Source organism: Nicotiana attenuata, unplaced genomic scaffold, assembly GCF_001879085.1.
Source record: "Nicotiana attenuata strain UT unplaced genomic scaffold, NIATTr2, whole genome shotgun sequence".
Classification (NCBI taxonomy): Eukaryota; Viridiplantae; Streptophyta; class Magnoliopsida; order Solanales; family Solanaceae; genus Nicotiana; species Nicotiana attenuata.
The window spans coordinates 598-65,161 of NW_017674180.1; the positions used below are offsets into that span (position 1 = coordinate 598).

At 39.9% G+C, this 64,564-nt stretch overlaps 1 protein-coding gene across 2 annotated transcripts; it reads left to right on the forward strand.

The window, feature by feature from the left end:
* The first annotated feature begins 21,579 nt into the window (after positions 1-21,579).
* On the forward strand, positions 21,580-56,388 carry LOC109218146 (probable phosphoinositide phosphatase SAC9). 2 transcript variants are annotated; one of them, XM_019382480.1, is made up of 14 exons: positions 21,580-21,620; positions 22,303-22,396; positions 22,517-22,579; positions 24,976-25,574; positions 33,238-33,370; positions 34,074-35,290; positions 37,452-37,559; positions 37,829-37,999; positions 38,500-38,742; positions 39,397-39,810; positions 49,467-50,267; positions 53,286-53,483; positions 54,643-55,089; positions 55,195-55,609. In XM_019382480.1, exons 3-14 carry the CDS (start codon positions 22,567-22,569, stop codon positions 55,552-55,554), a joined length of 4,704 nt encoding a protein of 1,567 aa, XP_019238025.1. In that variant the 5' UTR covers positions 21,580-21,620; positions 22,303-22,396; positions 22,517-22,566; the 3' UTR covers positions 55,555-55,609. The 2 variants fall into 2 exon arrangements, with proteins under 2 accessions (XP_019238025.1, XP_019238026.1); XM_019382481.1 differs by lacking the exon at positions 21,580-21,620 and adding an exon at positions 56,161-56,388 and having other exon boundaries at positions 21,670-22,396; positions 55,195-55,382.
* The last annotated feature ends 8,176 nt before the right edge of the window (positions 56,389-64,564 follow it).

Consider the following 64,564-nt stretch of genomic DNA (forward strand, 5'->3'; position numbering starts at 1 on the left):
TAGATATATATATATATATATATATATATATATATATATATATATATATATATATATATAAAGTTATGAAGTTAAAAGTCAACAATCAGGATCTCTAAACATGAATATATAGGCTCGCACCAATACTTCATAGTGAAACATAATAACCTATATTTTTTGTAGCTAAAAATAAATTTCCATATTATAGGCATGATATCTAAACATTAGTAAAATTCTTTCTTCCGCAACAATACTTCTGCATAATACTTATTTTACATCACAGTGGCTAATCCAAAAAAATCACAATAGCTTTTACACTGTTTGTTATTGACTATGAATGTGATTTCTAAACATCAAAAGGAATACCTAAACACATGTATATCCAACTTACAATTTTAAGCTACTTGTTTTAATTTATTCATTATTCTTGTTTTTTTAAGAAGCAACACAATTTCTACTATATGGATGGCACCTAGTTCCTAATTTTTTTTTTATACAGATAAGGAGAAAAATATTCAAGGCATGATAAAAGTATACCTTAAATATGAGAATGATATTTGTATTCACTCTATTCCGAAGAAGAGGCGGATTAGTCAGCATTTGAGGGTCATGAGGCAGTTTACTTCCCACTGTGGTAGAAGAAAAATTTCTGCAAAAAAGATGTGTAACTAAGAAATATTGCTTATTGATTATGTTTCTTTGTTAGATATCTCATAAGTCGATGACTCAAAAAAATCTGAATGAAAAGCATGTCACGAAATTACCATGGCTCCACAATATTCAGTCAAATCATGTGAGGCACCCCATAATTCAAAGTTTTGCATTTGGCATGTGATGCTATGCTGGTACCCAACTAAAACACATGGGCTACTCCCTAGTACATTAGATTACGAATGGGAACCACATGCGGATGAAAAAATATATCATTAAGCACGATAAGTACATAACTTACAAGGAGCAATAATCATTAAGGAGTATAATATGTAGTAAAGCCTTAATATACTACCTCCATTATTGCCGTAGAGAGTAACAATCGAGTCTTGCGCTTAATGAAAGCAAATATTGCACTCGAAGTTGCCAGCATCGTTACAATTACCACTGTTAGTGGAGCAAGAAGGACTTGAGGGTGCCCTGCTAGTTGATTCTCCAAACCCACTTGCCATATATCAAATCTAAATATAGGAAATGACTACAATCCCGTAAATGATTAATTAAATCAACAATGAGCAAACTACCACAATACATATTAATCAATCAGCTACACCTCAATACCAAATTTAGTTTCAACAATTGGAATCCTCATATGCTTGGCTCCAGCACTGCTACAATACGTATCCTAAAATCAATTTCTCAATAAACTAAAATCCATCACGTTTTACAACCTATCGCAGATATGAAAGATCTACATATAATAACTTCGTCAAATAAACATATTGATGGGCCAACAGTCATCACAATTTGAGTTAGAAAAATTAAAAAGTCCACAAAATAAACATTTCTATAAATTTATTTTTTAACCAATGTAGAGGCGATGTGACATAAAAGTTAATTGCTTTGGGAGTCAGAATGTCGCGTTCGCGTCCAAGTGGTCGCGTTCGCGTAGGGTATAGCACCCCTCCCCCTGCCCAGGCTATTAGCCTTCGCGTTCGCATGGCCAGGACCGCGTTTGCAAAGGGAAGACCCCCCAACGCCTCACGTTCGCGACCTGGGTTACGCGTTCGCGTAGAAGGAATTTCCTTCAGCAAAAATTAACACATCGCGTTCCCGAGGGTCCTCCTGCGAACGCGAAGAAGGAAATATCAGAATACCAACAGCTGAAAACCCTGCAACTTTTTAAGAGTTTAAAACCTTCCGAAACACATCCGAAACTCACCCGAGCCCTCACGACTCCAAACCAAACATACGTACTAACTCAAAAATACCATATGAAATTATCCGTGCGATCAAATCGCCAAATTAACATCATTAATATCGAAGGAAACCTCAAAATCATTGAATTATTTCAAACTTCTTAAAACATCAAATTTTGAAATTTAGATCCGAATCATGTCAAACGGATTCCGTTTCTTACTAAACTTCACAGAATTATCTTAAACCACATATAAGACCTGTACCGGGCGCCGGAACCAAAATACGGGCCCGATACCAACATGTTCTAATCAAAATTCATTTCCAAATCCTTTAAACAATTTCAAAAAATAATTTTCTTTAAAAATTCATTTATCGGGCTTGGGACCTCGAAATTCGGTTCCGGGCATACGCCAAGTCCCATATTTTCCTACGGACCCTCCGGGACCGTCACATCACTGGTCCGGGTCCGTTTACCCAAAGCGTTGACCGAAGTCAAATTAATTCAGTTTATAGTCAAAGTTTATCATTTTTCACAGATTTTCTCATTTAAGCTTTTCGGCTACGCGCCCGGACTGCGCACGCAAAATGAGGCGAGGCTAAAAGAGGTTTTTAAGGCCTCGGAACACAGAATTCAATTTAAAAGCAACATTCTCCACCTCTAAAACAACCGTTCATCCTCGAACGGACATAAGAAGGAAGTACCTGAGTCGGGTAAAAGATGGGAATAGCGGCTTCGCATATCGGACTCGGACTCCTAGGTCGATGCCTCAAGAGGCTGACCTCTCCACTGAACACAAACAGAAGGAAAACTCTTCGAACTCAACTGACGAACCTGCCGGTCTAGAATAGCCACCGGCTCCGCCTCATAAGACAAGTCCTTGTCCAACTGGACAGTGCTGAAATCTAACACATGGGATGGATCGCCGTGATACTTTCGAAGCATGGACACATGAAACACTGGATGCACGGCTGATAAGCTCGGCGGCAAGGCAAGTCTATAAGCCACCTTTCCTACTCGATCAAGAATCTCAAACGGACCAATGAACCTAGGGCTAGGCTTGCCCTTCTCCCCAAATCTCATCACGCCCTTCATAGGCGACACTCGAAGCAATACCCGATCACCGACAATGAAAGCCAAATCTCGAACCTTGCGGTCGGCATAACTCTTTTGCCTGGACTGAGCTGTACGAAGCTTATCCTGAATGATCTTGACCTTTTTCAAGGCATCCTGAACCAGATCCGTGCCCAATAACCGAGCCCCTCCCGGATCAAACCATCCAACCGGAGACCGACACCGCCTACCATATAAAGCCTCATAAGGAGCCATCTGGATACTCGACTGGTAGTTGTTGTTGTAGGCAAACTACGCTAAAGGCAAAAACTGATCCGCTCGGACTGCCCGTCCGTCTGGGAATGAAATGCTGTGCTCAACTCAACCCGTGTGTCCAACTCTCGCTGAACTGCTCTCCAGAAACGCGAGGTAAACTACGTACCTCGGTCCGAAGTGATAGACACGGGCACACCATGAAGGCGAACAATCTCCCGGATATAGATCTCAACTAACCTATCAACAATGACCCATACTGCGTCGAACTTCTTCCGAGTCTGCGGGAGTCCAACAACGAATTCCATAGTGATCCGCTCCCACTTCCACTCGGAAAGCTCAATCCTCTGAAATGAACCACCGGGCCTTTGATGCTCGTACTTAACCTGCTGACAATTCAAACACCGAGCCACATATGCAACAATATCCTTCTTCATTCTCCGCCACCAATAATGCTGCCGCAAATCCTGATACATCTTCGCGGCGCCCGGATGAATAGAGTACGGGAGCTATGGGCCTCCTCTAAAATCAACTCCCGAAGCCCATCCACATTAGGCACACAAACTCAACCCTGCAATCTCAAAACTCCATCATCATCTAAGGTAACCCGCTTGGCACTTCCGCCCGCTACACCGTGTCTCTAAGGACACACAAATGGGGATCATTATACTGCCGATCACGGATACGCTCCAATAAAGAAGAACGAGCGACCGTACAAGCTAACACATGACTGGGCTCAGAAACATCCAGCCTCACGAACAGATTTGCCAAAGCCTGAACATCCAAAGCAAGCGGTCTCTCACCGACCGGAATATAAGCGAGACTGCCCATACTGGCTGACTTTCTACTCAAAGCATCGGCCACCACATTGGCCTTTCCCGGATGATATAAGATGGTGATATCATAGTCTTTCAACAACTCCAACCACCTCATCTGCCTCAAATTCAACTCCTCTTGTTTGAACAAATACTGAAGACTCTTGTGATTCGTGAACACCTCACATGCCACGCCATACAGATAGTGTCTCCAAATCTTCAATGCGTGAACAATGGCTGCCAACTCCAAATCATGAACCGGATTGTTCTTCTCGTGAATCTTCAACTACCGTGAAGCATAGGCAATAACCTTGCCATCCTGCATCAACACCGCACCAAGTCCAATACGAGAAACATCACAATAAACTGTATAAGGCCCTGAACCTGTGGGCAAAACCAACACCGGTGCCGTAGTCAGAGCTGTCTTGACCTTCTGGAAGCTCGCCTCACACTCATCTGACCATCTGAACTGGGCACCCTTCTGGGTCAACCTGGTCATCGGGGCTGCAATAGATGAAAACCCCTCCACAAACCGACGATAGTAGCCTACCAATCCCAAGAAACTCCGAATCTCTATAGCTGATGCTGGTATAGGCCAGTTCTTGACTGCCTCAATCTTCTTCAGATCAACCTGAATACCCTCTGCTGATACAACATGACCCAGAAATGCAACTGAACTCAACCAGAACTCACATTTCGAGAACTTAGCATATAACTGACTATCCCTCAGAGTCTGAAGAACCACTCTAAGGTGCTACTCGTGCTCCTCCTGGTTGCGGGAATATATCAATATATCATCAATGAAGACTATCACGAATGAATCCAAATAAGGCCTGAACACTCGGTTCATCAAATCCATAAAATCTGCTGGGGCATTTGTCAACCCGAATGACATCACCAAGAACTCATAATGTCCGTACCGAGTGCGAAAAGCTGTCTTAGGGACATCGGATGCCCTAATACTCAACTGATGGTAGCTAGATCTCAAGTCAATCTTTAAAAATACCTTGGCACCCTGAAGCTGGTCGAACAAATCATCAATCCTCGGCAGCGGATACTTATTCTTGATTGTAACCTTGTTCAATTACCGGTAATCAATACACATTCTCATTGACCCATCCTTCTTCTTAACAAACAACACCGGCGCACCCCAAGGCGAAACACTAGGTCTAATGAAACCCTCCTCAAGCAAGTCTTGCAACTGCTCCTTTAACTTTTTCAGTTCTGGCGGGGCCATATACGGCGGGATAGAAATGGGCTGAGTGCCCGGAGCCAAATCAATGCAAAAGTCAATATCCATGTCGGGTGGAATACCCGGCAGGTCTGAAGGAAATACCTCAGGAAACTCCCGAACAACGGGCACAGAATCAATAGAAGGGACCTCATCACTAGAATCGCGAACATAAGCCAAATAGGCCAAACACCCCTTCTCGACCATACGCCGAGCCTTCACATAAGAGATAACACTACGGGTAGAATGACCAGGAGTCCCTCTCCACTCTAAACGAGGCAAACCCGGTAATGCTAAGGTCACAGTCTTGGCATGACAGTCCAAGATAGCGTGGTAAGGTGATAACCAGTCCATCCCCAATATAACATCGAAATCAACCATGTCCAGAAGCAACAAATCTACACGAGTCTCAAGACCTCAAATCACCACAATACAAGAACGATGGACTTGATCTACCACAATAGAATCACCCACTGGTGTAGACACATATACATGGACACTCAAGGAATCACTAGGCATGACCAAATACGGTGCAAAATAAGAGGACACATAGGAGTATGTAGACCCTGGATCAAATAACACTGAAGCATCTCTATCACAAACCAGAACAGTACCTGTGATAACTGCATCGAAAGCCTCAGCCTCAGGCCTGGCTGGAAGAGCATAACATCGGGGCTGGGCCCCACCACCCTAGTCTACCTCTCTGGGACGGCTTGCCGCTGGCTAGCCTCCACCTCTAGCGGTCTGAGCTCCACCTCTAGCACCTCTACCTCCACCTCTAGCACCTCTACCCCCACCTCTAGCTGGCTGGGCGGGCTGTGGAACACATGGTGCCTGAACCATAGCACGGGAACCCTACTGCTGCGATTGAGTACCCACCAATCTCGGACAAGCCCTCCTGATATGACCATACTCACCACACTCATAGCATCCACCCGAGTGCTGCGGGTGAGGAAACTGAGACTGACCCTGGCGACCTGAATGACCACCCCGAAACTCTGGAGCGGCGGTGCACTGATAGGAGCTGGTGGTGCACTGTAGGGCTGCTGATCAGAATACTGCATGTGAGAACCACGGCCACCTAAAACACCGTGAGAAACCTGAAGTGCTGACTGAAAGGGCCTAGGAGGATGGCCTCTACCATACGAATCCCTGCCTCCAGACGAGGCACCACTGAATCTGCCTGACTGACGGGGTCTCTTGTCTGCCCTATGACCACCCCCTGTGATAGAACCATCTCAACTCTCCGTGCGACATTGGCCGCCTCCTAGAAGGATATCTCACTCCCAGCCTCTCTAGCCATCTGAAGAGGAATCGGCTAAATGAGTCCATCAATAAACCGCCTCATTCTCTCCCTCTCAGTGGGAAGTATAATAAGAGCATGACGAGCCAAATCGATGAATCTGGTCTCGTACTGGGTGACAGTCATGGAACCTTGCTAGAGGCGCTCAAACTGCCTCCGATAGGCCTCTCGCTGTGTGACAGGGAGAAACTTCTCCAGAAATAGCTGCGTGAACTGCTCCCAAGTCAAGGCTGGCGATCCTGCCGGTCTAGCTAATCAATAATCTCTCCACCAAGTCTTGGCGGATCCAGACAAGCAAAATGTGGCAAAATCGACCTCGTTGGTCCCAACTATCCCCATGTTCCGAAGAACCTCGTGACAATTGTCTAGATAATCCTGGGAATCCTCAGTAGATGCACCGCTGAAAGTAGTAGTGAAGAGCTTGGTGAACCTGTCCAATCTCCACAAAGCATCGGCAGTCATAGCTGCACCATCGTCGGTCTGAGCTACCACACCCGGCTGAACTGCTCCAACTAGCTGAGCCGCTCGAGTCTGAAACTGGGGAGCTACCTGCTCCGGAGTGCGAGTAGCAGGAGTCTGGGCTCCTCTTCCAGCCTGAGAGACGGCTGGTGCTACAGGAAGTAAACCTGCCCAGGTGACACTCTCCATAAGGCCCATTAGACGGACCAGAGCATCCTGAAGAACTGGGGTAGCAATAAACCTCTATGGGACTTAAGCTGGGCCCACCGGAACTGCTGGGGCTGGAACCTCATCATCAAAGTCAACCTGAGGCTCCGCTACGGTTGCTGCTGCCCTGGGCTGAGCTCTGCCCCTGCCTCGGCCTCGCCCTCTGCCCCTCGTGGGAGCTGCTGCTGGGGGCTCGGGCTGCTGATCGGTAGATGAGGAAGCGCATGTTCTCGCCATCTGCGAAAGAACAGAGTAGAATTTCAATTAGTATTGAGAAGCCAAACCGCTCGACAAGAAATAACAAATGTGAAGTTTTCCTAACTCTATAGCCTCTGGGGATAAATACAGACGTCTCCGTACCGATCCCTCAGACTCTACTAAGCTTGTCCGTGAATTGTGAGACCTATGTAACCTAGTGCTCTGATACCAACTTATCACGACCCGGATTTCCCACCCTCGGGGGTCGTCATGACGCCTACTTATAGAAGCTAGGCAAGCCACGAAATTTAGAAATTCTAACTCATTCATTTTAATCCTTTTTAACAACTTAAATTAATAGGTGATCAACATTAAAATAATAGCGGAAAATGAAATCAAGTGGAAGACTTAGCCAAATTAAATACCAAAATCAGTACAAGAATGCCAATATAAGCCTCTACCCAGAAACCGGTGTCACAATATCCACGGACTGTCTATGAGTGCTACATACAATGTCTGAAAAAGGAAATACAATTTGTCTCGAAAACAAGTGAAAACAAAACATATAAATAGATAGAAGAGAACGCCGGGCCTGCGGACGCCTGCAGGACACCTCGGGATCTCTGGATGGACTGAAGGCTGACTCCCCAAGTGCTACTGCCCAAATACTACTCCGGTATCTGCACATAGTGCAGAGTGTAGCATCAGCACAACCGACCCCATGTGCTGGTAAGTGCCTGTCCTAACCCCGGCGAGGTAGTGACGAGGCTAGGACCAGACTCCAGATAAACCTGCGCAGTTATATAATATACAGCGGAAAATAACAGAAATAAACAATTTAAATGGGAGGGGGTACATGCCACGGGGAAGATGTCAAATCCAGCAGGAATTAAAGAGAGATATGAGAGAACAACTCAGAATCTACAACCAAACAATAATAATACTGTTGCGGCACGCAACCCGATCCAATATATATAGTATTGTTGTGGCGTGCAACCCGATCCAATATAGCATTGTTGCGGCGTGCAACCCGATCCATAATAAAATTTTTCCGGCGCGCAACCCGATCCATATATAGTGTTGTGGCGTGCAACTCGATCCATATATATAATATCAACAACAACCATACCATGTGTCCCGGCAAGGGATCATCAATAACTACACTATCCCGGCAAGGGATCCAACAGTAAAAGTAAATACGTCCCGGCAAGGGAGAATCAGCTATAACCAATCTTAGCTCAACTTCTACTCGTCTCAGATAACACCAATACCCAATCATAAGTACTTTCCACGAAAACAAACTCAATCCTTGCTCAATATCGAGAACCATCAATTAAAGCATTCGTAGTATCATTTAAGAACATAACAAATTGCAATTTAAGACTCACGGTCATGCTCGACACCAACGTATAGATACTCGTCACCATGCCTATACGTCGTACTCAGCAAGAAATAAATAGCAAATAGGACACAACTCCTAATCCCTCAAGCTAAGGTTAGACCGAACACTTACCTCGAACTTCCACAGCCAACTCAATCCTCAAATACCGCCTTTCCTTTTGAATTCGGCTCCAAATCAACGTATCTATACATAATCGACTTAATAACATCAATAAATGCTCAACAATCCCATTCCAATACTTAATTATAGCTTTCTAATCATTCTTCCCAAAAAGTCAAAAATTGACTCCGGGCCCGCTTGGTCAAAACACGAGGTTCGGACCAAAACCCGATCACCCATTCACCCACGAGCCCGAATATATAATTAGTTTCAAAATTTGACCCCAAAACGAGGTCTAAATCACAAATATATAAAAAGCCATAACTCTACCCAAATCCCTAATTTTCTACCCTTAATCACATAATTTAAGCCTAGAAATCTGATGGTTGTTAATGGAAATTGAAGAAAATGAGTCTAAGATTACATACCTATGAATTGGTGGTAAAATCCCCTTTCAAAAATCGCCCAATTTGGAGTTGAAATGAAGAAGTTATGAATTTTTAGTGAAATCCCGTAATGGCTACTGTTCTGGTCTTTTAAAATAACTGGGCGAATTTACTCATCGCGTTCGCAATAGGCCCATCGCGTTCGCGATGAGTTAGGCCTGTTAGGCCTTCGCGTTCGCATAAGTGGGCTCGCGTTCGCGGAGAAGAACTCCTCGAGCCCTCGCGTTTGCGTCCAAGTGGTCGCGTTCGCGTTCGCGTAGGGTATAACACCCCTCTCCCTGCCCAGGCTATTAGCCTTCGCGTTCGCGTGGCCAGGACCGCGTTCGCGAAGGGAAGACCCCCCAACGCCTCGCGTTCGTGACCTGGGTTACTGTTACAACCCATATTCACATACGTTAGTTCATTCCATAAGGTCGTCGATGTAAATCCATGAAGAGATTATCTTTGAGATGATAAGAGATTAATCCTATTGGTCTTAAATGATACAAAGGTGTATAAGGGTGGTTAACAAGTATTAGAAGTTAAACGAATCAAGGATGTTGTCAGCCGTATTTTTGGGTGAACCTAGGGGTGCTTAATACTCTCAAGAGGTCGTATTTTAAGGTATATGAATCATAAAATATTCGTATCATAGTCTTGAAGTCAAACGAGTTATGAAACAAAAGTCGACAAGAGTTGTTGCAACTTAAGTTCATAGTTTTACTTAAACTTTAGGTCAAATGTTATTAAGCTTTTCTCCCAATATACTTGGAATTACGGGGTGATCTACCCACCAAATTGAAGATCTATGAGTCTGGTTTCCAACTCATTAAACCTTTTATCAATACGACATTGGAGTAGAGAGATATTTGCGTTTTCGCGAGACTGCGCCAAGCTGCTAGGTGACAAGTAGGTGGGTCACCTATTTGGTTAAATGATAGCCCAAAAAGAGGCAATTTCGGGTCAGACAAAGAGCCCATTAAAAGGCTTATCTTCTGCAATATATCCCTCATTATATTTCACAAATAACCAGACCTAAACCCCTGCAAACTTCCTCCCAAAAATTATCCACAAACCCTAATTGATTTTCCCTCTCTTTCAAGTTCAAATTGGGGGTAAACCCTAGAGTTTGAAGAACCAAGATAAGGGCTGAGTTATCCAACAAGTAAGGTGAGTTTACTGCTATCTTTCATACATTTATTCTGCTGTGAATTCATGGTAATTCGTTCTATACATGTAAGAACTCACGGGACGGTGATCGGAAGCCGTGAGTTCGAGTTATTCACTTGTAGCGGACTGTTTTGTGTTGCTATTGGGCTGCGTGTTTTACTACTGTTTTATGGAGTTTTGGAGGAGGAAGGGTGTGGAGAAACACCATATAGATGTAGGGTTGTGAGCTGGTAGTTCTTCGTAACATTTCCGGGTCGTTTGACACGACTACGGTGGCCGTCGTATGTATGAAGTGATTTGGTTGTGCGTGGACTGTTTTGGGAGGCTAAATATGATTATTATTGATGTTGTTTGAGCTGTTTGGTGATTGTTTGGAATTGTGTGAAGTCATATATATAGGGGAGGTGCTGTCCGTTTCATCGTAAAATAGGTTGTGGTCGATACATAATAGTTATGACGCTTGAATGGTAACTATAGTATCGTTTCTCTTATTGTAGACTAAGGAGTCGTGAAAATTGCATAGCTTGAGATTGGGGCAGTATATACAAGGTATGTAAGGCTATCCCTTTCCTTCTTTTGCACGACTCCGATTGTACATAATATAATGAACGAGCTTCCAAAGATACTCTACTCTTAGAAGCTAGCAGTACTTACATTGTTTCCCCTCTTATGGAACGATTGATGTTGATGTTGCTTCTCTTATTCTTATGTTATCAATGTTATTGGTACTTCCTGATTCTTATAAGGTTCATGGTGAAGAGTTAGTCCTAATAACGTGTACAGAGGATACCGACCTTACGTCACTCCGAAAGGTTTAGAACGTGAGTCCACGAGTCGAGCATGCATTATATATATGTATCTATTTTACTCTACCGAGCCGCGCTATAGTCGGCCGGGTACGGCACCTATTGTGCAACCACTGATCAGTTGGGTTTTACCGAGCTCCACGTGGCCGGGTACGTTTTTATCGAGCCTATTACGGCCGGGTACGATATGATGATGATGATGCCCACAGAGGCGTATGTTTTAAAAGTTTATGTATGTATACATATGTATCACGCATTTCATGTCAGTAGCCCTTAGAGGTACCCAGATGTTACAGGTTGTTTATTCTCTATGCCTGCTTACATTACTGTTCGTACTTATGGTTCCCTGCCTTACATACTCAGTACTTTATTCGTACTGACGTCCTTTTATTTGTGGACGCTGCATGTCGTGCTGCAGGTCCTGATAGACAGGCAGGCGCAGCTCCCCCACCATAGTAGGCTGTCCAGTTCAGCGGTGATTGGCGAGATCCCTTCTTCGGACTTGCCTTGGTCTTGGTATGCATTTTTGTTATAGATATTATGGGTATGTCGGGGCCCTGTTCCGGCTATGTTGCAACACTTATGTTCCTTTAGAGGCTCATAGACAGGTGTCGACTCATGTATAGTTTGGTAGGCCTTGTCGGCTGGTTTTTGTTGTATAGTCTCTCATGGTAGTGTGGTAGCTCGTACCTTATATATAGTTTCTTGATTGTCTAGTCATCCCATGTTATGTATGTTCATGCCATCATATTTTATTGTTGGTTGTCCATGACCCATGTCTACCATTTATATTGATCTCGTCAGCCCTAAAAGATAATAAAGAAGGTTAGATAAAATGTATGTTGGTACTCGGTAAGTATGGCCGGGTGCTAGTCATGGCCCTCCAGTTTGGGTCGTGACAAACTTGGTATCAGAGCAAGTCTGTCCTAGGGATTGTCTATGAGCCGTGTCTAGTAGAGTCTTGATTATGGATGTGTAGCGCGCCACATTTATAATCAGGAGGCTACATGACATCTAGGGTTGTTACCTTCTTCCTGAATCTAGATCGTGCGTAGAGTTGAGTCGTAAGTGTTCATCTTTAATATTCACCTTGTTTTCTTTCAGCGATGCCTTCGACTAGGAAGCAAACAATTAGTAGACGGCTTGATACAGCTGCGGGAGAGGGTACCAGTCAGGTGCCCCAAGCCAGAGCGGGCCAAAGTGAGGCTCAGAGTGAGATGCCGTCTCATACCTCATCTACTCCGTCTCCTCCAGAGGATATTAGGAGGAACCCAGCACCTCCAGTTCCTCCGTCTGGCACTACAGACCAGGATATGCGGAGTGCTTTGCAGTTATTGACTAGCTTGGTAGCTGCTCAGGCTCAGAGGCAGAATACAGGTGCTGCTGATAAACCAGTTAGTACGAGAGTTCGTGATTTTATTAATTTAGACCCTCCTGTGTTTACCGGATCAGATCCGAAGGAGGACCCGCAGACTTTTATTGATCAGGTTCATCGTACACTGCGGGTTATGCATACTAGTGATACAGAGGCAGTAGAGTTGGCTTCTTATCGGCTACGGGATTTAGCGGTTCTCTGGTATGATAGTTGGGAGAGATCCAGGGGTCCGAACGCTCCTCCAGCTGTGTGGAAGGAATTTTCTGAGGCCTTTCTTCGTCACTACTTGCCAGTTGAGATACGACGAGCTAGAGCTGATAAGTTCTTGAACCTTAGACAAGGTAATATGAGTGTGCGAGAGTATAGTATGCAGTTTGATTCTTTAGCAAGGTATGCTCCCCATATGGTAGCAGAGATGAGTGATAGGGTGCATCTGTTCGTGAACGGGTTGGGACCACATCTGATAAATGAGTGCACGACAGCGTCCTTGGTGGAGGGCATGGATATTTCCCGTATTCAGGCTTATGCCCAGACCCTAGAGGATCGTAAGCGCCAGCAAAGGGCAGATAGGGAGCAGGATAGGGGCCAGCATAAGCGGGCGAGATTTGCAGGGTATTCTGATGACTTCAGAGGCAATGTCAGGCCCCAGTCTTCGAGGAGTTCGGCGCCATCTGTAGCTAGTGCTCCTCCACAATTCCAGAGGCCTCGATATGATCGATTTACCTATTCAGGTCCAGGTCAGAGTTCGCGGGCATCAGGCTCGCAATATCACAGAGATACTAATCAGACGAGACCCCTAACACCACGTTGTGATCAGTGCGGTAAGGCCCACTTTGGACTGTGCCGTCGAGGTTCTGATGCGTGCTATTCTTGCGGACAACCTGGCCATATGATACGGGATTGTCCTAACAGAGGAGTTGGTGGTATGGCTCAGCCGACTGGATCTGTGTCTGGTTCTTCCTCATCAATTCGACCTCCAGCACGGGGTTTTCAGCAGTCGACAGGTCGAGGTAGAGGTAGAGGTGCAGTGCAGAGTTCGAGTGGTGCTCAAAATCGAACCTATTCTCTAGTAGGTCGACAGGATCTCGAGTCATCTCCAGATGTTGTTACAGGTATATTGTCTGTGTTTTCTTATGATGTATACGCGCTGATTGATCCGGGATCTACATTATCATATGTTACACCCTTTGTGGCTAATAAGTTTGGCATTGAACCTGAATTGATAAGTAAACCCCTTGCGGTATCTACTCCGATAGGAGATTCTGTGATTGCTAGAAGGGTATATAGAGGTTGCACTGTGATGATTTGTAGTCGTCAAACCTCGGCAAATTTATTTGAGTTAGAAATGGTTGATTTTGATGTGATAATGGGAATGGATTGGTTGGCCTCATGCTATGCAAATGTTGACTGTCGTACGAAGATGGTTAGGTTTCAGTTTCCTGGTGAACCCGTCATTGAATGGAAGGGGAACATTGCTACGCCGAAAGGTAGGTTTATTTCCTATCTTAAGGCAAGGAAGATGATCTCAAAAGGTTACATTTATCATCTCGTTCGCGTTAGGGATGCGGAGGCGAAGCCGCCTACTCTACAATCAATCCCCGTGGTCAATGAATTTCCAGATGTTTTCCCAGATGAACTCCCAGGCCTTCCTCCTGAGAGGGAGATTGAGTTTAGCATTGATGTGTTGCCTGACACTCAACCGATCTCTATCCCTCCATACAGAATGGCCCCGGCAGAGTTGCAAGAGTTGAAGGCGCAGTTGAAGGACTTACTGGATAAGGGCTTCATTAGGCCTAGCACTTCACCTTGGGGTGCGCCAGTCCTGTTCGTGCGGAAGAAAGACGGGTCGTTACGGATGTGTATCGACTATCGACAGTTGAATAAGTTTACTGTAAAGAACAAGTATCCACTTCCAAGGATTGACGACCTGTTTGACCAACTCCAGGGTGCCAAGTATTTCTCCAAGATTGACTTACGTTCAGGGTATCATCAGGTGAGGGTCAAGGAGAAGGATATTCCAAAGACGGCCTTCCGGACAAGATATGGGCACTTTGAGTTCTTGGTGATGTCGTTCGGGCTAACAAATGCCCCAGCAGCTTTTATGGATCTCATGAATACTGTATTCAGGCCCTATCTTGATGTGTTCGTGATCGTATTCATTGATGACATTTTGGTGTATTCTCGTTCGGAGGCTGAACATGCGGGCCACTTGCGGATAGTATTACAGACGCTTCAGGATCGTAAGTTATATGCTAAGCTCTCCAAATGTGAATTCTGGCTGAACTCAGTAGCATTCCTTGGCCATGTGATATCTGACGAGGGTATTAGTGTCGACACTCAGAAGATCGATGCAGTAAAGAATTGGCCGAGACCTACAACACCATCAGAAGTCCGCAGCTTCCTGGGGCTAGCAGGATATTATAGGCGATTTGTTGAAGGGTTTTCCTCTATATCGGCACCATTGACTAAGTTAACACAGAAAGCTACTAAATTCCAGTGGTCTGACGCTTGTGAACGAAGTTTTCAAGAGTTGAAGAATCGATTGACATCCGCACCAGTGCTCACTCTTCCTGAAGGACTAGAAGGTTATGTGGTATATTGTGATGCCTCAGGTATAGGTTTGGGGTGCGTATTGATGCAACGTGAGAAGGTGATTGCTTATGCATCAAGACAATTGAAGAAGCATGAAAAGAATTATCCAACCCATGATTTGGAATTGGCTGCAGTAATATATGCTTTGAAGATATGGCGGCACTACTTATACGGCGTCCATGTTGACATCTACACAGATCACAAGAGTTTACAATACATCTTCAAGCAGAAAGAGTTGAATTTGAGGCAGCGTAGGTGGCTTGAATTACTGAAAGACTACGACGTCGAGATATTGTATCATCCCGGTAAAGCCAATGTTGTGGCAGACGCTCTCAGCCGTAAGTCAATGGGAAGCTTAGTACATATTGAGGCAGGTAGATGGGGGTTGACTAAAGAGCTTCATCAGCTAGCCAATATGAGAATCAGATTGTTAGACTCTGATGACGGAGGTGTTACTGTACATAATACATCAGAATCATCTTTGGTAGCCGAGGTAAAAGCACGGCAATATGAAGATCCTATCTTAGTACGATTGAGAGAGAGCATTCAGCAGTGTAAAATTACGGCTTTTGAGATCGGAGGAGATGGGGCACTGAGATACCAGGGCCGATTATGTGTGCCTAATGTGGCAGGGTTGCGAGAGAAGATTATGAATGAGATTCATCAATCCCGATATTCCATCCATCCCGGCTCGACAAAGATGTATCATGACATTAAGGAGCAGTATTGGTGGGATAACATGAAGAAGTCTATTGCAGAATTTGTAGCCCAGTGTCCTAATTGTCAACAAGTAAAGATCGAACATCAGAAACCCGGTGGATTGCTTCAGAATATAGAGATTCCGACCTGGAAATGGGAGGTGATTAATATGGACTTCATTATTGGGTTACCTCGCTCTTATCATAAGTTTGACTCCATCTGGGTGATAGTTGATCGACTTACAAAATGTGCCCATTTTCTGCCAGTTAAGACAACTTACACGGCTGAAGATTATGCGAAGTTGTATATCAAGGAGATTGTTAGGCTTCATGGTGTACCAATATCTATTATATCAGACCGAGGAGCTCAATTTACGGCTAACTTTTGGAGGTCTTTTCAGAAGGGTTTAGGCACACAAGTGAATCTCAGCACTGCATTTCATCCACAGACTGACGGACAGGCTGAACGTACCATTCAGACACTTGAAGATATGCTACGAGCATGTGTTCTAGATTTTAAGGGAAATTGGGATGACCATCTTCCACTCATAGAATTTGCCTACAATAATAGCTACCATTCCAGTATTAAAATGGCCCCATACGAGGCACTATACGGGAGGAGATGTAGATCACCAGTTGGATGGTTCGAAGTCGGTGAAACAGAATTATATGGGCCAGATTTGATTCACCAAGCCATTGAGAAGGTGAAAGTGATACAGGAGCGATTGAGGACGGCACAAAGCAGGCAAAAGTCTTATTCTGATGTCCGACGTCGTGATCTGGAGTTTGAGGTTGGTGATTGGGTTTTCCTGAGGATCTCGCCGATGAAGGGTGTTATGCGTTTTGGGAAAAAGGGTAAGCTGAGTCCACGGTATATCGGTCCGTACAAAATTCTTCGACGAATTGGACAGGTTGCTTATGAGTTAGAATTGCCATCCGAATTGGAATTTGTCCATCCAGTATTCCATGTATCTATGTTGAGGAAATGTATTGGAGACCCTTCTCGAGTTGTCCCTATCAAAGATGTACAAGTTACAGAGGATCTATCATATGATGAAGTGCCAGTGGCTATATTAGATCGACAAGTCCGCAAGCTGAGAACAAAAGATGTAGCTTCTGTCAAAGTATTGTGGAGGAACAAGAATATGGAAGAAATGACATGGGAAGCGGAAGAGGAGATGAGTTCTAAATATCCTTACCTATTCCAGAATGAAGATAACAAGGATGCTGGTGGAACGCAGGATACATTAGAAGGTGAAACGGCTCTATGAGGTAAGCAATAACTTGAGAATACTCTTCCTTAATACAAAATGGTGATATGTAGATAATGTACATGTCCATAATGCTTTGTGTAGCCTTGTGAGGCCATACGTTGGGCTTAACTGCTTGCAAGTTTTGCTAGTAACCATTTTATAGGGGAAAATTGACCGGGAATTTCCGTTGGAATCCACGATGATTTGGACTCCCCATAAACCCTTACATTCGAGGACGAATGTTCCTAAGGGGGGGAGGGTGTTACAACCCATATTCACATACGTTAGTTCATGCCATAAGGTCGTCGACGTAAATCCATGAAGAGATTATCTTTGAGATGATAAGAGATTAATCCTATTGGTCTTAAATGATACAAAGGTGTATAAGGGTGGTTAACAAGTATTAGAAGTTAAACGAATCAAGGATGTTGTCAGCCGTATTTTTGGGTAAACCTAGGGGTGCTTAATACTCTCAAGAGGTCGTATTTTAAGGTATATGAATCATAAAATATCCGTATCATAGTCTTGAAGTCAAACGAGTTATGAAACAAAAGTCGACAAGAGTTGTTGCAACTTAAGTTCATAGTTTTACTTAAACTTTAGGTCAAATGTTATTAAGCTTTTCTCCCAATATACTTGGAATTACGGGGTGATCTACCCACCAAATTGAAGATCTATGAGTCTAGTTTCCAACGCATTAAACCTTTTATCAATACGACATTGGAGTAGAGAGATATAGACATTTTTGCGAGACTGCACAAGCTGCTAGGTGACAAGTAGGTGGGTCACCTACTTGGTTAAATGATAGCCCAAAAAGAGGCAATTTCGGGTCAGACAAAGAGCCCATTAAAAGGCTTATCTTCTGCAATATATCCCTCATTATATTTCACAAATAACCAGACCTAAACCCCTGCAAACTTCCTCCCAAAAATTATCCACAAACCCTAATTGATTTTCCCTCTCTTTCAAGTTCAAATTGGGGGTAAACCCTAGAGTTTGAAGAACCAAGATAAGGGCTGAGTTATCCAACAAGTAAGGTGAGTTTACTGCTATCTTTCATACATTTATTCTGCTGTGAATTCATGGTAATTCGTTCTATACATGTAAGAACTCACGGGACGGTGATCGGAAGCCGTGAGTTCGAGTTATTCACTTGTAGCGGACTGTTTTGTGGACTGTTTTGTGTTGCTGTTGGGCTGCGTGTTTTACTACTGTTTTGTGGAGTTTTGGAGGAGGAAGGGTGTGGAGAAACACCATATAGATGTAGGGTTGTGGGCTGGTAGTTCTTCGTAACATTTCCGGGTCGTTTGACACGACTACGGTGGCCGTCGTATGTATGAAGTGATTTGGTTGTGCGTGGACTGTTTTGGGAGGCTCAATATGATTATTATTGATGTTGTTTGGGCTGTTTGGTGATTGTTTGGAATTGTGTGAAGTCATATATATAGGGGAGGTGCTGTCCGTTTCATCGTAAAATAGGTTGTGGTCGATACATAATAGTTATGACGCTTGAATGGTAACTATAGTATCGTTTCTCTTATTGTAGACTAAGGAGTCGTGAAAATTGCATAGCTTGAGATTGGGGCAGTATATACAAGGTATGTGAGGCTATCCCTTTCCTTCTTTTGCACGACTCCGATTGTACATAATGTAATGAACGAGCTTCCAAAGATACTCTACTCTTAGAAGCTAGCAGTACTTACATTGTTTCCCCTCTTATGGAACGATTGATGTTGATGTTGCTTCTCTTATTCTTATGTTATCAATGTTATTGGTACTTCCTGATTCTTATAAGGTTCATGGTGAAGAGTTAGTCCTAATAACGTGTACAGAGGATACCGACCTTACGTCACTCCGAAAGGTTTAGAACGTGAGTCCATGAGTCGAGCATGCATTATATATATGTATCTATTTTACTCTACCGAGCCGCGCTATAGTCGGCCGGGTACGGCACCTATTGTGCAACCACTGATCAGTTGGGTTTTACCGAGCTCCACGTGGCCGGGTACGTTTTTACCGAGCCTATTACGGCCGGGTACGATATGATGATGATGATGCCCACAGAGGCGTATGTTTTAAAAGTTTATGTATATATACATATGTATCACGCATTTCATGTCAGTAGCCCTTAGAGGTACCCAGATGTTACAGGTTGTTTATTCTCTATCCCTGCTTACATTACTGTTCGTACTTATGGTTCCCTGCCTTACATACTCAGTACTTTATTCGTACTGACGTCCTTTTATTTGTGGACGCTGCATATCGTGCTGCAGGTCCTGATAGACAGGCAGGCGCAGCTCCCCCACCATAGTAGGCTGTCCAGTTCAGCGGTGATTGGCGAGATCCCTTCTTCGGACTTGCCTTGGTCTTGGTATGCATTTTTGTTATAGATATTATGGGTATGTCGGGGCCCTGTTCCGGCTATGTTGCAACACTTATGTTCCTTTAGAGGCTCATAGACAGGTGTCGACTCATGTATAGTTTGGTAGGCCTTGTCGGCTGGTTTTTGTTGTATAGTCTCTCATGGTAGTGTGGTAGCTCGTACCGTATATATAGTTTCTTGATTGTCTAGTCATCCCATGTTATGTATGTTCATGCTATCATATTTTATTGTTGGTTGTCCATGACCCATGTCCACCATTTATATTGATTTCGTCAGCCCTAAAAGATAATAAAGAAGGTTAGATAAAATGTATGTTGGTACTCGGTAAGTATGGCCGGGTGCTAGTCATGGCCCTCCGTTTGGGTCGTGACACGCGTTCGCGTAGAAGGAATTTCCTTTAGCAGAAATTAACACATCGCGTTCGCGAGGGTCCTCCCGCGAACGCGAAGAAGGAAATATCAGAATACCAACAGCTGAAAACCTGCAACTTTTTAAGAGTTTAAAACCTTCCGAAACACATCTGAAACTCACCCGAGCCCTCGGGGGCTCCAAATCAAACATACGTACTAACTCAAAAACACCATATGAACTTATCCGTGCGATCAAATCGCCAAATTAACATCATTAACATCGAATTAAACCTCAACATCATTGAATTATTTCAAACTTCTTAAAACATCAAATTTTGAAATTTAGATACGAATCACGTCAAACGGATTCCGTTTCTTACCAAACTTCACAAAATTATCTTAAACCACATATAAGACCTGTACCGGGTGCTGGAACCAAAATACGGGCCCGATACCAACATGTTCTAATCAAAATTCATTTCCAAATCCTTTAAATAATTTCAGAAAACAATTTTCTTTAAAAACTCATTTATCGGGCTTAGGACCTTGGAATTCGATCCGGGCATACGACCAAGTCCCATATTTTCCTACGGACCCTCCGGGACCGTCACATCACGGGTTCGGGTCCGTTTACCTAAAACGTTGACCGAAGTCAAATTAATTCATTTTATAGTCAAAGTTTATCATTTTTCACATATTTTCTCATTTAAGCTTTCCGGCTACACGCCCGGACTGCGCACGCAAAACGAGGCGAGGCTAAAAGAGGTTTTTAAGGCCTCGGAACACATAATTCAATTTATAAGCAAGTGATGACCTTTTAGGTCATCACAGTTAGATAGTTGAGCGGCAGTTTTAGGTTTTGCAGAGAGAATTTAGGGAAAGTGATATCTAAATATGTATTTTATAAATAATAATCTAAAATCAATTTTCTTTTTCAAACTTAAAGAAAGAAAAAAACGTATCCCTTAATTAACTGCAAAAATTGTGGGATTCCATGTTCTAGTTAACTACCGAAGGTTTAAAAATTTTTACGAACATCTTTTCTATGTTATTTTTTAAATTCCCAGGTTTTAATAAATAATGTAAATTAACTGCCAAAAAATGTGTTTTGTGTGTAATATTTTAACATAAAGACGTGAGACCCCATGATGTTGAATAACTGAATTGGTTAATTATTTAAATTTTGTATTTGTATTTTTTTTCCTTTTTATTTTTTTGAATCTCCAAATTTATTGGAAACATGATACGTGTCGATATTTTATTTTCACACTTGGCATAATATCATGAATTTTCTTCTCCTTTTATATATTAATATTTGTATTTTTTTTCCTTTTTATTTTTTTGAATCTCCAAATTTATTGAAATTTTGTCCTAAAACATGACACGTGTCGATATTTTGTTTTCACACTTGGCATAATATCATGAATTTGCTTCTCCTTTTATATATTAATTAATAAATTAATTATAATTAATAATTAATAATAATAATAAAATAATAATAATTAATAATTGATAGACATAGATATAAATTATGATCTATATTACTTTGTAATAGTTGTATTGTACCATGTGGATGTAGAATGGTACTCCAATACATATTTCTTCGCCCAAAAAACATCGCATCACAATTTGACACCTCTCTCTCTCTCTCTCTCTCTCTCTCTCTCTCTCTCTCTCTCTCTCTTCTGGAGACTTTTCCGGTGAGTTACATTTCATTCTGATACTTGGTATCGCCCAACTCCCACATATTCTGATCTGTTCTGATTTGATTGTCATATCCAATTTGCATCTTGGCTTGAATCTTGAATAGTTTTGATCTTTTGGGCATTTGAGTCGTATACATTGATTTCCTTTTTACTTGTTTATACTTAAAGTGATCAGCGAATTCTGAATCTTAGAGGGTTTTGTCGAATAATTTTGTTTTGCTTGATTGGGGAATGAATGGATTATTAGTTTCATTACACCCATTCTGAAGTCCTTTCTTAATTACTGAAATTAAGTTTCAATTATTCCTTTTTTCCCCTTAAGTTTCAATTATTCAGCTTGGAGACTTTTCTTTTTCCAAAATATAATATTTTTCACCTTGGTAATGAGTTATCACGAAGCTTAACTTGGACTTAGTTTTTAGGTACGTTTTAGAGGATCCATAGTAACAACCCCATATAATATAGCTTTTTGAAGGTTTTCAAGGGTATATTTGAAGGAACTTTCTTTGTTGTTTGAGTGGAAAGAATAATTAAAGATCTTGTTACGATTAGGATTTATGCTGGTTTTGTTTGTGTCTAGGAGAAAAAAAAGTGATGTTGTTTCTGTAGTTCAATTTCATTCATTGATTGGGAACGTATGGAATAGAACTGTCAGACCTGGATACTTCTTTTGCAGATTCGAAAGCAGTAAATAATATTTTCCAGAATTGTGGCAGAAAGGTGCAATTTTTTCTGAGGATGTTGATGAAGTGATGATAATGTGAATTCAGGTGAATAAGATGAACTTTCCCTTTTTATCCAGCAAAGATGATTTTTCCTATAGGACACAAAATATTACTTTTCCTCTTTCGGTAATTTTCTAACACTTCTCATTCCATTTATCTTGTCAGATTCAAAGTTGTAATGCTCATGAGTACATAAACTATTTATTTATCACGGCATGGATTCATCTGGTAAGATTTGAAGTCTGGATATTAAACTAGTACCTGTTTTCTCGCTTAGTTGTTTGGATATTCTTTGCTAATAATGGTAACTCTATTAAGCATTTAGCTGCACTGCTATTTTTCTGTTGGGTTGTTGTGGTAAATATTGGGAATTGTGTTCTTATGTGAATTTTATGTGAAATTCCTGAATGATTGAGGAGTAGTCTCTTAAACCGACCAAACTGGAACCCAAAAAACCACAGCTGCTGTCATCTTTAAACTTCTTTTCGCCGGAAACTCACCAGTAAATGAGTTGTTATACAACTCAATATGCACATCAGTAGTTGAACTCACTGAGTAACACAAGTTTTTAACGAAAGGTCCAGATTAACAAGCTTTTTAAGACTCCTTAGGTTATCAGGAAGCTCACAAATTAGACTCTGGATCGGCAGAAATTGTCTCTAAGTACGTATCAATTAGACTCAGAACTTCAAGTTATTGGAAAGGGAGCCCATGCTTAACTTGAGGTCGTAGAGAGCCCTAGCTGCAAAATTGGCGGAGCGTCGTGGATCACAATGAAATTCCCGGTGATGGAACATTCCTACGTCATAGAGGTGGCGCCGGGATTGGTATAGCTTAGCCAAATCCCCGGTAAGTAACTTTAATTTCCTTCACCTCGTAGAGGCTCGCAGGATGCCAATCTTCTCCATTCTAAAGCTGGCGCCTGGCAGAGCCTTGACAACGTCGGCATGTATCGATAATCGATGCTATCTGAGTACTCTTTCCAGTATACGAAGGTAAAGAATCAACAACAATATGAGAAGCCCAAGCATTGAGCCAATTGATATTGCAACAATGGCTGCTGCATAGAGATTTTTGGATTTCTTATGAACATATTTTGGTGAAGATGAAGGTGAGGGTGAAGGAAAAAATGAATACAAGGTGGCAATGGACCGCCACAATAAATATTATCAGAAAGAGATGAAGCTAGCAGGGAATACTGACAGAATACCTAGTATGGACTCATTGAGATGATTGTTTGAGACACTGAAATTTACAAGGCAGTGTAGGTTGATGCTTGGAAGAGTGCCAATGCAACCATTACCTTGCAGGAAAAGTAAATGGGTCATATTGTTAATCAAGAATGGGATAGGTCTAGTGAATTTGCAGAAGAAGGAAAATGGAAGCTAAGGATGTTTGGGTTTTTTTGCGCTGTGGAAGAAGAAGAGGGGGTGTAAAATGGAAGGTTAGGCAAATGTTAATATTAGGGGTAGTTTTAGTCCAAAATTAACATTAGGGGCTTTTAAGGTTCAATAGGTGTATGGAGGATAAACTTAAGCTAAATCCAATAGATTAGAGGCATTTTTGACACTTTTTTTTGATTATTTTGCTGTGTGGTACTTCTTCGCTAAAAATGGTAGCTCTAAAAAAAATTTAGCTGCATTGCTATTATACTGTAGGTTTATTGTGGTAATTATTGGAAATTGTGTTGTTATGTGCATTTTATGTGAAAATCATGTATGATTGATGAGTAGCCTCTTAACCCTTATCGCTTTTTGATGCATCTATGAGATTCCTATTTGTGTAGAAGATTGGGTGGCTTTTGTAGAAAACCATAAGGCTTTATATTTTTTGGTGTACTACTTCTACACAGGTGTTTCACACCCTTCATCAATAAAATTTTATTACTTCATCAATAAAATTTTATTACTTTGTCAAAGGAAAAAAAAACCGCCCTCAGAGCTATGATCCTGTGTCATAAAACAATGAAGCTCCTTGTTGATACCATTGGTGGAGAATATCCATACATGTATAAACTAGCATGTATGATAGTGTAGGCATAGGAGTGGCATACAGGGAATTCCTAGCTCCCAAAAGTCCCTAATTTGTCCTTAAAAGAGGCAAAGTTATTGAGTAGTGGAATGAAACAGCCAAAATAGTGTGATATCAATAGAGAATTCAGGTAGCCGACACCAACTACTTAGAGATTTAGGCATAGTAGTAATTGTTGTTTTATTTGAGCATGCACGTCTTTTTCCTTCACCAATCAATATGTTCATGTGAACTTTTGACCGGGGTATTCAATTCCATGCATCTTGGTTTTTTAACTTCATTTACTACTTAAAAGTGCCTTTTGGAGGTTAAATCCACTGGGATCTCTGAAAAGTTGATTATCTAGTGCTTTTTGAAGGAACAATTTTTGGGTGTCTCATTTTGTTTTGCTCCGTTTGATAGATACAGCTATCATGATTCATGAGCTACAATGCTAGTGCGATAAAACCATCCACTTTTTCACCTTTGCTTGCTAGAAAGAGTGAACATGTGCAGCTGTATAGCTTCTTTTGTCTCTTACATATTTTTTCTAATTGAATAGTGTGTTCTATTTTTCTGGTCTGCTCACTCATTTTATTTCTTACTCACTTCAGCTGGACATCCGCGGGATACATCTGTTGTTGTTGTTACACTGGAATCTAGTGAAGTATATATTGTTGTTAGTTTGTCTTCAAGGACCGACACTCAGGTGATCTATGTTGATCCCACAACTGGAAATCTTCGATACAATGAAAAGACAGGATATGATGTTTTCAATTCTCAAAGTGAAGCCTTAGATTATGTGACGAATGGTTCAAAATGGCTGTGCAAGAGTATAACCTATGCCAGGGCTGTGCTAGGATATACGGCCCTTGGGAGCTTTGGTTTACTTCTTGTTGCGACAAAGTTGTCAGCCAGCATTCCAAATTTGCCTGGGGGTGGATGTGTATATACAGTAACTGAGAGCCAATGGATCAAGATTTCACTTCAAAACCCTCAGCCACTGGGTAAAGGTGAATTAAAGAATGTTCAAGAAGTGACAGAGCTTGACATTGATGGCAAGCATTATTTTTGTGAATCGAGGGACATTACTAGACCTTTTCCAAGTCGTATGCCCTTGCAGAATCCTGATGATGAATTTGTGTGGAATAAATGGTTTTCAGTGCCCTTCAGAAAGATTGGACTTCCAGAGCATTGTGTCGTTCTTCTGCAGGTTTTACTTCGTACTTGGTACCCTTAGATACTGTACTTTTTTTGGTGTGGCATTTGACACTTGCAATAAGTTACACTTCTATGTGTGTGATGCAAGGGAAAAAAAGGAAAAACAAAATAATGGCTTATGATCAATTTTGCTGTACTTTGTCATTCTAAATCACTGCCCTTTGTGCAAGTTTGTTTACTTTACTGCATTCTGTGCTTCCTACTGAACAGCTGTTATGAAGCTGCAAACAAGTATTTATGCATCAGAGTTATATGTTACTATTCATAGGTGGGTATAGATGAATTTTTGCACGTGATTAAAGAGTGAGCGCTCATTAAGCTTGACTTTTAGCTTGTTTGTCTATTAAAGCAACCAAACTTGAGCTTGCTGTCGAGCTCAATTTAAGCAAACTGAGCTTTTTGGCTTGGCTTGTTTAATGTCCACGAACAAGCTTCTGTCCTACCCCCCCCCCCCCCCCCTCTCTTATGTGTGTGTTTGTGTGTGTTTCTTTTTAAAACTTTTGAGGTCTAAATATGTGATTAGGAGCTACAGTTTCCACTTAACTCAGCTTGTTATTAAAGCACTTTGTCGATGTCATGCAATAGTTTGGCCAATCTTTGAATCTCCAGTTAAAGCATTACCTTCTAAGGTTGAGGCTCCAATTTCATTGTGCTAGCAATGATAAACTGACTTCCCAGTATCCAAAACCAACTAATAATGATCAGGGAAAGTACTGTTTAGGGGGGATTGACCTAACAATTCATCAATGCAATAAAGTTCTTCCTTCCATCACCTAATTTGATTGCAATGTTAGCCTTAAATTGTAGCCAGAGACTATGAATATGCTTTTAGAGGCTGAAACGATGAGGGGAGTTCACAGAGTCGGTACACCAAGCCTTGCGATCCCCATACTTGCATTTAATCAAATTCCTCCATGGGTAACCTTCTTCTTTTCCATATCTCCATAGCCATTCTACCACAATGAGTTGTTTTAGTTCTTCAAATTTTTGATCCCAAGACCACCTACTTTCTTTTCCAGCAACACTTTGTCCCATTTAATCAAGTGGAAGTTCCTTTCCCATAAGAAGTCTCTTTTGATTTATCCAATGTTTTCCTCACCTTAGAGGGTCTTGGAGAAACATACATTAGATTGATTGGAAGAGAATCAAGTACACTGTTAATTAGGACCACTCTAACTCCAAGTGAGAGATATAGCCTTTTCCATATATCCAATTTCTTTCAAACTTTGTGATGACTCCTTGCCATATTTCTTTGGCTTTATGTCGGGTCCCCAAATATGTTGTTGGAAGTTCCCCTAGGCCCTATCTAGCCTCCAAAATTAATCACAAGATCTTGCATCTCGTTCACAGGATACGTAAAATCTTTTCTCAATGTTGATTTTTAGCCGCTACACTGCCTCAAAAATCCGCAAAATGACTCTTAGATTCCTTAATTGGTTTTCCTCAGCTCCACAACGGATTAAGGTGTCATTTGCATAGAAAAGGTGCATACCTTCAATTCTTTGAAGATTCCTTGCATTCACTGAGAAACCCTTGATCCAAGTTAAGATCCCTAGTTTTGCATAACATTTTGCTAAGCCCTTCCATGACCAGAACAAATAGGAAAAGGGATAGAAGGTCCCCTTGTCTCAACCCCCTGCGAGAAGGAAAGAAAATCTTCTGGGAGTTCCATTCATAATGATGGAAAATGTGACAGTGGAGATGCATAAACTTATCCATTTGATCTATTTCTCACCGAGCCACATCTCTGTCAGCATATTGAGTAGGTAGATCCAATTTACATCGTCAAAAGCTTTTTCAATGACCAATTTGCAACACAAGCCAGCCCCCCTTTGTCTTTTCGTTGAGTTTAAACATTTGTTGGCAATGAGAATCACATCAATGATCTGTCTTCCTTAATAAAGGGCAAATGTACTTTATCAAAAAATAAAAAATAATGGGCAAATGTGTGTCAGAAGCTAACTTTAGCATAACCTCTTAGTCTCTATGTCAACAACTTGAAGATGATCTTATAAAAGCTCTCCACCAGCTGATATGTCTGATGTCCTTAAGCTCTTCTGGTCCAAGCTTTAAAAGTTAGGGTATGCTGCAGTTGGCTCATTAGTAAGATATGTGCCCTGTTTTGACCTTTGACAAGTTGAAGGCATAAAGTTATGAAACTATGCGTCAAATTTGTTTTTTCTTGCTTGAATAGAAATATTATCTAATGCTTTCATATATAGACTCCTCTTGGCGATCATGTTGGTCTTCTGTACAATGGTCACTGTTACTGTTAGAGTTAGTTCATGTAAATAAGTATAGTCCCACATGGAATATGAGTAATGTATATATTGTGTATTGTTATAAATAGGGTCCTTATATTATAGTTTAAACACATCAATAATATATTTTTCTCCCGTGCTTTCTCACTAAGCAATCGTGAGAGATTTATCGTTGTGCACAAATTCCAGCGACTCCGGGAAGAAAACAATTCAGTTAACTAGTCTTTTTTTCCCGGCAAATCAGGGCTGTCCACAAGAAAGTTATTTTCCATCGGTCTAAAAACCAACACCACCACGGGGTAGATCAGCCTCCGGCGACCAAACCCCAAAATTTCTCCGGCGCAAAGTGTGCTACGCGCTCTCACGCGCTGTTAGCAGAGTTTTTTCCGGTGGAGGTCCGACTCACGTGCCGGCGCATGTGGTCATTTCCGCCAAATTTCGGAGAACTTTTTTCGGACAACTTGTTCGCGAGGTTTTCCTGAGCATACCCATCAAAGTTTCACCAAAATTCGATAAGTTTTTTATTTTCCAGCGATTTTTTGGGAACTTAGGCGACTGTTTTTGCAGATTCCGGTGATTTTTTCTGCTTCATCTCTTCAATCCAAGCCTACCCACTCAGGTGTCAATAGTTTCAGCAAACTTTTTATTTTTTCGGCAAAAGTTCTATTTTCCGGCAACTACTGTGTGTCCTTCGCCTATTTCAAGGAGTTATAGTTGATTCTTTCCATTATTTGGTGATAATTTGCTGGATCTCTCTTCATCCCAACGATAGTCTTTGGGATTTGATGTTTATGGTTCTAAAAGTACGGCTTCTGGAAGTTAAAGTGTTATGATTACTTCGGAACCTTTAGGGGAAAGTTCAAACTACTTAGCTTGGGCTTCGTCTGTTGAGTTATGGTGTAAAGGTCAAGGTGTTCAAGATCATTTAACCAAAAATGCTAATGAGGGAGATAAAAAGACCAAAGCGCTTTGGGAGAAGATCGATGCTCAGTTATGTAGTATCTTGTGGCGATATATTGATTCCAAGTTAATGTCCTTGTTTCGTCCATTTCGGACATGTTACTTAGTTTGGGAAAAGTCTCGCACTTTATACACTAATGACATATCTCGTTTCTGTGATGTGATATCACGGATGACAAATTTAAAGAAACAGGAACTAGATATGCCTACTTGGGATGAGTACATGCAGTCATGGAGGAATTTGAGAAGTTGATGCCGGTTTCTGCTAGTGTTGAAAAGCAACAAGAGCAGCGACGAAATATGTTTCATAGTTCTTACCCTCGTTGGACTTCCTAATGATCTTGACTCGTTATGCAACCAGATTTTGGCTAGTCCGACTGTCCCTATAGTTGATGAATTATTCTCTCAATTACTTGTCCTTGCGGTAGCACCCAGTCACACAACATCACAGGTCTCGCATCCCAGACTGTGGAAAATCGGGCATCTCAAACTATGGAGAATAGACGAGGAGGAGGTCGCTTTGGAAGATCTCGACCTAAGTGTTCTTATTGTAATAAGCTTGGACACACTCGTGAGGTATGTTACTCTTTGCATGGTCGACCACCTAGAAATGCTCATATTGCTCAGACCAGGACGGTAGGTAACATGGATTTTCTTTATTTGAAGGGGGAGTATAATGAATTCCTTCAGCATCGAGCAACTAAGCAGACACTTCCACAAGTAGCCTCTGTCACTCAGATGGATACTTTTGCCGTTGGTAATTTCTTTGCTTGTGTTTTCTAGTCTACTACTCTTAGACCATGGGTCATGGACGGGTCACGTCCAATCCTACTCTCAAATTGAAAGTATTACGGTCAATCGCAATAATAAACCCAACAAGGTTGGGTCGATCCCACGAGGAGTATGGTGTGTGCTAGAATCAAAGAGTTCGTGAATTCAATGAACTTAAAGTAATCTTCAAATAAAAGATTGATTTTCTGCAATTACTTCTAAAAGTTATAACTTCGAAGTTTAATCAAACACTTAGAATGTGAACATAATTAGAAAGTAGTAACCAATGAGAAAAAGCACTAGGGTTGCTCCTCCTTCGTGTATGCTATGCTATGGGTGTAGATGTATTCGATTCCAATCAATCAAACATGTATTATGACAACAATATCAATAATACCAACTTAGTATTTTCCAACACTAAGAGGTTTTTGCTCACAAATGTCTTTCCAGGCTATTTAGAGCTCTATGCAATACAATTGTTAATGCCCAAGTAAGAATCTCCCTATTCCTAGTTTGATTCTATCAATTGAGATGAGATTAATTCCTTAATCTACCAAATTCTTTGCTAATTGCTTTATACCTAAACTCGGTTCCACTTTTCCAAGTTAGAACTAAGTGTGATAGGCGTTAATCTAGTGTTTGCAACCACCAAATCATACAAGAAAGCATGGAGCAATTAGATAACACAATATTTAATCAAAGACAAATCTATATTAATAACCCATAGTCATAACACCATTCCAGATTCATAACCCTAGCTAATGAATTTAGGTAGACATGACAATAGAAGAAATAATCAAATTATCCTTTAATCCTGTCATTGATACTAATAGAGAAGAAGAAGATTGAGAAACCGTGATGTCACTTGTCAACCCTGAGGAAAACTCACAGCCGCTCGCACAATATTCCTCTTTGTCAAAAGTTATAAAAAAAGACCAAAAAAGTACTATTTATAGTCTTCTGAACAGATGGACAAAATTATCCTCGTCGGGTCTTGCGTGGCCAGGTAGCGTGGCCCACGCAGGATGCGTGGCCACTTCCAGAACTTAAACTTTCAGCCTCCAAGCTCTCCAACTGCGTGGGTGACCTACGTGGCCCACGCAGGATAGACTTTTGCTTCTTTAGTTTCCTTCTTTAGTTTTGGACTGAATTTGATGTTTTTCTTGCAGTTGCAGGTATTTGATGATTTTCAATTTTATTAATTCTCACCCAACTCCACGACCTACAATTATAACATTCAAAACATAATTAGTCCATTAATACATCAACCGGGGCAAAACTTTATTAAAGGCATAAAAGAAGTTGGGAACCTCGTGCAGAATATCGAGCCATGGCTATGGCAACATGTGAGCTAGTTTGGATCAAACATTTGCTCAAAGAATTAAAATTTGGAGAAATCAACTAGATAGAACTTGTGTGTGATAATCAAGCTGCCCTTCATATTGCATCAAATTAAGTGTTCCATGAGAGGACTAAATACATTGAGATTGACTGTCACTTCATCATAGAGAAGATTCTCTCAGGAGATATTGTTACAAAGTTTGTGAAGTCAAATGATCAACTTGCAGATATTTTTACCAAGTCCTTCACTGGTTCTCGTATTGTTGTATATGTAACAAGCTCGATACATGTAATTTGTTAGATAGTTATGTGTAAATTATCCTAGTCCTATATGTAGTAGGAGTAAAATATGTCCTTGTCCCTTATATAGTAGGGGTAGAATATGTATTATATATAGGACTAATTGTATCATTGTTAATAAATGGATTTTTTTCCCGTGCTTTCTCACATGATATCGCAACTTCAGTGAGAATATTATTGATGTGCGTCATTTTAGCGACATCCAAGAAGAAAGATCTCATCGCCGTGCAATTTTCCACTAACTTCGTCTTGTTCCTAAGGTTCATCACTGCTACAGTGGTACTGTTCATATAGTAGTACCACCATCAGATCCGTAACCCTTGTGCGACCAAACCCCTGAAATTCCAGTCCCATCGGAACAGAAAAGTCAGTCGCCGTGCGTCTTTCTGGTTGATGATCAAGATCGATTTGTGTTATCTCCTCATCGGTAAGCGTTGTGCGAAAACCAACACTACCATCTTGTTCGGAAAAGTCAGGCAACAAAACCCCAGTTAATCGCTCCGGCAGAAAGTCTCTCACGCGCCACCAGAACTAGGGTTTCGGCGAGCGCATCTGACACGTGCCGGCGCGTGGAGCACTTTCCTGCTAGAATTTTCAAAACTTTCTTTATGACAATTGTTACGTGGGGCGATTCCGAGTCCACCAGTACAATTTCCTACTAATTTCGAGAACTTTGAAATTTTCATACGAGCTACAGTAACTTTTCCGGCGCGTGTGAGGCATTCCAGCCACTTTTTTGACAAAACTTCTTTAGGAATACTTATTCGTCCGGTGATTTCGAGCCTACCCATATAAATTACATCAAATTTTAACAACTTTTATTTTTCCAGCGTGAACAATGCACTTTTTCCGGCGTAAACAATGATTTTCCGGCGTGAACAGTAATTTCCAGAATAGTTTGTTTTCTGGTTGTGTTTTAGAACCTATTTTATAGTGTGGAATTCGGCTTAGTCTCATTATTTTCAAATTTCTACGGCGACTTTTTGGCCAACTTTTGTTTATCAGCAGCCACTTGGTTTTGTTGCTCAGGGGGAGTCTAGTGGCCTTGTATGTCGCTTGCGCTGGTAGCTTTATGGTCTAGAGCAGTCTCCTCGAGTCTGGTTTGGTAAGTTCAGCAGTTATCCAGGAGTTTGGCATGCCTCGTAGTGAAGTCGAATGATCAGCTTGCAGATATTTTCAAGCTCAGTACATATGATTTATATGCACCGGCTTGAGGGGGAGTGTTAGATAGTTATGTGTAAATAATCCTAGTCTCATGTGTAGTAAGAGTAGAATATATCCTAGTCCCTTATGTAGTAGGACTATAATATGTATTATATATAGGGCTTATTGTAACATTGTTAATAAATAGGTTTTTTCTCCCGTGCTTTCTCACATAATTTATATGCACCAGCTTGAGGGGCAGTGTTAGAGTTAGTTCATTAAATAAGTATAGCCCACATGGAGTAATGTATGTATTGTGTATTGTTATAAATAGGGGTCCTTGTATTATTGTTTAAACACATCAGTAATATATTTTTCTCCCGTGCTTTCTCACAGTTACAAATTGAATCTGATGACTTTTTTGTTTGGTGATCTTTTATCCTGGATGTTTTGAGTATTTATTTGAGAATTCTTATCAACTGCCTTTCCCTCCTCTTCTGCATTTTAACTTAAAATGCTAGTAAAATGGAGGCGTTGTCATTCCGCTTCATAGTTTAACGTGTAGCCTTCTTCTAAGACTTCTTAAATTTCTGATAGTTCTTGAAAAAAGAAACCATTAAATCATTGATCAAATTGGAGGTCGAACTTCACTACTACTATCGTTTGATAATTTGATTGGTTACTGTCTAGGCTTCTTGCTCCAGTGCATTCCATGCATTTTGTTTTTCTATTCCTGTCAATGCTGGCTGACTGTGAGTCAGAAACTGAAGTTGTAACTAGTGCAATATTCTATCTTTTTTTGATAAATAGGTTCTAAACTCTTAACTATTACATTGACCGTGATATATGAATGCTCATTGGGACGATGATAATTCATAGGGCTTTGCAGAATCCCGAAGTTTTGGAAGCTTAGGTCAGCAAGAAGGGGTTGTTGCCCTCACTGCTCGGCGTAGTAGGCTGCACCCTGGGACTCGGTATCTGGCAAGGGGCTTGAATTCTTGCTATAGTACAGGTAGCCTAAAATTACCCTGTACAACTTAAAATTGTTTTTTTCTTTTTTGCTTTTGTTGGCCTTGCGGGAACAGATGTGGTTATTATTACTTATCGAAAAAGGAGAGCAGGTTGTTTTTTACTGTGGTTCTTTGTTTCTCATCCATATTTGTTAAGAATCTTCTTTAGTAATAGCTCTGCCTTTGTTCATTTCTTCTTCCGTTAGGGTGTGTGACATAGTTCTGCAGGACCCTGCTGGTTTTGGTTAGCGTTAGTCAATATGTTTCAAACCTCATTTGTGGTGCAAAGTAGTTGTTTCTTTTCTTTCTTGAGCATTTATCTGCTCATCCTATTTTTTATTTGAATGGGCCAGTGCTCCACCGTATGTCTTTAGTGTATACTTTCTGTTCTCTGTGTGGAATGGTGGTATCAGTTCTATACCTAATTTCAATTTTTCAGCAGTGTGTTCTGATACCTGACATATATGTGTGTGTATGTGTTTCCGTTGACGCCTCTCTAAATATGTAATATAACCTAGTACAACCTAGGTAGTTTAATTTTGTTTGGCATGCTGGAAATACGTTTTTGCAGAAAAAATCTGTGGGATATATGTTTTTTTAAAGATATCTGTCAATATATAGCCATCTATACCTAGTCTAAAAATGATGCACGTAATTGTGATTATGATCCCTATATATTTGTTACCACTACTGTTTGATGGACAGGCAATGAAGTTGAATGTGAGCAACTTGTGTGGATTCCAAAAAGGGTTGGGCAAAGTGTTCCTTTCAATACTTACATCTGGAGAAGAGGCACTATTCCTATCTGGTGGGGTGCTGAGTTAAAGCTGACTGCTGCAGAAGCAGAAATCTATGTTGCGAGTCGTGACCCTTATAAAGGAAGTGCTCAATATTATCAGAGGTTAACTAAAAGATATGATGCCAGAAACCTAGATGTAGCTGCTAGCGGGAATCAGCGAAAGATTGCCTTTGTTCCAATTATATGTGTTAACTTGCTTAGGAATGGTGAAGGCAAATCAGAATCGATTTTAGTTCAGCATTTTGAGGAATCTTTGAATTACATTAGATCAATTGGAAAACTACCTTACTCTCGGGTTCATTTAATAAACTACGATTGGCATGCCAGTGTGAAGTTGAAAGGAGAACAACAAACAATTGAAGGACTTTGGTACCTTCTAAAAGCACCCACCAATGCTATAGGCATCACTGAAGGGGATTATCTGCCTTCTCGTCAGCGCCTCAAAGATTGCAAAGGTGAAGTAATTTACAGTGATGACATTGATGGAGCATTCTGCTTAAGATCACATCAAAATGGAGTGATACGTTTCAATTGCGCTGATTCTTTAGATAGGACCAATGCTGCTAGTTTCTTTGGTGCCCTCCAGGTTTTCGTGGAGCAGTGCAGACGGTTAGGTATATCACTTGACAGTGATTTGGCATATGGCTATCAGTCATATAACAACAATGGGGGTTACACAGCTCCATTACCCCCTGGCTGGGAAAAACGGACTGATGCTGTAACCGGCAAAACATATTTTATTGATCACAACACAAGAACAACTACTTGGAATCATCCCTGCCCAGATAAACCGTGGAAGAGATTTGATATGACATTTGAGGAGTTTAAGAGATCGACGATCTTATCACCTGTGTCTCAATTAGCAGATTTGTTTTTGGTTGCTGGTGATACCCATGCAACATTGTATACTGGTTCCAAAGCTATGCACAGCCAAATTCTTAGCATATTTAATGAAGATGCAGGCAAATTTAAACAGTTTTCTGCTGCACAGAATATGAAAATTACCCTTCAGAGAAGGTATAAGAATGCAGTTGTAGATAGTTCTCGTCAGAAGCAACTGGAGATTTTTCTTGGACTAAGGCTTTTCAAGCATTTTCCATCAATTCCAATCCAGCCATTACATGTACGTTATTGTTGTTCTACACTCTTCTTGCATGTGACTCTAGTTTCTTTCTTTTTCTTTTCTTCTTTCGATTTTCTTTAAATAGTGTTTTCTTGAAATATCCATTTTAACTTATCCGCTTTCTTCTTAGTATTTCCTTACATCCATCGAGTGCATCCTATTTGACCTGATCATCCTATTAATGAGTTCTTTTATCTTCAATAATCGCTGGCAACTTGGATCTTTCTCTACGCATTAACTTGTTTCTACACTATTATGGTTTTCCTTTCCGACACTCTTTTTGATGCATAAGCATGAATCTCAACTTGTTCAAATCATGTTGGACTTCTATAATATCCACAATTGTAATTTGATGTCTGTTTTATTTGTATATTGTCGGGAATGGGAAAGGAAGAGGAGAGGGTGAAAAGGGAGACATCTACTCCACCTATTGCTTTAAGAAACCTCTTTCTTGTCAGTGGGGGAGGAGATGATTCCATTTGATGAAACATCTATAATTCCCTGCAGTTGTTGATGGGTGACTGGAGTTGAAAGAAAATTATTTCTAATCTCAAGGGGGTTTGAAGTAGCTGATCTGGGAAGTTGCATATCTCTTCACTTTTTTCTTCCTTTCCCATTTTCCTCTTGACAGCACAAAAGGGGGAAAAAGACCTTTACTGTTTGTATTCTATGTTGCTTCTTCCCACATTCATCTACACACCTCAACCATTTGGTAATGATCGAGATTTGCTGTTTGGTGTTTTTGGCTTGATAAAAGGCAATCCTGGACAGAGCAAGCATGGGGTAGAATCCTTTTGTTTTGGTTTCTTGTTAGTTCATAACAACTAAGATCTTTCATGGCTTGTCACTATGTTTTTTATGGGCAGATTGTGCTAGCTTCTTTTGTTTTTTCCCCTTTTAGTGCTCTTCATTCTTCTTTTTCTCTGATGCAAGCTCTTGATTCTTCAACTAAGTTGCTTGGACTCTTCACTTTCGGTGCCGCACCTGTGTCGACATGACGTGGGTGTGGGTGTGGGTGTGGGGTCTGTACCGAATCTGGTCAACCGATTTTGGGTACGTTGACTAAAATCGACGGAGAAATTCGGGACATACAATGATTTTTGAAATCAAAACTAAAGTTAGGGTGAAATTGAAGAAAAGTATATAAATTTCTATGTCAGTGGTTTTCCTTTTATCTCCTTCTCGGATTCTCTTTTTGATCAATATCTTTTCCTTCTCAGAATACCTTGAAGTTTTCTACATAATGTCTCATAATTTAGATATACTTTTATACCTCTATTTTTAGATATTTGAATTATTTTTGGCCAAATCCTCGCACCCCGTATATGTCCTGGATCCATAACCTCGAATTTTGAAATTTGGATCATGAAGGATCCGACCTCTAGATCCGCACCCGTAGCGGACACCCGCACCTGAGTCCGAGCTACTTAGTTCTTCATTATAGAATGCCTTTTGTCCAAATATCATATTTCTGGCTTTGTCTTATAAATTAAACTATTTTTATACTTTTAAAAAGATTGAATATAGATGTGGTAAGAAAGGCATAGAAACAGGCAAAGGAAGGGACAACTCTCAAAATTATTGAGCGATAGGTTGCATCAATTGACTCTGAAGGGCTTCAAGGTCTTAAGACACTGTTTTCCATATTCTAACTTGCAAGGTGTATATTTGTGGATTCGTCAATGGTGATTCTAAAAAGACAAAAAGGACACATTTGGAAACTATTAGAACTTCCAAATTTAAATAAATTACTCCATATAGTATTAGATAATAATAATAATATACTGGACCATCTAGACTTTTTGGTTTCAGTACCGGCTGGGTTCTAAAATATCCTGAAATTGTTGCTGAAGCTTTTCTTTGTGAAGATGAAAACTCAATGATAAAAGCGCCATAAGTCTAAAAAGCCCCATATCATTCAGCATTTGCTAAATCTGTCCTAATACTGTGAACTATTCTATTCTTTTTCTTTTCAACCTAAATGAGTTGTGCCTTTTTATTTTTTATTTATCAGTCAGAGGAATTTTCTTCCAATTTTCTGTAGTTGAGGACCTTGAGGTTATATATTTGGAGTGATACTAACTCTTTTTTTGAAAGTTATTTGAAAATGATTTTGTCACTGTTGTCATCACCATATGACAGTTTATGCTGATTTTGACAGGTTGCATCTCGTCCCACTGGATGCTTTCTAAAGCCAATCGTGAACATGTTCCCGATTTCTGATGGTGGAGCAAGTCTTCTTAGTTTTAAAAGAAAAGCAATGACATGGGTACCTACATTATGTTTTCGGTATTTTGAAACTACTTGTTATTTGATAATAGCATCTTCCACATTATACTTGAAGGTTTATATCTACATCACACCCCTTGGGTGCGGCACTTTCCCTGACCCTCCTTAAACGCGGGATGCCTTGTCCACTGGGCTGCCCTTTTCATCTTACACATTATAAAAGTCCTGTGCCATTTCGTCTACAAGAGGTTCATATATATCCCACAGCATTGTGCTCCTAGTCTCACTTGTGTACACATCTTCTTACAGGTCTCCCCACAGGCTACCGATGTGGTTGAGCTCTTTATTTACCTTGGCGAGCCTTGTCATGTTTGTCAGCTACTTCTCACTGTTGCACATGGTTCTGATGATTCAACGTTCCCATCGACAGTTGATGTCAGGATAGGGCGTTATCTAGATGGACTTAAACTTGTTCTGGAGGTATGTTACATCTCTATTGTGAAATTGTTGTGCCTGTACCTGACTGTTACTTGCTTCTGCTATTTATAAAATTCAAATCTGTTAGATCTTATGCAATTTGTGCATAGGCATTTTCTCTCCCAACTGTGATGAGAGTTTTACGCCTTGCCTTTTAGATTTTGATAATGGCTAAAGGTGTGTCTGTACTCTGTGGGATAGGGATTTATTATCCACCTGTTACTGGGAAAAGGAAAATAACATGCATATGTGGCTCTTTTTTCCTGGCGGATGACACATTTATTTTATGTTTGTGATAATCCCGTTGACATGAACATGTGCACAAGTGTTGTATTTTTGACAGCTATTATTGTTCTTTGTTCTCCTACCACATATCCTCCTGCCGCATATCTGCAAAGGGAAATCTTTCATAGAAAGTAAAATAGTTAAAGAAGTTTTCATGTGCCTATATGTCCAGGGTTACCATCAAAAGTTTTCAATTTTTACATGCAATTTCTTCACAGGGAGCTTCTGTACCACAGTGTGCAAATGGGACAAATATTTTGATACCATTGTCAGGACCAATTAGCGAAGAGGACATGGCTATCACTGGTGCACGTGCACGCCGTCATGCCCAAGATACTTCCACCCTTCCATTATTGTATGATTTTGAGGAACTTGAAGGAGAAGTGGATTTTCTTACTCGTGTTGTTGCACTCACGTTTTATCCTGCTGCGGATGGTGGAGGCCCTATAACTCTTGGTGAGGTACAAAGAAACTAAATAATTGTACTTTTTAGGTGTCCTTTCTTTTAAAACCATTTTCTTTTACACCCTCTAACATAGTTAGCCCTTTGTGAAAATTTTTGGGGACTAGATTTCTCTGCATATGTCTTGTACATTGTACTGTTTTACTTATTCATTGATGTGTTCTTTTTCAATGAGAAATGGTTAAAAGGAATCTATGGCCTGATAAAGAAAATGTTTAAAAGGAATGGATGGCCTGATAAAAATGTTTAAAAGGGAACCATAGAAGGAAATGGAGACATACCTAAATTCCTTAATTTGGAAAGATAGGCGAGTAACATTTCACCGTCCCTTTATTTAAATATGAAAATATGTGTATCTTCTTTTGGCAAGATCGTCCTGTACAAACTTTTGTTACTAAATTGGCAGCATAAAAAAGGAACCTTTGTTACCCGATTGGAATAACATTCGATGTTCATCTGATCCTTAAAAGTAGAATTTGGAAAAGCATTATGGGAAGAACATTATCCAGTTTACACAAAACCATCATTATATGTATCATGCAATTAAATCATCTGAATTAGATGCCTTTACTCAAGTATGGACCCATGCTGCTGCATGACACTATCTTCAATCTATTCAGTACATTTTTTCGCTGTTGTAAAACATATGCAGATTGAGATACTTGGAGTGCCTCTTCCTTGGAGGTTCATATTGAAACATGAAGGCTCTGTAACTAGATTTGCTGAACAAGCAGAAACCCATCATGATACTAATAACCCTTTTCTGACTGAGACCGAACACAATCCTTTTGCTTCTGCTTTAGCCACTGATGCACAAGCAAACTCGTCTGCTGACTTATGGGTAGACCTTTTAACGGGAGAAAGCAGAATTCCAGATTCTAACAGGCAGCCGGCGACAGAAACTGTCTTCCACGGCGGAGATGACTTGCTTGACTTCTTGGATGATGCTATTGTGCAACAACCAAAAGAAGCTAATAGTTTTTCCAAGAGCACATCTAAAGGGCCTACTGACAATAACACTCAACGCTATTTGGATTGTTTCAAACTGCTTGTTGGACCCCAAATGGTACGCATCTTTTTAGATTTGTATTATTTTTAAAATTGCTACTTTTATGCTTCTGATCAACTACTGAGTTGTATGGTTCTACACTGGTAATAGCTAAGGATGCAAGAAGTTTAGATGCTAAGATGGCTTAACTACTGCAGGAATTGACTATAAATGCAAAGACTGTGATCTTAGCCAATCTGAATTAACATAAATGCCTTGTCAAAGTCATAAATGCTTCTTCGTGAATTGTGTTTTTTCCAGTATGGCATCTTTTGCCTAAATAAAAAAGAATGTGAAGTACAAATTAATGTTCTCTGGCCAATAAATCTGCCAAAATTTTATGAAATATGATTTTTTTGTACATTTTATCAGAAGGGTGTAACAAGGGTTTCTCTCCATAATAGTAAGTGGCGTTTTTTGAAACAGGAACTTCTAATGTGGAGTTTAATGTGTACTTGATTAAGTAATCAATGTAGAGTTTAGAAATATCTTTGATGAGTTGACCAAGTTGTCGTGTGGATAAGGGAAACAGAGGGACTTTACATTTAGTATAAAGTACGATTTTTTTATTTTTAGCGCTTTGGACTATCTTATCTTTCGTCTTACGTTTCACCTGGAAGGATGATTTACTTCTGGCAAGATGCTTGATTGCCTCATTCTCCACTAAAGGATTAGCATTCAAAACTGTATGGGAGATTAGGTTAGAAGACATTTGGGAAATGGAGAGCGTGTGTTCTGCTTCAACAGTTGGAAAACTTCGTAGAGGTACAGTCATGTATTCAATTGTTTGGAGGGATAATGGTAATGATCAGTTTTGGCTATAAGTTGCTCTCCATAGGAAAGACATTTCAAGCTGCCGGGATGGAGGAGAACCTAGAAAAACAACTCTTGAAGACTTGAACATGACTTGTGGTTAAGGAACCTTACTTAACTATGTCTAACCTACATAGAAGGGGCACATGCATGTGTAGTGGATGTGCTATTGAAGAAGCGTATGGATATGCTAACCATTTCTTCATCCACTGCATAATAGGCAGCCAGATATGGAGCATGATATTGAACATATTTGAGGTGAAATGGTCCATTACAAAGCAAAGGATTGAAGGAGTTATGCAAGTGTATATCTCAGAAAATTTGGTGGCTAAGTTGCGGTGAAAGGAATTAGAGACTCATCTAAGAAAATAAGGAAAATGTATGTGTACTATTTTGCTGGTTTTGCAGTGCAACATGCTAATTGTAAATGGTCTTGATATTATGACAGATTTCCGTAGTTCCTTGCAGAAATAGGATAGGAACTGAGTTTTTTCCCCTGTAATATACATAATGGTAGCACCCATCTAGTGCTGAAGATTTCTCAATTTAATTATACTTGAGAGAGCATTCAAAGATGAAGTTCATTATCATATCTCTCTTAGCTTTTTGGTGCAACATGCAAAATGTATTTGATGTAGATAGCCTTCTAGATTTCCACAGTTACCTCTCCAATTAGACTAGGTAGAAACTGGTTTTTTTTAAGGTTCCTGGATATGGAAATTGCATCCTGATGTAACTCACAGTACAATCTTTGTTCTACTTTATTTTCCCCAACAAAATGCTCACTTATCTAAAACAAAAAATTGGCAGAATACCCAACTAAACCCCTGCACTTAACACGGTATACAGTGAACACCTAAACTTTTCGTAGTCCTAATTACCCCCTGGGCTTGGCTATTTGATAACCTTTATTCCGCTTGATGCCGACGAGGCAAAGAGCGTGGATACACTCTCTTTTAGGCATGTGGGAGTAAAGAAAAAATAAAAAAAATCAGCTTCTCGGTGGAATTTTTTCCAACCGTTAATTGTCACATGATCAGTTAGAATAGTTTATTTGTTCCCACTATGTATTTTTTCTTGTTTTTTCTGTAATTGAAACATCCAAGTGGACCAAACTGGTGATGGGGAAGCATGCAAGGTGTTTGGAATCAATGTAAAGGGTTTTGAACATGAATCTTTGACATGATTATGAGATTGGAACAAAGCAGACAACAACAATTGGTAATCAATAAAGCAAGGGATGGGGGTAAGAAAACAAAGAAGATGAAGGGAAAAACTCAAGTCAAGAGGTTGATTTGCATGGTGAATTATGATGGGGGTGAGAAGAAGAACAGGGGTAGGAAATTCTAATCCTTTTCTGGATGAAAGTTAAGATTTTGAGCTGGAACATAAGGGGGTTGAATAACAATTGGAAGGGGGACACACTTAAATCATTAATGAGTGAGTGAAAACCAGATGTTCTCTATCTTCAAGAAACTAAATTGGAAGAGTGGAACAGATTTTTAGCCAGGCAGATTTGGGGCAACAGATGGGTCAATCGGCTGGAGCTCAAAGCTAGTGGTACTAAGGGCGGGATCATCATCATGTGGGATAGAAGACAGTGGACTTGCACTCAAATATAACAGAGGATTCACTCTATTTCTTTTATGTTGGAAAGTCTAAATGAAGTTTTCAGTTGGTGCTTTATAGGGATCTATGGGCCACACACTAACATTGAAAGGGAAGAGTTATGGAATGAACTTGGAGTTGTAAGAGGAATTTGGCCGGATCAGTGGGTGATAGCGGGTGACTTCAATGTATGCAGATTCGAAAATGAGAGACTCAATTGTGTGAGAAGGTCCAGGGCCATGCAGAATTTTTCAAATGTAATCTAGGACCTCTGCTTGGTGAATCTTCCTTTACCGGGGGCTTTTTACACATGGACTAGAGGGGACTACGCTATTCAATCATATTGCTCTCCCTGATTTCATTTCTGATCACATTCCAATCATGCTAGAATGTGGTGACCGGAATATTAATCTTTCTTACTTCAGATTTGAGAACATGTGGCTGGGGATGGAGGGCTTCATGGATAAAGTCAAGGCATGGTGGCAGAGTTATGAAGTTAGCGGCAGTCCTGACTTCATTCTTACACAGAAACCCAAGCTACTCAAAAAAGATCTTACCATCTGGAATAAGGAGGAACTGGGACTGAAAGGGCTCAAGAAAAGAAAAGCACTAGAAGACCTTCTCATATTACAACAGAATGTTGAAGGGAGAATACAAGTTCAGAAGATCATAAGCCTAAAAATGGAAGTGGAACAAATAGCCAAAGCTGAAGAAATATTCTGGAGACAAAGATCAAGATGCCTATGGCTCAAAGAAGGTGAGAGAAACACAAAGTTTTTTCAGAAGATGGCTAATTCCAACAAAAGTTCAAATGAATTGACAGGCTCAAAGTGGCGGATCAAATTACTGAAGACAAAGATCTCATCAAGGGTGAAATTCTCAGTTTTTACTCGCAAATCTTCTCAGAAAATGAAAATTGGAGACCTACAACAAGATTTGATGATGTTGCAACAATCACAAGGGAAGAAAAAGAGTGGCTAGAGAGAATATTTTCAGAAAAGGAGGTTATATCAGTCATAAAAGGGTGTGCTCCACATAAAGCTCGAGGTCCAGATGGTTACACCATGGCATTTTTCTAGAAATCATGGGAGACAAACAAGATATTATGGGAGCACTCCAACTCTTTCATCAGAATGGTCAGATGACCATGTGATGCAATGCCTTCTTTATTGCACTGATTCTCAAAAGAAAGGTGCAATAAAACTCAAGGACTATGGAGGTGGAGGTGAGGGTGAGGAATCCGACAATCAGTTTGGGTTCATGCCGGGTGGCTCCACTACGGAAGCTATCCACCTTATTAGGAGGTTGGTGGAACAGTACAGGGATAAGAAGAAAGATCTGCGCATGGTGTTTATTGACTTGGAGAAAGCGTATGACAAGGTCCCTAGCGAGGTGCTCTGGAGATGTCTTGAGGCAAAGGGCGTGCCGGTAGCCTACATAAGAGCGATCAAGGACATGTATGATGGAGCTAAGACTAAGGTTCGGACTGTGGGAGGAGACCCGGAGCATTTTCCGGTTGTTATGGGATTGCACCAAGGTTCTGCGCTTAGCCCGTTCTTATTTGCCTTGGTGATGGATGCATTGACACACCATATTCAAGGGGTTGTGCCATGGTGTATGTTATTTGCTGATGACATAGTTCTAATTGATGAGACGAGAGTCGGTGTTAACGAGAGATTGGAGGTTTGGAGATAGACCCTCGAGTCTAAGGGTTTCAAATTGAGCAGGTCTAAGACAGAGTACCTGGAGTGCAAGTTTAGCGCTGAGTCGAGGCAGGGACGTGAGGCTTGGATCACAGGTCATCCCCAAGAGAGATAGCTTCAAGTATCTTGGGTCGATGATCCAGGGGGACGGGGAGATCGACGAGGACGTCACTCACCGTATAGGGGCGGGCTGGATGAAATGGAGGCTTGCATCTAGAGTCTTGTGTGACAAGAAAGTGCCACCGATACTCAAAGGTAAGTTTTATAGAGCTGTGGTTAGACCGGCCATGTTGTATGGGGCAGAGTGTTGGCCGGTTAAGAATTCCCATATCCAGAGGATAAAGGTAACAGAGATGAGGATGTTGAGGTGGATGTGCGGGCACACTAGGATAGACAAGATTAGGAATGAAGATATTCGGAAGAAGGTGGGCGTGGCCCCTGTGGATGTCAAGATGCGGGAAGCGAGGCTTAGATGGTTCGGGCACGTGCGGAGGAGAAGCCTTGATGCTCCGGTGAGGAGGTGTGAGCGGTTGGCCGTGGTGGGTACGAGAAGAGGTAGAGGGAGGTCTAAGAAGTATTGAGGAGAGGTGATCAGGCAGGACATGGTACGACTGCAGATTTCCGAGGACATGTCCCTTGACAGGAAGGTCTGGAGGTCAAGCATTAAGGTTGTAGGTTAGGGGGTAGTAGAGCTTTCCTTACTTCATACAGGGGGTGAGGCGGGGTTGGATTAGGGTTGATCTTAGATGGCTTGCAGTTTATGTTGAATCCACACTATCCTTGCTGTTTATCTTAGCCCCGGGCCTTAGTTACTGGTTACTGTTATTGCATGTCATTTATCTTTTGGTTGTTATGCTTCTGTTACTATTACGGTTTCTACTGGAGTTACTAATGAATTGTTTTTTCTCTTTCTCTTTCTTTTTTTCTTCTCTGAGCCGATGGTCTATCGGAAACAGCCTCTCTGCCCTATCGGGGTAGGGGTAAGGTCTGCGTACACATTACCCTCCCCAGTCCCCACTTTGTGGGATTTTACTGGGTAGTTGTTATTGTTGTTGTATGGACCTATCTTCTTAATTAGAAGTGAATATAAGACTGCCTATAAAATCGAGAAGGACAGTGGAAAAGAGTGATTGGAAAGCTCTTCTCAGGACACCAAAAGGCATTCATTAAAACAAGACAAATCACTGATGCTGCACTAATTGCTAATGAGGTATTGGACTGGAGGCAGAAACCAGGTTAAGGCAGCGAGTGTGAGGCATACTTTTCTCCATTGTGCAGTTGCAACAGATTGAGTATGTTCATTTCAATTTTTTGACTAGGCTGAGTCATGCCTAATTGTATTAAAGATGCCTAGGAAAGCTGGTGTTCTTGGAGAGTTGGCAAATTCATCAAAAAAAACTTGGGTTTTGTTACCTGCTTCTAAGTTTTGGTGCATATGGACCGAAAGGAATATGAGATGTTTAGATAGGATAACAACTCCAAACCATGCTCTTAAAGCTAAATCTTTATTTAACCTTTTTACTTGGCTTAATTAGGCACCTGTATCTTGTTATGATCATTTTTTGGACTGTGTTTGCTCCTTAGTTTTAACATAGGTTTTTTGTTGATGTTCATGAACAGTCACACTCTATTTACTTGTACCCTCTTTCGCTATGCATCTTCTTGATGCCTTTAATGAAATTCTCTAACTTCATCATAAAATATATAGTGCATGTTTTACCCCAACTTTGTATATCTATTTAGATGCAATGACTATTTGTTTCAATTGTATATGTTTTCCTTTGATACAAAACAACACAACATACCCAGTAATATCCCACACTATGGGGTCTGGAGAGGGTAGTGTGTACGGAGACCTTACCCCTACCTTGTGAGGATGGAGAGGCTGTTTCCAATATAAACCTCGACTCAGGAAAGCATAAGCACCACATTAATGAAAATATAGACTAGAAGGGACAGTACCAAAAAGCCATATAAAAGCAGAATAAAAACAATAAGACAATAAGGTGATTAGCAATGAAAGAAAACAACGGTTAGATATAAAACCTACTACCAACAGAAAGCGAGACTGCGTGCCAATACTACTGTGTTGAACACTCTAGACTACCTACTCTACTACCCTAATCCTCGACATCCATATCTTCCTATCAAGGGTCATGTCCTCGGTCAGCTGAAGCTGCGCCATGTCTTGCCTACTCACCTCTCCCCACCTCTTCTTTGACCTACCTCACCTCTCCGTAGGCCCTCCAATGTCAACCTCTCACACCTCCTCACCGGTGCGTCTGTGCTCCTCCTCCTCACATGACCAAACCACCTAAGCCGCGCTTCCCGCATCTTGTCCTCAATAGGGGCCACACCCACCTTGTCACGAATAATCTCATTTCTGATCCTATCTAACCTGGTGTGCCCGCACATCCATCTCAACATCCTCATCTCTGCTACCTTCGTCTTCTGGACATGAGCGATCTTATAAAAAATGGTAGAAACCCCGTATACAAGCCATATACCAAAAAGAAAAGAACCTACACCAAAATATGATTCTCAACAAAAAACATCCAATCCTCTGTGCAAAAAGGGATCCCATGATTACACCAAGAAATAACAAGAAATATAAGACTATTTTGTAATTTTACAAAATCTTGTTCCATACCTTCGAATGCTCTCTTATTTTTCTCATTCCAAATAACCCACATGATCGCTAATGGGGCAAAACGCCATGCCCTTGGACTTCTCTTCCCACTCGTGTGAGCCTTGCTATGCAACGCCTCCTTTACTGTACCCGACTTTACCCATTGCGTCCCAAACAAATTAAGAACCATCCTCCATAACCGATTATCCACCTAGCAAAGCAATAAGAGATGATATACATTTTTGCCCGATCTTTTGCACAGGAAACACCAACTAACATAGATGATTTTCCTCTTTCTTAGATTTTCCGCTGTCAGAATCATCCCTCTTGCCGCCAACCCAGCAAAGAAACACACTTTTCTCAATGCTCAAGGAATCCAAATAGAGAAATGAGGAAAGATATGTTCTTTCTCCCTAGAAGACTCTAATAGTAAGATTGAATATCCAATCTCTAGTCTCACGCCACCTCCATATATCCAATGAAATACTCAGCGTATCCAACCCATACTGTAACTCAACCATTTTGTGAAATTCTTTTATCTCCCATTCCTGTAGGTTCCTCATAAATCTCAAATCGTAATGAACTTCTCATAGGACCTGCAAATTTGTTGGACTATCATCCCTTTTGGCACGGTACACTATATAAGTTAGGGAATGCTACTTTCAACTCGATCTCCCTGCACCACTTTTGTGCCCAAAAACTAATCCTGCTTCTATCCCCAACCCTGAAGGAGAGTCCACTAAAATTTTTGCACCCCGTCATAATACTCCTCCATAATCTACACCCAAACGGTACTGTGATTTTTGAGTCCTCCACCCCCTTTCTGTAACACCATATTGTTCCGCTACCACCCCTCTCCAAAATGCATTCTCCTTCACCCCGAATTCATATTTTCGGGCCAAATCTTAAAAAACTTTGTTGGAACTCTGTTATTTTGAGCCAAACAAAAAAAGTTTTAGCCAAATAATGGAGTTCCATGTGTGTATTTATTTTATTCTTCTTGAGATGCAATGATTATTCATTTTGATTGTGTATTTGTTTTCCTTTTTGGGACAAATCTGTAAAGAACGTGGTTGGCACTCTATTATTTATAGTCAAATAAAAAACTTCTTAGTCAAAATAATGGAATTCGAAGGGTGTTTTTCTGTTTATTGCTTCTTAGTCGCAAAGATTATTTATTTCAGCTGTGTAATTTTTTTTCAGGCTAAATTTGTAAGTAACTCGGCTAGAACTCCATTATTTTAAGCCAAATAAGAAAACTTTTAGCCTAAATGATTGGGTACCAACCATGTATTTCTTATTGTTCCTTCATTAGATGCTATGACTTTGTTTCGATTGTGTTTTTTTTCCGAGCCAAACCTGTAAAAAGTTTGGCTCAAACTCCATTTTTGGTCAAATTAAAAAAAAATTTAGCCTATATTGGAGTCCCAGCTAAGTGTCTTCCAAATTTGGCCCGAAAAGTTGATTAAAATAATTAATGAATTCTAAAAGGTAAAAAAAAATATATTATCTTTAAAAATGCCACGTGGACAAACAAATACACGTGCTAGTGCATATCTCTCATATCCTTGGACTAAGATCGCCCATACGGTAAATGCTACCAAATAGCCAAGTCTAGGGGGTAATTAGGACTACGAAAAGTTTAGATGTGCACGGAGTAAACCATACCAAGTTCAGGGGGTAGTTTGGTATTCTGGCAAAATATACTCAATGAAATTATACTTGTTCTTAGAAGGAAAATAGCATAGTATCATGTCCTATTTATGTCATGTTCCCTAATTTTTGTTATTTTTTCTGTTGATGGTATGTTTTAGTTTTAGACGTGCCAGTGTCTTGATGGAGCAGAAGCTATCAAATATTAACCAAGAACGGAAGAAATCTTCTTTAAAATGAAGATGGAAAAACAAGAGAGTAAATACTAATAATCAATACTCCCTCCGTTTCAATATAGATGATGTAGTTTGACTTGGCACAAAGTTTAAGAAAAAAAAAAGAAGACTTTTGAAATACGTGGTGCTAAAGCTTAAGGGGCAAAAGCTTAGTGGGGCTATGATATTTTGTGTGGCTATAAAAACTTCTCATTAAGGGTAAAGTGGGTAGAATGAAATGTGTTATTCTTTTTGGAACGGACTAATAAGGAAAGTGGGTCATTTAAATTGAAACGGAGGGAGTAATTAATAATAAATAAAGCGGTTAAGTGACTTTTTAATGCAAACTCCTTCCTGGGCCCCAAAAGGGGCCTTTTCCAATTACTTAGGAAAATAACGAAACTCAACCTGAACTAATATGCATACCAGCAACATATTTGCAGAATAGGACCGAAAAGAGAACCGCATAAAAGGATAAAAGTTTGACCGAAGAACCTAATATAACTAAATGCGAAAAAAGGGCCAGACAATTCGAGGAGGGGTTGGAAGGTGTGCGCTCATGGATTCTATTAAGAGTATAGATTCGTCTTATGAAGACAAGTGCGTGATTGTGTCCCCCAACTATGGTGGGATCAAAAGTAATGACCATTTAAGCTCTTAACAACACAATGATTTGATTTCTAATGGTCCCAGCTGTCTGTCACGGACTTGTCTTTCATCATGTCCCTATCAATGCTTCTCAAGAGATGATTATCATGATGCATCCTTTATATGTCGTTAGTAATGCATGTATGAAATTTGTAAGGTGTTAAGAATTTTCTATACGAAGCACCTCGCTTCCTTGTTGAATATACAGTGTAGCTTGACCACATAAATAAGGTTCCATTTTTCTCCAGTTTGTTTGTTGTTATTAATAGTCCCTTTGTGGCTGTTACACTTGTACAAGAAGAACTTCTAATGTACGTGCATGCTTATTAATGGTATTTTGACTAGATGCAGCTGGAAAGATTTGTGATTTAATTACGTCTCTACTGTCAACATTTAACTTTGCAGGAGAGGAAAATAAGTTACATGGCAGCTATGAAACTTGAAATTGAACGCTTTCGCGTGAACCTCTCCGCTGCTGAAAGGGATAGGGCATTGTTGTCAATTGGCGTTGATCCTGCCAGTATAGATCCAAATCTGCTGCTTGACGATTCTCGTATAGGAGGATTGTGCAGGGTAGCAAACATCCTTGCTTTGCTTGGACATGCTTCTCTTGAGGATAAAATTACTGCTTCCAGTGGTCTTGAGTTTGCTGATGATAGTGCTATAGATTTCTGGAATATAGCAGGAGTGGGGGAGATATGTATGGGTGGGACATGTCAAGTTCATGCTGAAGATGGGCCTGTATTGCATACACTCTCTGTTTCCACTACTGCACAAGCCTCTTTTGTGTGTTCTGAATGTGAGAGAAAGGTTTGTAAAGTTTGTTGTGCTGGGAAAGGGGCTCTTTTACTTGCTATGGTTAACTCTAGGGAGGTTGCTAGCTACAACGGCGTGAATAGCCAGGGAGGAGCAATCTATGCAAACTCAGTTGATTTATCCTCAAATCATTCCATGATACTTGATGGTGTCATTTGCAAAGCCTGCTGCCATGATGTTGTGCTTGATGCATTAATCTTGGACTACATCAGGGTTTTGGTTGGGCAGAGGAGGAAAGCTCGCGCAGATACTGCTGCTCAAAAAGCTGTAGACCATGTGATCAGATTTACTTCGAGGAATAATTGCCAACTGACTCCAACAGCGTATATGGAATTATTTAATGGAGAGGAATCACTTGCTGAGTTTCCATTTGCAAGCTTTTTGCACCCGGTAATATTTTGGACCTATCCCAGTACACATTTTATTAGCACTTTTTATCTTAGAAAACCTTTTGATGTTTTGATTTTTCAGAAACTGTATGCTAGGTTTAATCTTTTCATGAATCTGCTTAAACCAAATGCTAATGATGCAGCATCTCATGGTTGACGATAAACTGGATTTGCTTAGACCCAAAAGGCTACTACTTAATTTGCCGAATTACTTGATGCCATTGAAAGAATTATTTTCTCCATCTAATTACTTGATACAGTAATTTAGGTGAAACTTGCTTGATGGAGAGCTTAGGTTTTAGCTCAAACATTATGCATATCTTGTTGGCCATACTTCCTAAAGTTTAAGAAGTCATTTCTCTATCTTTCTCCTGATGTGTAAACCAGATTCTCTTGCCTGAAATTTGGCATTGGAAGAGTGGAGGTTTCTAAGCTGATTTTGGGCTCGTCCCTAGACGGCAACACGAGTTGATATAGTATTAGATGGATGAACTGAGAGAAAGGTTTAGGTAGCCTATAACGGGGCTTAAGACTGCTAGGCTGACCTGGATAGGTGATAACAAGAAAAAGTGGAAAAGAGGAAAGAGACTGTTTCAAATTCCACACAAAATTCCATAGGATTAACTCCCTTAGGTAAACAACTAAATCTTCCACAGAAACTGACAAATACATCACGGTTCTTCCTTTTGGTGTCCAAACTTTTGTTAGTAAAATTATTACCTCATCAAAAAAATCTTCTTCCAACTTGATTGGTGCTAAATGACTTGAAACATAAAACTGGTATTTAAATGTCAAAATCTAGCTTATATTGATATGAAGATTTGTATGCTGAAGGTTCTCTTAGACATCATATAGGTGGCTCTCAAGTTGGCAACAATTAACTTGATCAGCAATTTTTTGCTGTTCTAGGCTGTATTTCTCTTCCAAAGACTGCCAATCTATCTGGACGACATTTAGTTGAAGTTGAAAAATGAGTATTCAAAGTTGAAGTTGAAAAAAGTATTCAAAAGTTGAAATTGTGAGAACTATTATTTCATCGGAAATACTCATTAATCAAGTTATCCAACTTCAAATTTCTATTTCAAGTTGAAGTTGACAAAATACATAAAATATAAAGCAAACATTGTATTGAAAATAATAATGTAATATTATTACAATAATGTGTGTCCAAGTGGTCGCTTAATTGTGATTATCATCTTTTGGCTGGTTCTCAAAAAGAGTAGAATTTTTTTGGTAAGGTTTTTATCCTGAGAATTATCCTCTAGAAGTACAATCCTATTATAGAACTACATAGAAATTTACAAGGTTAGCTGTTTGGGTGCACTCCATTTAAAATTTCCTTTTGAGAAGCTTAAATTTGCTTTTGGAGCTTAATTGGAAGGATTATGGCTAAGCTATGCAAGTGATTTAATCAAAATACTGGACTATGAAAAGCTAAAGCCAAAGACCACAGATTGTGTTTTCATTAAATATTTAGATTAATTCTCTCATGTATGCTTTCACGTGAGCTCTCTCTTTTGCACCCCATCCTTAATCCAGTGAATATGTTTTTGGCATATTGTCGTTTTTTGATCGAGTATTGATATAAGACTTGGATCTTTACGAGATTCAACTTTAGACCTTAATTAAGTTGTTAATGAAAATATTTGGCTCCTAAAATAAGTTTGATCTAAGGGTGTAGCCTATTGGTCAACGAAGGCGTGAGAACCATGAAGGTTCAAATCCCCACGAAGGCAAAAATACTATGTGATTTATTCTCATCTGTCCAAGCCTTGGTGAACAGAGTTACCGGTACCTGCGGTTGGTGGGAGGTGGGAGGTGGCTGGTGGAAGGTATCCCGTGGAATTAGTCAAGGTGCGCCCGAGCTGGCCGCACACCACGATTATTAAAAAGAAAACGTTTGATCCATTACAATCAAATATAAGTTTGATCCGTTAAAAATAAAAGTAAGCACAATCAATTATAAGTTTAGAAACCAAACATGTTTCTTTTTTTACTCCATGAAGTTTGAAGTTGAATCTTGTAACATATCCTGCTTTCAAGTTCTTATGTCATTCAAATTTCCCAAAAAAAGGAAAAAAGAAATTAATCTAATACGGAAAAGCTGTCATAGCTGTTGAAGTAAAGCTTCCATTGATGATCCATTACAAATAGTTTTTTTTCTTTTTTCATTTGTACATTGTAATGGCTCTTGAATTGTTGCAGCGCCAATGTTAGCTTCCTTGATAGGATGTCTAAATTTTTTTGTAGAAGTTCGTCTTACTTTGGAACTAAAAATGAAAGGCTGTGATGCTTTTGGAAATTAGGCTGTGGTGCAAGCATCTTTATTGTCTTTTTTTGGTGTGTGAATGCTGATGAAAATGGAGTCTATAAAAGAGGGGTCGTATTAGATCAATCAATTTGGTGGGAGCAGTTGGATTCAATCAATTTTCCTGAATTAGTTTCGTAGAAGTGAAACTTTTAAATGGATAAACTTTGGAAATCAAGAAAAATAACTGCAAAGTTAATATGATGATAATTAATGATAATAAGTTACGATAGCCTCGGTGTAACTGGTAAAGCTGGGTCACGGGTTCGAGTCGTGAAAATTGCCTCTTGCAGCGTATGATAGACCCCTTGTGGTCCGGCCCTTCCCAGGACCCGCGCATAGCAGGAGCTTAGTGCACCGGGCTGCCCTAAGTTTTGATTAGCTGTTTTGTTAAATATTGGTACTGCCTTTTCTTCTTCTCCCATTTTGAAACTTGCTGAAGCAATGGTTAGTTTATTAGTGAATCTTGAATTACCTCTGACACTTTGATTCTGCTGGTAATTCAGTCCATAAACGTATTTTGGAATAGGGGGTTGCGAAGTTACTAGTTTTGTTTAGTTATTCCAGAAGTTAACAAATTCTTTCTTATATCTCTAAAAGATACAAACCACCTACTCTTTGTGACGCCCTACGAATGTTTCACTATCATATTGAAGCCCTACAAATGTTTCAGTATCTATAATAGGTGTAATCCTGCTCCTTCTTTTGTAGGTTGAAACAGCAGCAGGTTCTGCACCATTCATGTCATTGCTAGCTCCATTGAATTCTGGAGCACAAGATTCATTTTGGAGAGCTCCCCACAGTGCTGCCTCTGTTGAGTTTGTCGTTGTCCTTGGTGATTTATCTGATGTTTGTGGTGTTGTTCTTCTAGTTAGTCCTTGTGGCTACTCGATGACAGATGCTCCTGTTGTAAGTACACTCCTAACATAACAGATTTTTAGCTTTAGCAAGTTTTTGTCACATCTCAAATATGGAAGAAGCCACAACAGCTCGGACCTGATGTTAATCTGATGTTGTCATGCAATTTGCTAAAGTTTATTATTTATGTGATCTCATGGATGTTGACTTCCAAAAGCAATTATAATTTCTTTTTCTTTTCCTTTTGCTGGAAAGAGAAATGGTATGTATGTTTTAACTTGTCTAACAAAAATCACATGTGATATTGTATGACCCACTTTGCTTTTCATCACATGATTTGCCTATCTTTGTGATCAGAGAGGTTTTTTTTTTTGTGCGACATAAGACTTGAACTGTGCTCATTATTTCTTGTCTCGCCTTGCACCTCAAAGAAGGAAGTGTAAAATGGGTAAATGAGAAAAAGGAAGGCCTCAAATGTGCAGTCTTCTAGGACTATACAAATTGAACTGGAAAGAAAGGAGAAAAGGTTTCCTGTCTCTTGGGTGGAGAGAGATGGTCTGTGGAATATAAACATGATTCTTCCTACTTCCCCTCCCCCAAAGTGGCACTTTCTTTTTATCTTTGGAGCATTCCACAGAAATGGAATTACAGTGTTAAGTTCGCCCACGTTTCCTTTGTATTATTTAGGACAATTGAGTTTCAGATGTGGAAATTTTGCTTTCTTGTGAAGGATGGATTGTGATAAGATGTTTCTCCTTGTGTTTTGTGTGACTGCTTTTATTTTTCCTGATAAACAATCTTAAATGTTGGTTACTTGGTTTAGTAGTCTACATAATCGTGCAATATGTTTAATTAACTACTATCTGTTAAGCTCGTTGTTGAGTAACTTGTAATATACCTAATGGTTTAAATGGGCCTAGATTGACCATAAAGATGAAACTTTTATATGACAGATTCCTAGCGACTTGCTTCTTGTTCATGCAGTTTCTCTTTCATCATGTAATCGCTGTAGTATGTTGCTTATTTCATGCTTTAACTACTTCTAGTATGCCTGTGGGTTTTATCCTAGTTTAGTAACTTGCTTATGACAGATTCCTAGCAAATTGGTTCTTGTTCATGCAATTTATTCCAATTTTAATTGATGTGGTTTCACATTCCTTATATTGCTGAATTCTTGCATTAAGTAAGGAAACTTATGCTGTCTCTGTAGGTTCAAATTTGGGCAAGCAATAAAATCCACAAGGAAGAAAGATCATGTATGGGGAAATGGGATATGAGATCTCTGATCACGTCTTCCTCTGAGCTTTGTGGACAAGAAAAGTCTTCTGAAGTGCCTAGACATGTAAAATTTTCTTTTCGCAATCCTGTTCGCTGCCGCATCATTTGGATAACATTGCGTCTACAAAAAATTGGCTCGAGTTCTGTAAATTTTGAGAAAGACTTGAGTCTTTTGTCTTTAGAGGAGAACCCATTTGCGGAGCCTGTGAGGCGTGCCTCCTTTGGAGGAACAGTTGAAAGTGACCCATGCCTTCATGCCAAAAGAATCTTGGTGGTCGGAAGCCCAATGAGGAAAGATGTTGGTGCATCAAGTCAAGGCTCTGACCAGATAAATACAAGAAATTTGTTGGATAAACCTCTTCCACTAAATAGATTCAAGGTGCAGCAAACTCACAACTCTCTCTAGTAGTAGTTACCGTTTAAAGTTTTGTTCAAGTCCTGAAATAAAAAAGAAGAATAATATTCTAATCCATTCCCGTTCCAGGTCCCAATTGAGGTCGAGAGGCTAACTGACAACGACCTTGTATTAGAACAGTTTCTACCCCCAGTTTCACCTATGGTGGCAGGTTTTCGTCTTGATGGTTTTAGTGCAATAAAACCTCGAGTCACCCATTCGCCACCTCCACAGCAGGTGAATCCATGGGATGTTTCTTCATGTGTATTGGAGGATAGATTCATATCTCCAGCTGTATTGTATATTCAAGTGTCTGCTTTCCAGGTACGAAGACAAACTAACATTTTATCAACTGATAGTTTTCGCTGTCAACAAACTGTTGGACATCCTTCTTGTGAATTGATTCCATGGTTGATCTTGAAAAGCTATAGCTTTTTTATCCGATTTTAGCTCTAGACACCAATGCATTTAGATGAATCTCCTCACTGGTGCAAAATCTCAGTTTGCTAATGACCTGCAGCATGAGATTAAATTGGAGAGGATGGGCTAAACCCTAGAATTCCTCTTGCAAGTATCAGCTTAAGTAACCTGAACTGCTCCAATATATTTTTTGAGATGGTAACAGATCCAATATATTAATAAATCATCAGCACAAATTTTGTACTGGAACCAAGATTACATTAAGAAGAGCTATACGATACGGAGGAATGGAAATGGGCTGAGTGCCCGGCAACAAATTGATGCCAAAATCAATGTCTCTATCGGGCGGCATGCCCGGAAGATCAGCTAGAAACACATCGTGATAATCCCGTACCACTGGGACTGAATCAAGAGAAGGGGTATCAGCACTGACATCTCTCACATAAGATAAGTACGCGGCACACCCCTTCTCAACCATACGCTGAGCTTTTATAAAAGAGATAACTCTACTGGGAGTGTGATCTAAAGTACCACTCCACTCAATACGCGGAATACCTGGCATAGCCAGCGTCACGGTCTTGACGTGACAATCAAGAATAGCAAAATGGNTGTTTCTTCATGTGTATTGGAGGATAGATTCATATCTCCAGCTGTATTGTATATTCAAGTGTCTGCTTTCCAGGTACGAAGACAAACTAACATTTTATCAACTGATAGTTTTCGCTGTCAACAAACTGTTGGACATCCTTCTTGTGAATTGATTCCATGGTTGATCTTGAAAAGCTATAGCTTTTTTATCCGATTTTAGCTCTAGACACCAATGCATTTAGATGAATCTCCTCACTGGTGCAAAATCTCAGTTTGCTAATGACCTGCAGCATGAGATTAAATTGGAGAGGATGGGCTAAACCCTAGAATTCCTCTTGCAAGTATCAGCTTAAGTAACCTGAACTGCTCCAATATATTTTTTGAGATGGTAACAGATCCAATATATTAATAAATCATCAGCACAAATTTTGTACTGGAACCAAGATTACATTAAGAAGAGCTAAGACAAAAACAAAAATTAAACTTCCCTGTTCTTCTCTCAAGGAGCCTAAGACTTCTACGATTGAATCCTGATCATCTGTGTATTCTGCTTTACACCAAAAACTAAAAAGAAGAATGCAATTCATTTTGATCTTCTGTACAGGGCTACTTATATCTTCAAAACACCTTGCATTCCTCTCCTTCCAAATTGTCCACCAAATGGCTGCTGGGACTGTCTTTGTTAGATGTAGAGCTCCCCCCTGTGTGCCAGCTAGACAAAAGTTCATATGTTCTTCCTGGCATTGTCCATTGGATACCCTGATGTTAATGAACAACTCCCACAGTTGTCTTGTCACTCGACAATGTAGAAACAGATGGCTAATTGTCTCTGCATCTTGGCCACACAAATAACATCTAGAACAGATTGGTAACCCTCTTTTCATGAGGTTTTCTTGCTCCAATATTCTTGCCAGCATATAACATATATATCAGTCTCTCCCTCAAATGAACATAGTTCTTCCATGCATTATCCTAGTGTTTGCATGCTGACAATCACTCGATATAGATTGATCAGAAATCTGATTCAAATCCAATATAGCACCTATGGGTACATAAGAAATGTATTGAATCGATTCTTTTTAATGAATATATCACATTTGCAAGATGCCGTATATTCAAGTTAATATTGTGAACCAGTTACATGCATGAATTGTTTTATGAGATAGACTCCTGTGAGTCACCTGACAACCAAGTAATCTGGCTTCAAAAGGTTCGGTAGGCTAGTTCCATTGGACCTTGGATGATGTAGGTAGATATATAGAGTTTAACATGCTTACATGCATGCCAGCAATAAATCCTTACCTTTTCACTGTCGCCCTCAGCTTGCACAAGGAGAAACATAGCATCATTGGAATTCGTCTTGCTAGTGATGGATGGTTTGGGTTTACCAGAATTTCTTCTAGATCAAAGTGAAGATTTTGTGACAAAATGCTTCAACAGAGACTTTTGGATCTAGACATATATTGACATTTTTATGTTACTCCTATTCATTTCAGAACTATTGCATTGTCTATCGTATGTTTCTCGTCGAACTCAACTAGAATTTGCTTCATGGAGAAGAAAGAATCTACCCATCCTTCGTGACAATGCGAATAGCATGCCGAAGCTAGAAAATCAAGCATCTGGTGATGGAAACATATTTTGTTAGTTTATGCTACAATCTTTAGCTGAAACGAATGGACTTTACTTTCCTCCCGTGTGTTGTAACATTCTTGGGTCAATCATTCGAATACAGGCATTTCGCCAGTATAAGATGGCCCGGAAACCCCAGACAATTCCTCCTCTTTTCTACCTTCCCAGACGGAGTTTCTTTTCCTCCACACCTCGATTGATTTGATATGGGTTTTTAATGCATGGACAAGTTTTGTGAGCTATAAAAGCCTACCTGCTGTGGTTTCCCTAGAAACTGTCGTCTTAATTTCGAATATGCCCTGATGAATCTGGTTTTCAGCAGTTTAAAGTATACAATTCTCATGACATATTATCTACCAGGAACCGCCAGTATGGTCACTATTGCAGAACATTAGGCCTGCCAGAAGTGGAAGGCCGGGACAGCAATGTACTTTTGATTCCTAGAGAAATTCTACACCCGAATCTCATTTCGCTTCTTGTGAGATATTGCTGCATTCATGATGACCCATTTAAAGTTCAAGGAAATGATTCAGATGGCTAGAGCGGACTGGTGGCAGAAAGGACTGTCTTTGGCTAATAGAATCAGTTGTATTATTATGCTGATCCTACGAACTCCGGGAAATGGGCAGTCTTCAGTCTATTTGATTAAGAATAATCACACCAATTAAGGTACTCATATGCATGATTAGTTTTTGTATTTTAAGGGTCTATTCATTTTCTGTCTGTTTCAAGGTGCTTTCATCAAAGCATTATTTGATTCATTTCAGGCTATTGTAAGGAGAGTTTGAGTTTCCATTGTAAAATTCTGTGTGATTCATGCCGCAGGCTGTACCAAAACATTTTGCAAGTTTTGGGCCTTAGACGGTGTAAATTTCGAGTTTGTATTAAATGTAATGGTGTTTTCCAGTGCTATGAATTTCAACATGAAAAAGAGGAATAGAACTCGTTGGTTTTCTGCTATAATTAACTCTAGCTATTTTATATACAGAACTAATAATTCCGTTGGTCCTCGTAATGTTACATGCTATTTGGTCCATAAGAATGAGTTATACCTGCAACAAAAGAATGTACAGAAGATTTTCATATAAAGGAAAATTCATTGCGTTTCCTACACTAAAATAATTTGTAAGGTGGATAAATTCACAGGAAGTTTTAGGAAATATGAAATACTTTATAATAATGCGGAACAGGAAAATTTCGAGTTTTCATTCCAGTTCCAAGAAACATCTTTAAATTAGAACAAATGACACAAGTGACAAGTCAATCTTTTATATTTTCAAGCCTCTTATATCAATGCCACTAAAGAATCAGATATTTGATGCAAGTTCAACCGACACAGGCTACAGTCACTGGAGAAAATAATGTATGGTATAGTTCATAGTCAAACTTTTTGGAACAGGGGTGCATCATTATGTTATGAATCAAGTTTTGTAGCGCATCAACTAATATGTTGGTAATCTTTGTCTTAGTTTTTTTCTTCTTTAGTTTTGAAATTGTGGGGTCCATATGCCCCATATGTGAAAGAAAAAAGCTTCTTCTTTTTGTCAAGCAACCATTTAGAAAAAGATTTGGGTGGCTGACTTTTGCAGTAACATTGAATGTCACTGCATACATCAATATGGGCATTCTGCAACTATAAATAGGTGCCTTCTAACTTTCATTTGTAGACACACCAAAAATTTCAGACAATACATCGGAGTGAGAGTGAGCAAGGTATTTTCATAGAGTATAAGAATAATAGTCTGTGAAGAAAAAATAGAGTGTGAGAGATATTGTATGCTGAGCTGAAAACGCAAAAAGAGTATTTTTTTTTTCTTTGAGGTGTAGTGGTCTATAGGAGTATTTTGTATACTTCCGTTACTACACCGTGTAAAATTCCTTGCTATAGTGTTATCAGTTTGGCTCTTCTTGGCTGTGGTTTTTCCCTTAATTCAGAAGCGGTTTCCACGTAAAATCTTGGTTGTCCATTATTGCTGCATTTTTACTCCTGCTATTCCAACCAATTAACTTGTGTTTCGGCGTTATCACAATACGTGAATATTATTTTTACGGGGTTTTATTCCCAAGAAGTGGTATCAGAGCCAAGGTTCTATCTGAGTATGCTCTGTGGTTGCAGCACAGTTTTTGAAATTCCATCAGAAAAGAATTACTTTGTCCTCCTCTAATAAATAGTATTGTACTTTATGATAAAATGATCGAAGCCCAACACTAGTGAATGGTTACTTTGAATGGCACCAATTATGCCATTTGGAAGGGTAAAATGGAAAGATTTGCTACTATGGGCCAAGAATTTTCACACCTGCCTTCACCACTCAAAGCCTGATAATAATCAGACTGAAGAGTGGAATTTTACACAGGCAGGTTTTGCGGCTTTATTAGATAGTGGGTTTGACGATAATGTTTGAACCATATTTCTGGGGAGACACATGCTCGGACCCTATGTGAGCACCTTGAAAGTTGGTATGCTCGAAAAACTTGGAAACAACAAGATGTTTTCGATAAAGCAGTATGGTTGGGTTTAAAAATACCATGATGGTTCCGCCGATGATAAGATCATCTGGATTAATTTTCCAGGGGATCATGAAACCAGTTTATCTGCTTAGGGCAATAATTTATGAAGAAATTTCAAGGCCTTGTTTCTACTTGGTTCCCTACAGATTCTTGGGAAAATTCTTAGAACTTCATATCAAATTTCTGCTCCGGATGGTGTGAATCTCTATGGACTTCCAAGAGCAGCCTTTAAATAAAGAGATGAGAAGAAAATCTCAGGGTTCCTCCTCATCAGATATCTTGGTGACTGACCTACGGGGAGAAGCAAGAAATCGGGGTTCTCAATAGAGAAACATAATAGAAGCAAATCCAAGAAGCAGACTTAAAGATATTGAGGTCTATCATTGCAAGTGAAGAAGAGGGCAACAAAGAAAGTTTGCCTTGGATTTTCGAAAAAGGAGAATAGAGACAAGAAGAACAAAAGAAGATGGATAATCGTGGTGGGCCACCGTTACTAACAATCTGAGATCTTGTATCCATCCTTGATGCGGCATTATCGCCTTTTCTTTTTACGATTTCGTCATATTGTTTTATCATAAGATGTGCGTATTAAGTTGTTTTACTGTTTCTTTTTTTCTTCATGGTTCTTTTTTTCGTTTTTTTTTTATATTTTGCCTTTTTGCCTTTTATTCGTTTTTGCTTTTTCTCCTCACTTTTATTTTCCTGATCTCCCGCCAACTTTCCAGCACCATTTGGTTACTGACATAATCCCCTCATCATCCAAAACACCAAAACAGAGATCAAGTGCAAACGAAACATCAGGTGCATGTTTACATTGTTTAAAAACAAGTTTAGTTGCCAATACTAGTTTAAACAAATCGTTCCAACAACCATCCAACCCTAGATAAAGTCTCAATTAGCCTCATTACTCAAATTACAAAGTCACCTGAGTAAAAGGATGAGAAAAAAATTCTTCCTTGATGTCACATGAGAATGCGGCAACACTTATCCCACAACCCAGCTTGACTCATCACAAGCAATATTTATCAGATTCCGCATCAAGGACGGTAACAGATCTTCCTGATATAACGGTGGCCACACGATTCCATCTTTCTTTCTGTTCTTCCCTTTCTCTATTCTCCTTTTTTTCGAAATCCCGGCAGAACTTCCTTTGTGTGCCCTTTCTTCTGCAATGAAGCACTCCATCTTTAAGTCTGCTTCTGGATTTGCTTCTATTATGTTCCTATTTTGAGAACCCGTTCTTGCTTCTCCCCTAGAGTCAGTCACCAAGATATCTGATGAGGAGACCCTGAGATTTTCCTTCTCATCTCTTTATTTAAAAGGCTCTCTGTTTGGAAAGATCCTAGAGATCACACGCATCCGGAGCAGAATTTGATAATGAAAGTTCTAAGAATTTCCCAAGATCTGGTAGGGGAACCAAGTCGAACAGGCCTTGAATTTCTTCATCAATTTAATGCCCCCATAGCAGATAACTGTTCATGATCCCCTGAAAATAATCCAGATGATCTATCATCTTCCTCATTGTGATGCGGAACCATCATGGTATTTTAAACCCTAACATCTGCTTTATCAGAAAACACTTGTTGGTTTCAAGTTTTTCGGAGCATACAACTTTCAAGGTGGCTCACATAGGGTTCCCGAGCATGTTCTCCAGAATATGGTTAAAACATTATCGTAACACCACTATCTAATAAGCCGCAAACCTGCCTGTGTAAAAAATTCCACTCTTTCTATCTGATTTATTATCAGGCTTTTAATAGTGGTGAAAGGCAGGTTGATGAAAATTCTGGCATAGAAGCAAATCTTCCATTTTAACCCCTTCCAATGGCAATAATTTGTGCATTCATAAGTTAACCATTCTACTAGGGTTTGGCTTCGATCATTTTCATAATACAAATACTATTTTATTAGGAGACCAAAGTAATTCTTTTCTGATGTGGATATTCAACTGTGCTGCAACCATCAGAGCATACTCAGAGTAGAACCTTGGCCTCTGATACCACTTCCTTGGAATAAACCCCGTAAAAAATGATATTCACGGTATTAGTGAATAGACGCGAAACACTAAAGTTATGGTTGAATCAGCAGGATAAATAATGCAAGCAATAATACACCAAGATTTTAGTGGAAACCCTTCTGAATAAGGGAAAAACCACAAGCCAAGAAAGAGCAACTGATAACATATAGCAAAGGAATTTTACACTGTGTAGTAACAGAGTACAAATACTCTAACCCTACAACCCTCAAAAGAAAAAAATACTCTGTTTTGCGTTTCCAGCTCACTACAATATCTCTCACACTCTATTTTTCTTCACAGACTATTTTTCTTATAACTCTATGAAATCCCTTGCTCACTCTCACTCCGATGTATTGGTCTGAAATTTTTGGTGTGTTACAAAATGAAGGTAAGGCACCTATTTTAGTTTGGCAGAATGCCAATATTGATTGTATGCAGTGACATCAATGTTTAACTGCAAAGTCAGCCACCCAAATCTTTTTCTAAATTGGTTGGCTGACAAAATGAAGAAGCTTTCTTCTTTCACATAATGGGGCTGGACCCCAACAATTCAAAACCAAAGAAGAAAAAAACTAAGACAAAGATTACCAACATATAGTTGATGCGCTACAAAACTTGATTCAATAACATAATGATGCACCTGGTCCAAATTGAACTATGAACTATCACATAACATATTTTTCTTCCAGTGACTGTACGCCTGTATGGTTGACTTGCATCAAAATATCTGATTTTTAGGGGCATGATATAATGAGGCCTTGAAATATAAAGGATGACTTGTCACTTGTGTCATTTGTTCTATTTAAAAGATGTTTCTTGGAACTGGAAATAAACTCGAAATTTCTGTCCCTATTATCAAGTATTCATATTCCTAAAACTCCTGTGAATTTTATCCACCTTACAAATTATTTTAGGTGTAGGAAACGCAATGATTTCCTTATATGAAAGGCTTTGTACATTCTTTTGTTTGCAGGTTACTCATTCTTATGGACCAAATAGCTGTAACATTACGAGGACAACGGAATTTAGTTAGTTCTGTATATAAGAATAGCTGAGTTAATTATAGCAGAAAACCACGATATCTATCCTCTTTTTTCCACGTGTGAATCATAGCACTGGAAACACCATTACATCTTATACAAACTCGAAATTACACGTCTAAGGCGCAAAACTTTGCAAAATGTTTTTACAGCCGCGAGCATGAATTCACACAGAATTTTACAATGGAAACTTAAACTCTTCCTATACAATAGGCCTGAAATGAATAATAATGCTTTGATTGAAGCACCTGAAAAGCAACAGAATGAATATGACCCTTAAAAATACAAAACTAAATCATCATTGAGTACCTTAATTGGTGTGATTATCTAATCAAATAGCTGAAAAGACTGGCCCATTTCCCGAGTTCGTAGGGATCAGCATAATATATACAACTTGATTCTATTAGCAAAGACAGTCCTGCTGGCCACAGTCCGGATCTTAGCATCTTGAATCATCCTGCTCTGTTGGGTCCATCGTGAATGCAGCAATAATCTCCAAACCGAATGAGATCGGCTGTGTAGAAATTTCTCTAGGGAAATAAAGTACATTGCTGTCCGGCCTTTCACTTCTGTGCAGCCTATGTTATCTGGCAATAGTGACATTATGTGCACAGGTCTTCCTGTAGCATAAATGTCATCGAGAATTGTATACTTTTAACTGGCCTGAAAGACCACGATCATCAGGGATGTTTCCAGAAATTAGAGGACAGTTTTCTAGGGAAACAAGCAGTGTGGCTTTTTTTATAGCTCAAACAAACTTGTGATCGCATTAAAACCATTATCAATCTCGGGTGTGGATTGAAAAGAAACTCCTCTGGGAGGTAGAAAAAGAGGAGGAATTGTCTGGGTTTCCAGGCCAATCTTCACTGGCGAAATGTCCTGTATTCGATGATTTGGACCCAAGAATTGTTACCACACATGCGGAGGGAAGAAAGTCATTTTCTTTCAGCCTAAAGATTGCTGGGTCATAAACTAACAAAATAATGTTTCCTCACAAGAATGCTTGATTTTCTAGCTATTCGCATTGTCACGAAGGATGGGTAGATTCTTTTCTTCTCCATGAAGCAAATTCTAGTTGAGTTTCGACGAGTAAACATAAGATAGACAATGCAATAGTTCTGAAATGAATAGGAGTAACATAAAAATGTCAATATATGTCTAGATCCAAAAGTCTCTGTTTGAAGCATTTTGTCACAAAATCTTCACTTTGATCTAGAAGAAATCTGGTAACCAACCATCCATCACTAGCAAG

What these genes read in the sequence shown, in the direction of transcription:
- LOC109218146 (XM_019382480.1), top strand. An exon ending in TTCCAATCCAGCCATTACAT is followed by an intron (nt 35,291 to 37,451) that starts GTACGTTATTGT and finishes TGATTTTGACAG; the next exon opens with GTTGCATCTCGTCCCACTGG. An exon ending in CGATGACAGATGCTCCTGTT is followed by an intron (nt 53,484 to 54,642) that starts GTAAGTACACTC and finishes CTGTCTCTGTAG; the next exon opens with GTTCAAATTTGGGCAAGCAA.